The sequence below is a fragment of the Mobula birostris genome, chromosome 7 (assembly GCF_030028105.1).
Source record: "Mobula birostris isolate sMobBir1 chromosome 7, sMobBir1.hap1, whole genome shotgun sequence".
NCBI classification, from domain to species: Eukaryota; Metazoa; Chordata; class Chondrichthyes; order Myliobatiformes; family Myliobatidae; genus Mobula; species Mobula birostris.
The window spans coordinates 30,349,687-30,421,775 of NC_092376.1; positions in this window are offsets into that span (position 1 = coordinate 30,349,687).

Here is a 72,089-nt window from a genome sequence, read left to right on the forward strand (position 1 = left end):
GAATAGGAGGTGTTGACCTTCCAGCCTGAGGGTGAGCTCTGTAGGGGCGGCCATGGACCCACATGTCAGAATGGGAATGGGACTTGGAATTGAAACGGGTGGGCACCGAGACATTCTGCCTTCTGTGCTCAACAAACCTACACCAACTCTCCCCAATGTAGAGAAGGCCACTCCAGAAGCAAAGGATACAGTAGGTGATCTTAACAGGTGAGCAGGTGAAATGTTTATGATGAAGTTACAAAACTACAGGCCATTTGTTAAGCCTACTGTATATTCCACCAATATATTTTATCGAACATTTGTATTGTTATTTCTGCAGACAATTTGCTTTGTATTTTTTTTACATCATGTATTTAAATTGAAACTATTTCTGCAATATATCTATTGTGCTTCAACGCAATTACTTGAGCAGACCTGTTTGAAAGGGACCCTCTCTCTCAGCTACTTCACTACTGTTTTTATTCACTTCCCCTCAGTTTATACCGAATATGACTAAAGTGCCACAGCTCAGCTTGTATTTCATCAGGTATTGGGTCCTAATCCCTTTTCCCTTGACTTGCTGTTGTAGCTTCCCATTTAGCTCTACGTTAGTTCTCCAGTATAACTCTGACAACTTCTCTAACTTTGTAAGACGCTACCTTGCCAGAAATAATGCTACCATACTACCATGCCATCCTGATCCTGATTAGATTGGGCTTTTGAATAGATTTGGGCTTTATTTTTTCTCTCTTTTCAATGAGTTTGCCTGATTTTGATTAGCCCTTTGGATGTGAGTGACTCTGGCGAAGGCCTAGCTGCCTTGATACAAATATCTTATTTAGCCACTTCAGAGAGTGTGGCACTCTCATGCAGTGTGGCATCTGTCACAAACTACAGGCTGTAAAGGGGTGGCAGACCGGTCCCCTGTCCTGAAGGACCTAGTTAGGTGTTTGTAATAATTCAGCAATTCCCTGATCCTTTCTGACTGCAGCACAAGAGTGGTGAAATGAATTGAATTTAATTTCCAAATTGCTATGACGGGATTAGAATTCATACCAGAACCATCCCTCAACCGGACACAGCACAGTGTCACTGTGGTTTTCAGAATGTTATCCAGGTTTGAAAGAAGAGGAAGTAAGTTTTTAGATTGGTAACCATGTTTTTATTGCTGGCTATCCTCTGAGAATTCACTTCAGAGGATCAGACAGTTTTTATGCTTTTGAATTTTGGTGTTTCATAATACTCTAACAGTATTTTCTCACACCCACCTCCAGGCTTGTGTAAGTATCGTAACACATCAGGACAACAAACAGAGCATTGTTTTATTATTGATGACTCAATTACCTCTTCTAAGTTTCCTGATTTAAAAAGAGGTACCACACCCAGAGATGGGTGTTCAACTTCAACTCCTCGTCAAACTCATTGACCAGAACAATCTATTATTAGAAACATAAGCAAGTATAATGAACAAGTATAATGATTTTTGTATTATTTTATTTCATTGGGTTCTCTTTATCTAGTTTTAGGACTTGCATGAAGATCTGATCACATTTTAGATCATATAGAAACATAGAAGAAACATAGAAAACCTACAGCACAATACAGGCCCTTCGGCCCACAAAGTTGTGCCGAACATGTCCCTACCTTAGAAATTACTAGGTTTACCCATACCCCTCTATTTTTCTAAGCTCCATGTACCTACCCAAAAGTTTCTTAAAGGACCCTATCATATCCGCCTCCACCACAGTTACCGGCAGCCCATTCCATGCACTCACCACTCTCTGCGTAAAAAACTTACCCCTGACATCTCCTCAGTACCTACTCCCCAGCACTTTAAACCTGTGTCCTCTTGTGGCAACCATTTCAGCCCTGGGAAAAAGCCTCTGACTATCCACACGATCAATGCCTCTCATCATCTTATACACCTCTATCAGGTCACCTCTCATCCTCCATCGCTCCATGGAGAAAAGGCCGAGTTCACTCAACCTATTCTCATAAGGCATGCTCCCCAATCCAGGCAACATCCTTGTAAATCTCCTCTGCACCTTTTCCATGGTTTCCACATCCTTCCTGTCGTGAGGCGACCAGAACTGAGCACAGCACTCCAAGTGGGGTCTGACCAGGGTCCTATATAGCTGCAACATTACCTCTTGGTTCCTAAATTCAATTCTACGATTGATGAAGGACAATACACTGTATGCCTTCTTAACCACAGTGTCAACCTGTGCAGCTGCTTTGAGCGTCCTATGGACTCGGACCCTAAGATCCCTCTGATCCTCCACATTGCCAAGAGTCTTACCATTAATACTATATTCTGCCATCATATTTGACCTACCAAAATATTTATGCAGAAATAGAGAAAATTCTGCAGGGTTCACAAACTTTCTAGCATCACTGTATGTTAATTCTTCACATTGTGGAAAATAGTAAATATTTACAACTAATTTTAAAATAACATAGCTTAACATCGTTTTCTTTTCTTTTGCACTCAACCCCAGAAGTTGTCTGGCTTATTTTGTTCAGTTTTGAGGCTCCAAACATCACATAATGTTTCAAAAATATCTGTGAATTAAATAATCCTGTTATAATAACCAGAATAAAGCTGAAGTTGAACTCCAAGCAATGGCAACAAAACAAATTCCTTAACAAATTGTACCAAACAAAGTGATGTCATTCATCCTTAAAGCAGCTACCTGTCAACCAACCAAATAATAACATTACACTGAGTTAAGCTATGACTCTTGTTTATTTAATATTTCAGTAATGTTTGAGTAATGTTGTAAATATATTATTTGATTTAGTATTTTTGTGCATATGGGTTATATGCAAAAGTACATGAATGGCATACATCATTATACCACCATGTCATATGCGTGCAGCTTGCAAAAGTAAAAATGAAACTAAGACACATATTTCCCTGCTCCTTGTTTTTTCTATCAATTACTTTTATGTTTTGGAGTTACATATAAAAGGCAGAAAACGGACAAGTTCACAGGGTTCATAAGCAGTGATAATCGTATGACAGTAATCACAAATTTAAAACAAGCTGAAATGGCTGGCTACATCAGAAAGACAGGCACATTCAATTGCACAAAAAACTGGATATTATACACTGAGCGAATTGAGCAATATTTTGAAGCAAATGCAATAGCCAATGAAAGGCAAGTGCCAGTTTTGCTGAGTGCATTGGGTGGAAGAGCACACAGTTTATTTAGAAGTTCGACTGCCCCAACCAAACCACCCGAAATGAGCTTTGCTAACATTGTGAAAATAATGCAGAAACACTTAGAACTGAAACTACTGTTGATTGTAGAATACTTTAAGTTTCATAAGCGGAATCAAAATGAAGGGGAGTTCATTTCAACGTATGTAGCTGAATTGAAGAAATTGAGTGTTGTAATTTCAGTAATAGACTTAATGATGCACTGAGAGATGGCTTTGTTTGTGGAATCTTACAATAAAACATTCAAAAACTGCCTCTAATTGAAGCACAACTCACATTTAAAAGAGCAGTTGAAATTGCTGTATCAATGGAAACAGCGGCCAGAGACGCAATTGAATTGTAGTCAGTAATGAAACAAAATTGCTACATCTAAACAGAAGCCAGCCATCTGAATAAATTATGTTACAGTTATGGAAGGGGCCAGATCAATGTTAGCTTAAACGCAAAACTTGCAGAAAATGCAACCAAGTAAGGCACATACAAAGGGAAGAGAAAAAGATAAAATTCAAATGGATGGTTCAAAAACAGCACTAATCTACAGGTTGTTGATGAAAATTCTGATAATGAGAAACTGTGAAATCGGAGACAGACACAGGTCAGGGTAGCCTTTAGATTTAAAATGTGAAAACTAACAATAGACAAGCAATATGACTTACACCAGAAGTGAATGGCAAATTAATTAAAATGGAATTGGACATTGGCTCAGCTATTTCAGTCAATCCACAAAATGAGTTTAAACAGCAGTTAAGTGATACTGAACTGGAGCCTACATATATCCGACTAAGAACTTATACTGAAGAAAAGATAATTCTAATGGAAACTAAATTAGTTAAAGTGAAATACAACAACCAACAAGCCACGTTGTGCTTGTATGTGGTAGAAACAGGAGGGCCAGCTTTGTGGGGCCATGATTAGCTGAGACAACCACAACTTATTTGGAAATCCTTCCACAATTTGTATGCCACATCACCAGCAACATAATCAATTGAAAGCGAATTACAAAAGGTACTGGCTGATGCCATGGCAATGTTCAAGGATGGCACTGGAATGCTTAAACACATCAAGGGTAAAATAATGTTAAATAAAAATGCCACACCCAAGTTTTACAAAGCCCATCCAGTTCCCTATACCATCTGTGATAAAGTAGTCGGTGAGCTAGATCGCATGGAGACTGAAGGAATTCTTTCCAAGGTTGTGTGGATCCCATGGACAATGCTGGTGGTCCTATAGCCAAGAAGAATAGGTCTGTCAGGATCTGTGCTGATTTTAAGGTCCCCGTCAACCCAGAACTGAAAGTAGATCAATACACTCTGCCCAGGATAGATGACATCTTTGCAATGCTTTCCAGAGGAAAACACTTCAGCAAAACAGACTTAGCTGTGGTCTACCTACAGATGGAGATGGAAGAAGAATCCAAAGTATTCCTCACCATAAACACTCACAAAGGGCTTTATTGCTATTGTAAGGGGTTTCTTCTTTTATATTAACTGCGTAGGCTAATTAAAATGGCTTCTTTGTTATGTTATAATTAAACTGGCTTCTTTGTTATGTTAAATGCTGAGAAAGTCCTCCCGTTAGCAATTTGTTTTGGATTATCTATTGATAAGAGGACGAATGAACCAACTGGGATAGTTGTTATGCTTTCTGTGTGTCTGTAAGATATTGTGATGCATGGGTTTTTGGGCAGAAGGTAGGAGAGAGAGACAGAGGATGGACCAGGTGCTGTGAGTCCACTAACGGGGTCGGACCCCAAGCAGGGGTCCGCAGTCCAGGGTGTTAGGCAAAGAGGAGACGGAGACGGACTCGTGTGGAGCGTCTGGTCAACCACTGTTGTTGGTCCCAGGCGGCAGGTCGAGGTGGTCTGAGGAGTCGCAGGGTGAAGAAGGAGGGTCCTGAGCTCCAACTGTTCGTGCACGAAGAGATGAACTTTGATAAGTGTGGTGCCTTTTATTTTCCTTGTATATTTTATTCTCTATTAATTATATAGTTCCAGTAATATCTATAAACTGTAAATCATTTAATCGTCTCTGGTGTATTGTTTGTTATTTGGGTGGGGTGGGGTACATCACACAGCATCCACACAAACTATTACCCAGTTTGGCGGGGCTGAGGGCTGTTTCCCTAGACGACAGCGAGCTGAGAGACCCTGAGGCTGGCCAGGGGGCTACACTATAACAGGCTTATCTTTGTAGAAGCATCTGCACTTGCAGTCTGGCAGCAAGCTATGGACTAGGTGCTGCAAAGCTGTCCAGCCACTCAGTGTTCCTGGATCATATGATGTTAACAGTAAGGATGACAAGAAACATCTCCAAAATCTCAAGCAATGTTAAAAAGATTAGAAGATTATGGGCTCAGACACAATGCCACAAGTGTGAATTCTTTAAACCAAGCATCGCCAACAGTGGTCACACTGTTGACGCATAAAAATTACACAAGTGTGCTGAGAAAATTCAAGCAGTGGTGGATGCCCCAAGGCCAAAGAGTGTGTCACAGTTATAGGACGTTAGGATTTGTCAGTTACTATAACAGGTTCCTGCCAAACCTGGCTACTGTGGTCCACCCTGTGAACTCATTACTACAAATGGGAAGAAATGGAAATGAACAATGCAATGTGAGGTGGCTTTCAAAAAGATAAAGGAAATGGTGATGTCAGACACTGCATTCACACATTATGATCCACATCATGCAGTGAAGCTTGCCTGTATCTCCTCGTCTTGTGGGATAGGTGCACTCATATCACACATTATGTCAGAAGTGAACATCCCATATCCCCTTTGAAATTCAGATTGGTACATGGATGGGAAGGGTATGGAGGGCTATGGTCCATGTGCAGGTTGATGGAATTAGGCAGATTAATAGTTCGGCATGGACTAAATGGACCAAAGGGTCTGTTTCTATGCTGTAGTGTTCTATGGCTTCCATTCAAACATCAGGCTACTGACCCAGCATGGATAACTTCACTCACCAAAACACTGAAATGATCACTGAACACAACCTATGGATTCACATTCAAGGACTCTGTCTATATCTATCTATCTATCTAGATATCTATCTAGCTTGCTGCTTCCTACCAGGCAGGGTGGGCGGGCATCAGTTGTCCTCATCCATCTCCTAAATCTCTCACGTGTTGGCTCTAAGCGCCATACCCCGGAAAACCGCTTCAGCTGGCGGGCTAAACCACGTGAGGGGGTGGTGTTAACACAGCACCACTGGGCAAATGACTTCCGTGATGAAGTCACCGGCCAGGGCGGAAAGGTTCTCAGATGAACTATAACGGCCGTGTGTTCACGACCAAGGCGAGCCACTGAGTTGGAAGGAATTGGCTGTGGTCAAACCTGGAGAGGGATGGGCTCCGCCAGGTTTCAGGTGCCCAAGACACGCCGTATGATGAGCACACCAGACTGGTGCAAAGCTTGTCATGATGGCACCCCGACAACTCCACCAGGAGTTAAGGGCGCAAGAAGAAGAAGAAGATATATATAGTTATGTGTCTCCTCTCACTGTTAAAGGGGACACCTCTTTTTCCCTTTATTAGGGAGAGAGGGAGAGTCTGTGCATTTTGAATTGTTGAGTGAACGATTAGTTTTTGTTGTACTGCAGATTGTGGTCTTTATTGGGGGCCTTGTCATGGCATGCTTGGTGGGTGGAGGGTGTTAATGTTTCTTTGCAGAAATGGGTGGGAGTGGGGTAGGTTTGTTGCTTTGCTGCTGCTTGTGTGCGGAGAGGGGAGAAGGGAGTAGGGGGGCTCTGGGGTTCTAATGTTTTAACTGTCGCTCATTCTTTAGGCCACTCTTCTGTTTTCATGGATGTCTAGAAAAAAAAGAATTTCAGGATGAACATCTCTCTGATATTAAATGGAGCTATTGAACTATGTGTTTTGTAATTGCATAGTTTGTCTTCTTTTGCATAGTGATTGTTTGTCAGTCTTGTCTGTGGCTTTTTAGTGGTTCTGTTGTATTTCTTTGTTCTATTGTGAATGCCTGCAGGAAAATGAATCTCGGTGTAGTATAAGCTGATGTATATGTATCAGTGGACTAGGCAGAAAATGGTTCGGCACAGCCAAGAAGGGCCAAAAGGCTTGTTTCTGTGCTGTAGTTTTTCTATGGTTTCTATATATACACTTTGATAATAAACTTACTTTCAACTTTGAACATCAAACTTCAAAAGCTATCGTTTTGCATCCTCGCTGCCTGACACCCTCTGTCACTTCTCGAGGCATCCACACAGAGTGCTGCACCCAGCAAGAGCACCATCAGCAAACTTATGTACAGAACTTTCAGTTTCTTTATGAGTCGTTGCTTTATGTGGTATATACTACGTGCATGCCATCAGGATCATGAATTTTAATTCTGGTAATTTTGTCTTACCCAGAACTTTGTTGAGTTATCATTTACAGGAATCAGAATTAGAATCAGGTTTATTATCACTGACATAGAAAATGTAGAAGCTGGAACAGTACAGAACCATGGTAGTAGTACAATCACTTGAACTGAGTATGCTGTAGTCCCAAGGAGTTATTCCTTAATGGACAATGGCTGTGCATAATTTTTTTTTAACATGAGGAGGCTGATGCATGGGCAGCCTTATGGTCCTTGACAGACCAAGGTTAGGATTCAGTAGCTTGGCCTCCAAGACGACTGGTGACCCATCACTGCTGCAGCCTTCCTCCGCCTTTGCGGCCATTGTGATGTGCCATCATCTTCCACCAGCTCCATCGAGAGTTGGGCCTCTCTTTGTCTGGATCTTCCCCCTTGCCCTTACCACCACAGGAGACCCTATCAGCAGCTAAGCCCCAAACAGTATCCCTCTTGGGATCTCATGAACCCACAAGCCTCTCCACCATGACAAGTGACAATCCTTGGAAAAAGACCAACTCGGTATAGGTCCTTCAGCCTACGATCTTCTGCCAACCCACTAATTTTCTCCAAGATCATTCTAACCCGTTCCTCCCAGATAGTCCTCCATTTTTATCATCCATGTGCCTATCTAAGAGTCTCTTAAATGCCCATAATGTATCTGCCCCTACTAACACCCCTAACAGCACATTTCACACTCCAACCACTCTTTGTGTAAAAGACCTACAGGTGACACACTATTCCCAACTACACTTTTCTCCCAACACTTTGAAGTTATCCCCCTAATATTAGCTATTTCCACTTTGGGAAAAATTATCTGGCTATCCACTCTACCAATGCCTCTACACCTCTATCAAAGCACCTCTCATCCTCCTACTTTCCTAAGAGAAAAGCCCTAGCTCACTCAGCCTATCTTTATAAGACATGTTACTAATGCACGTCATGACATTTATTAGTTTGTGGCGGCCGTGTGGTGCAAGGCATAAAATATTACTATAAGTCACAATAAAAAATATAAAATCAACAGTGCAAAAGAGGAATGGCAAGGTCTTTATTGCTCATCCTTAAATGGCATTGACTGAGTAACATACGTGGCCATTTCTGCCGTCTGGGGTCCCACGTAGGCCAGACCAGTAAGAGCAATTCATAAACGCGAGGAAGTCTGTAGATACTGGAAAGCAATAGCTTTCCTTCCCTGAAGGCATCAATGAGCCATAAGGGTTTTCACCACCAAATGATTGTAGCCCTATTATAGATATTAGATTGATATTTCCAGGTTATTTAATCTAAATTCCCCCTGTTGTGCTGGGACTCGAACTCCTGTTTCCAGATCATTACTTCAGGGCTCTTTAGTATTAGCTCAGTAACGTAACCACCAAGTGTCTGTTTCCATTCCAGCTTCATCATTGATCATCCCTGCTGATTCATAGGATATATCAAGAGGTTTATGTGATGTCTATATCCATCTGTGGGTGGCGGGGTGCAGATACGTCTCTGCCAAAGGTGGTGTAAGGTGTTCCTTCTCTCTGCTAGCCTGCAGGTCACCCTTGGCCAGGTGTAGCACCTGCTTAGCCCCCCGATCAGGGTCACATGAAGCCATGGGAGCAGGTACTGGAGATTGTATGAGCAGCTGGCGTCTATCACAAGTGACCACTGATGCCAGGCCGACAATCTCCGAAGAGTATTGATAATGGCTGGGGTCACCCACCTAATAAAGACACTGCCCAGAAGAAGGCAATGGCAAACCATTTCTGTTGAAAAATTTGCCAAAAACAATCATGTTACTTGATCACAGCACATAATGAGGATGACATCTATCTGAAATTGAAGTAATCACAAAAGTAGGTGAATTGCAGTTCTTTGTCACAGAGAGAAACATACATAGAACATAGAAATCTACAGCACATTACAGGCCCTTCAGCCCATAATGTTATACCAACTGTGTAACCTACTCTAAAAACTGCCTAGAATTTCCCTACTGCATTGCCCTCTATTTTTCTAAGCTCCATGTATCATGTTATGCTTTTCTTCAGTTCACTAAATGCAACTGAAGTGTTAGCTCTTGGTTAGTTTCTGACTCCTGAAATAGTGCACAGTGTCATCTCCACACCTCAGCCATCACATCTTAACACCGTTACGGTCAGTTAATATAAAATCCCAGGCTAATTCATTTTACAAAGTTAACAAAAGGCAGCTTGAAGATCTTGTCCTGGTGAATCAGAATTCTACAATTAACAACTATAATTGCCGCTTTAGCCCTCACAATAATGTGCATTATATAGTCTCTCAAAGATTGTACAATGATGTGTTATAGGGTATGCCCAGAAAAGGTTGACACCAAGGTAAAAGAAGGCAGCAGTAGGGCAAGAGGGCAATAGTTCAATTAAAGAGATAGCCCTTATTGAATGAAGAGACAGAGAGGTTTGGGAAGGGAATTCCAGAGCTAGGGACCAAAAAGTCATCATTAGTGAGGTTGAGGTCAGAGTTGAGGGAGGGTTATTAGCCTGGAGGACATTACACAGACAAGAGAAAATAGGACAATGTAGAGATCTGCTCGTGAATCCGAGCCATAGAGAGACCATGAGTTAATGTAGGTCAGTGAGCAAAAGGATGATGGATTTTAAGGGCTAGGTAGGCCTTGCCTTTCATTCCAGATCACTTGACGTTAAACAGCCTGTCATCTGTTCTAACAAGAACACAGACTTTTATGTCTGATTGAACAGTTATTATCTTAAGAATGGCTTGAAGGAATGTCTAAACAAGTTTAGTGCTTCACTTGTGATCAAGAACAGGTCAGTAACATTGCCATTGGCAAGTACTTTGCCCAGAAATTGAAAGAGGCCACTTACCTAATAGCGCTCTCATAAAATCATGTGAGGCTTGAACTTATTGTCTTTGCTATGACAACAGTTCTAATTTAAGAAAGTCTACCATTCTGATTTGGAACTGAGCAGGATTTTCAATTCTTCAGGATTTAAGGATGAGAAGGAGAACATTTCTAGCCCGCGACTGGCTGCTCAGTAAAGCTTTCCAATAAGGTCACATTTCCCTATAATTATATTTATTTCAGCTTTTCCACCAGTTTTTCAATGTTATATTTTAATTTTCTTTTATAAGTGATAAATCTCCCATTTTATTTCCAATTGTTTCATGTTTTAGAATTCTTTTTTGACACCGAAGATTTGGAAAAATTTTCTGTTTAAACATTAAATTTGCAAGCAAAGTACTTTGAGACAGCATTGAGGTGAAAGGTGATAAATACAAACAAGCTTTGGTTTCCCTGAAGGCTGAAGACAATAAACAATTCATTAGTTGCCTTAGCGACTGATTAACACATCACACCCACTCCTTTGGGAAATCCTTAGACCCAAGTGTTTGGCAAGGTTATGAAAACAAGAAGATAAAAATAGCAGAAATACAAATTTAGAAACATCCATATGGCATTGTTGTAATGTTTTATAATTCAGCCATTTTTGTAATCTGAAACAATATAACTCAGGTCCAATAGAAAGTTTACACTGATTCATCTTTACCACTTTGCATTTGTATTTCTTGTATTTTACATGCTTTTGTACTTTACATACCATTGAACAAGAAGTGGACCCACGAGTGCCATCTCTAACCAAAGACAGATATTAATGAAGAAATTCAGCCTTCAGCTGACTGAAGTAAGACTACTTGAAGAGCTCAAACCTAGCACAAAATGCAGTCTACCAAGCTACAGTGATCCCTAATCTCAAGTGTCTCTGAGACATGGATTGCAACAGGAACCTCAAGGTCCTTGAAAGATACCACGAATACTTTCTCTACAAATTGCTCTAAGATATGCCAGAGCCCTCTCCCAGGCCAACATTTGGCTCAAATGACATCAGTTTGTCTCAGTGAGCCAGGCATATTGAACACCTGTCTGACACCAGAATCCAGTAAGAAATATTATTATCTGAGGTCCATCGCGGGTAGGTTTCTAGGCAAACTGAAGGAAAGTGTCCTTGAAAACTGCGATAATGTTCCAGGGACTTTTGGTGCATTACCACTCAACCTTTGAGAACTTCCAGTCTGTGTTTCAGTAGATCACAGAAACCTATATTAACGGCAGATACAGCACACCAGCTCACAAACAGTCTCCTGTCCATCACTTCAGGTATCTCTATCCCATCTTTGTTAAAGTGTGGAGTTCCCGGTTGGTCTCACTAGTTACCAGTTACCAGAGAATGGAAAGCTGGAAAGGAAATGAGTCATTCTCAGTCCTGAGGAGCTACCTAAAAAAGGAGAAAAGTTCCTTTATAAGATTTAAATTCCAGTTTATCTGTATTAATTTATTTTGCTAAAACCTGCATTTAAACTTTTTGGATGACTGGTAAAGCTTTTCAACCTCCTTTCAATTTTGAACACCACATATTCATGCATATTGTTGGCAACCTCTCCCCCAAACCCCACCAATCACCCTATATTTACTGCCAAGTTCTTATCCAACCATCTTCCCTAGTTTATCACCTACTACTGCCCTTGTAAACCTTCTTCTTTTGTTACATCTATTTGGAGATCTATTCTTCAACATTCTTTCCCTCCTCTCCACTCTATACTGGCTGAAACCAGAAACACATTACACTATCTCCAGCTCCAACTCGCTTATATGAATATCCTGGCTTTCCTCAGTCTTCTCTTCCAAAATTTCCAAATTTGTGATATTGCTCCAGCGTTCCTCCATCAGATTTGTCATCCATCCAACCATTTTTAATATTGTTTCTTTCCATGGATTTCACAGAACATTACAGCATTGTACAGGCCCTTTGGTCCACAATGTTGTACCCATCTTTGAAACTACTCTAAGAAAATCTAACTCTTCCCTCCTACATAGCCCCCCGTTTTGCTATCATCCTTGTGCCTATCTAAAACTTTCTTAAATGCCTCTAATGTATCCACCTCTACTACCATCCCTGGCAGGGTGTGCCACACGCCCACCACTCTCTAAGTAATGAATTTACCTCAGACAGTCGTCTATACTTTCCTCCAATCATCTTAAAATGATGCCCCCTTGTATGAGTCATTTCTGCTCTGGGAAAAAGTCTCTGACTATCTGCTCTATCTATGCCTCTTAACATCTTATACACGTATATCAAGTCACTTCTCATCCTATTCTCATAAGATGTAAGATATGCTCTCTAATCCAGGCATCATCCTGGTAAGTCTACTCTGCACCCACTCTAAAACTTCAGCATCCCTCCTATAATGAGGTGAACGGAACACAATATTCCAAGTATGATTTTACCGGGGTTTTATAGGGCTGCAACGTTACCTCTCAGCTCTTGAACTCAGTCTCCCAAGTACTGAAGGCCAACACACCAGACGCATTCTTGACAACCCTATTATCTTGCACATCATAGGAGTGCAAAGGAAATCTCTGGCTGGCAGGCAAACCAACCATGTTTGAATTGACAATTTCCAGGACATCCAAGAAAGATTCTGTTTAATGGTAAGGAGTTCAGCAATCATGGGATAGCTTTCTGCAGGGAAGAATTAAAGTTCAATCTCCTTTTACGCCTTTGCTCAGTGAGCAGTGAAGAACCACATCTAACTCCTGGTAAACATTATTTAAGGGAATTACAAAGTTGCTAGGTTCTCTTTGATGACTTTCCAAGTTGGGAGTGAGCAAGAAAGTGTCTTCAGATCATTGAATGGACTATATAATTTTATTCTGTTTGACAAAACATCTGGCTCCTGTGAGATAGAAGAATTTGTGTGTGGTGGGTCTCAAGCATTAGAAGCCAAATTAGCTTGCTCTGATCTTTTCAGTAGCATGCCTGTCAGAAGTGTCTGGACATGCTTATCGTTTGTTTCCAAAAGCAGCGGATACTGAGTAAAAGGAACAAGTCCTGCGAAAAAAAATTCTTTCTGCTTAATTGAAAGGTTAAGCAATTTGATTGCCTTCAAAGTGACATTAGCACTCACAGCGGTTTCAATGTGACCTACTGCTTTAGCTGTAGCAAAATATTACCTTAATATGAAGTCATAATTCCTTTGGTGCTTTTCAACGTTGGCTCAGATTTCATGTTGCTAGGCATGCAAACCTATCTGTAATAGCTCGTGCAAAAGAGTTGGGACCGCATTACATGGGTGGAATAAGCCAAAGGGTATAATATTAAAAAGAAATGTTAGGTGAAAAGTGATAAATTATTAACAACATATTGTACATGCACATCAGATTCTGAAATGTTTCAGAACATAAATGGCCCTGTTTTCTTCATGGGAAAGCTGCTTATATTGCACGTAGCATGAAAGAATTTGGGCCTGAGAAGTTGGACAAAATTGGGCAAATTTGTCTCTTTTATGTGACTAACTTTCTTTCTTTTCTCCTCTGTTCAGACCACATGCTGGGATATAGCTTTTCAGCTACCAGCAGCCTTCCAGCTTTGCCTTCAAGCAAGCAGTTCATATCACAACTGAGACCGGGAATTTTCCCATTCAAACGAAGAAACTGAATCTCATGCAGGTTTCTTTTCATGTCAGATGCCAATCCAAACCTGTGGGCGGCACGGTAGCATAACGTCCAGCATAATGAATCACAGCACCAGCAATTAGGTTCAATTCCTGCCACTATCTGTAAGGAATTTGTATGTTTTCCACATGACCACATGGATTCCCTCCCACATTCCAAAGACGTGCGGATTAGTTATGCATATTCTGTGTTGGCATGGGAAGCTTGGTGGTACTTGTGGGGTGCCTCCAGCACATACCTGGACTATGTTGTTCATTGATACAAAAGCGATACCTTTCACCATGTGCTTCAATGTTTCGATGTGCCTGCGATAAATAAAGCTAGTTTTACTTTAAAATTGATTTTACCCCAAGTTCATTTCATTACGATTCATTTCGCCCATCTCGCTCTACCATATGTTCACACAACACTCCCTCCTATCCTTCTCCACCCCAATACTAATGTTGACTTTCACGGTCACTCAACGTCCTTCATTTCCTCCACGTTAAGTAAGGACTATAAGACATAGGAGTATAATCAGGCCATTTGGCCCATCAAGCCTGTTTCACCATTCCATCATGGCTGATTTATTATCACTCTCAATCCCATTCTCCTGCCTTCTCCCCTTAACGTTAGATGCCCCAACTAATCATGAACTTGATTTTACATAAACTCAATGACTTTGTCTCCATGGCAGTCCATGACAATGAGTTCCACAGTTTCATCGACCTCTGGCTAAAGGAATTCCTTCTCATCTCCATTCTAGATAGACATCGCTCTATTCTGAGGCTGTGCCCTCTGATCCTAGACTTGCATGAGATAGGAAACATTCTCTCCACATCCACTCTATCTAGGCCTTTCAATATGTAATATGTTTCAATGAGATACCCCCTTATTCTTCTAAATTTCAGTGAATACAGGCCCAGAGTCACCAAATGGTCCTCATACATTAACCCTTTCATTCCCAGAATCATTCTTGTGAATGTCCTCTGGATCCCCTCCCATGCCAGGACATCTTTTCTTAGATAACGGGCCCAAGTTGCTCACAATACCCCGAGTGCAGTCTGACCAATGCCTTATAAAACCTTAGCATTACATCCTTGCTCTTGTATTCTAGTCATCTCAAAATGAATGCTAACTTTGAACTTTCTCCACATTTAGAAAATAGTCTAGTCCTGTATTCCTTCTACCAAAGTGCATGGCCATACATTTCCCAACACTGTATTCCATCTGCCGCCTCTTTACCCATTCTCCCAATCTGTCCAAGTCCTTCTGCAAACTCTTTGCTTCCACAACACTAGCTGTCCCTCCACCTATCTTCGTATCTTCCACAAACTTGGCCACAAAGTCATCAATTCCGTCATCCAAACCGTTGACATATAATGTGAAAAGAAGTGGTCCCAACACTGACCCCTGCGGAACACCATTTGTCACCTGCACCAAATAGAAAAGGCTCCCTTTATTCCCACTCTTTGCCTCCTGCCAGTCAGCCAATCTTCTATCCATGCTAGTATCTTTCCTGTAATACCCCAGGCTCTTATCTTGTTTAGGCAGCCTCATGTGCTGCACCTTGTCCAAGGCCTTCAGAAAATCCAGGTTAATAACATCCACTATCTCTCCTGTTATTTCCTCAAATAATTATAACAGATTTGTCAGGCAAGATTTCCCCTTAAAACATACTGACTTTGGCCTACTTTATCAGGCACCTCCAAGTACCCTGAAACCTTATCTTTAATAATGGACTCTTACGTCTTCCCAACCATTGAAGTCCATCTTCCTCCTCAAAAAGGGAAAGGAGTCAAACTGGCACAAACCTCTTTTTTTAGCAGGCTATGAGCAAAGCCTCCTGTTTCCCTCTCTGGAACACCACAAAACAAAGCAAGAGAGACTCAGGGTTCGTAATATTGCTACCTACTCAACAATCAAGTGATTCTTCTCCTTGCTTCATTATTCTGTCTGTATCTTGTTTTACGGCGGTTGGCATCCAGCTTTATGGTGCATTACCGCCACCCTCTGCTCCAGAATGTGCACTAGACATACATTCTAAATCCCTTCACCCAATCGCACACACACACACACACACACACATATATACAAACCTACACTTCACCCTCCCATCTTTGACCATCCTAGTATCCTATTCCTGTTTATTCGTCATATTCTATAAAAAACCCCTGTACCCCTTAAAAACGCTAAAAATACCCAGACTTGTGCTCTCTCACCCATTGCTTCATTATTACTGGGTAAGCAGCAATAAATGGATCAGGGATTTATGCAATGATATACTGATCTCCTGTGGAATGATTCTATCCTGGTCATGAGTTGCCCTAATTTTAATAATTGTTGCTTGGTTACATGTGATTAATACTCAAATACCAGGCATCATCTACTGCACATGTGCAGAGAGAGAGAAAGAGAGAGACTCTGTGTGTGTAATAGTACTTTGCTGTGGTTTTCTTTTACCTTTACCTATGATTTTTCAATATTTCTGCGCTTTCTCAAGGAAAAAAAGTACTGAACTATAAAGTACAATAGAACATTTTGATTCAAAATGATTGTCTATCTATTTCTAAATCTGTAGCAGTACAGTGAGAGAAGCTGTTTTGAGACTGACTAGCCTCTGTTTGTGACCTGGATTCAGTGTCATTTGACTAAATAGATTCAATTTCCTTTGTGTGGACATTTTGTATGCTCTCCCTTGACAACACGTCTCTGCTTGATTACATGTGACCAGCCTGACACATGCCTGGCAGCCAGTCTACAGAAGCAGAATAAAATTGCTGGCGGATTGTTCAATTCCTCTATCTTTGAAGGATCAAAGCATTAAAATTGCTTCTCTCCAAAGGGAGGCACATAGAAGCAACAAACAGGTGTTCGGAGGCAAATGATGAATTAAATTCAGATTATATGGTAGTCTATGAATAAAAATTTTAAAAGTGCCTCTGAACTGCAATGTTACAACACCTTCTTGGCTACTTAATGTTGGGAAAAATCTACACATAATATGCTTTTTCAACATTATTATTTTACAACTCCAGTGAAAATAACCGATGTTATGGTGCTCAGTAGTATTCCAGTATTTCCTGTTAAAACATCCAAAATGAGGGAGCCTAGGGAATTTCCGCAAATAGCCCCATTTGCAATGCCCCTACGGTGGAAGGTTGTTCAATACTTTGTTACATGGCTAGTGCAGTGCCGAGTATCCCGAATGGTTGCATTACGGCCTAGTATGGAAATACCAATGCCCAAGAGCAGAAAAGCCTCCTAGAAGTGGTGGATACTCCCCAATCCATCACAGGAAAAACCTTCCTCAAATTTGAGCACACCTACAAGGAGCACTGCCACATGAAAGCAGCATCCATCATCAAGGACCCCCACCATCCTGCCCTTGTTCTCTTCTTACTGCTGCCATTGGGAAGGAGGAACAGGAGCTATCCCTCAGCCATTCTGCTCCTGAACTGGGTGGATAATTTCACTGACCACAACTCTGACATGATTCCACAACCTATGGACTCACTTTCAAAGACTCTGCAGCTCATGTTCTCAATATTATTCAGATACTACTTATTTAATATTATTATTATTTGATTTTTTTTTCCCTATTTGCACAGTTTGTTTTCTTTTGAACATTGGTCATTTGTTAGTCTTGGGGTGCAGTTTTCATTGACTGGATTGTGTTTCTTCGTTCTACTGTGAATGCTCGCAAGAAAATGAATTTCAAGGTCGTACATGGTGACATATATGTACTTTGATAATAAATTTGCTTTGAACATTGGTGCAGTACCATAATCTTCTGCCTCTGTTGCCACAGAGAAGTCTGGATAGCAATGGAGACCATATGAAATTAAGACAAAACCCAATCAGCCATGAAGACCTAAATATAAACACCTAGATCCTCCCCCTTGACCTTACCATTATGGGTGACCCTACCAGGAGCTAAACGCCACACGGCATTGCTCTTGGCATCTCAGGAACTCAAAGCTTCTCCACCATGACCAGTTAACAATCGTCGGAGACAGATCAGCAGATTACAAGGTTTGAATCAATTTTGTCTAAGGCAAAGAGAAACTTTTTAAAATAGTGGTGTGTAAATTTTGCCTATTTGGAATATCTGACGTTTCATTGAAGCAAGCTGTGGCTCAACTTGTTGAAATATTGCCGCAGAGCACCAGAGAACTGTGTTCTTTCCTAACCTCTCATGCTGACTGTGAGGAGTCTGTAAGTTCCCTCTGTGACTTGCATGGGTCTCCAGGTGCTCCAGGTTCCTCCCATCTCACAAGGATGTGTGGGTTACTAGGTTACTTAGTAAGTCGCCCCTGGGGTTCAGGTGAATGATAGAATCTGGGAGTGGGGGGAGATGCTGATGAGACTGGGAGGAATAAAAAATGAGATTAATTACAGATTAGTGCAAATGGATGGTTGTTGAAGAGTCTGTGAGTTTAAGAGCCTGTTTCTACTTAATGACTCTGATGGCATGAGACAGTGCAGCACCCCTCAGCACTGCACTGTATAGATTATATAGTAATTAACCGCAACCAGAAATAATTCCCCAATGGACTAAATACCAGTTGGAGGTGTCAAGGGTGAACTTTTTATTCAGAGAGTGGTGAATGCATGAAATGGGCTGCCGGTGACTGTGGTGGAGGCAGATACGACAGGGTATTTTAAGAGGCTCCTGGATAGGTACATGGAGCTTAGAAAAATCAAGGGCTATGGGTAACCCTAGGTAATTTCTAAGGTAAGGACATATTCGGTACAGTTTTGTGGACCAAAGGGCCTGTATTGTGCTGTAGGTTTTCTATGTTTCTATGTTTCATCCAATTTTTATTTTTGTGGCAGTAATTTTATGGCAAGGTGATATCACAGTCAGGTCTGAATCTTCATTTATAACATTTCAATCAAGCTGCTATGGGCCTGGTGTTTATTTCACTGTTGTTGTGTGGGTTTCTCTGCTGGGGCAAACCAGACAGGGAAGTAAAACAGGGAACTGTCGTGGCTTTTAATGGATTCCTTGTCAGCCAAATAACAGGAGGTTGAATATCCAACCCCTTAAGGGAGGTTTTAGCTTCAAAACAACAGATTGTGACTTTTCCTCACTGCTCCCAAAGCTTGAACACCCTCCCAACCCCAATCTCCAGTCTGCATTGTGATTGGACGCCTTCACGTTCCAAAGTGATACCTCCACTCTGCGCTCTGATTAGATGCAACAAGACAAATTAACTCCTCTCAGACGGCTGAGAATGAAGTTAAAATGTAACCCAGTTAACCACAATAAAACAATCTACAGAAACACCTTACATTTCCAAAGCATCTGTTATTGCATGTGATATCCCAGCTCACTGCAAAGACTATGAAGCAACTAAGATCTGCTGGAGGAACACAGTAGGTCAAGCAGCACCTGTGGGAGGACAGAAAGTGTCACTGATTCGGATTGGAACCCTGTAGTCCCAGCTGTAAACCTTGCATCAGCACATCTCCTTCATCCCACAGATGCTACTTGATCCCCAGAGCCCCTTCAGATTCCAACATCCGCACTCTCTTGTGCAACACACAAAGTACTGGAGGAGCTCGGCAAATCAGGCAGCCTCTATGGAGAGGAATAAACAGCTGGTATTTCCTACCAGGACCCTTCATCAGAGTTGGAAAGGGAGGGGCAAGGAACCAGAATAAGAACGTTGCAGGGAGTGGAAGGAGTAAACTGGCAGGTGATAGGTGGCACCAGGTAGAGACAAGGTAAGCGGGTGGGCGTTGGGGAGGGGGGCGAAGCGAGAAGATGGGAGGTGCTAGGTGGGAAAAGTAAAGGGCCGAAGGAGAAGTAATCTGTTAGGAGAGGAGAGTGGCTGCTTACAGACCATGAAATCCTTTTGATCATTCTCAGCAATACGAGAAAAACAGACAACTTGGACACCGCTCGAGGAAAGGGTCTTGCATTGAAATGCTAAACAGGTACTTGGGTTTAACTGAGGGACAAACATAGGTCACAAAGCAGGGAAAACATCCTCGTCCCATTGTAAAATAATAACCTGGGAACATTATGTCTGCCTTCTTCCCTTCAATACATAACGTGCTGGCTGCATCTGATTTTCTGATTTTCAAGCTAGTGTATATTCAAGACATTGCTGTGCCCTTTGCAAGTATTGTTTTATGATAAACTGACTCATTCCAGATTCCCTACAAATCCCCAGACAGAAGTGGTTTTAAGTGCTTCTGTTTGCTATTTTTAGCCTACCCTTCAATGTACTGTATTTGCAAAATTCCTGACTAGATTATTTAAACAGACATTCTGCAATAACAGAGAGAGAACTCAATCCAAAAGTAATGGTAACAGAGACAAAAAAATTGTTTTTTTAACAAGTCTGCTGATTAAAAATAATTGGGATAATAATGGAGATGAGGCTGTGTCACTGGTCTTGTGCTGGGAGGAAAGGCGAAGGGAAGGGTGTAGGTAGGACGTGCTTCTCACAATAAACTTGCTGGTTTGGTGCCCAACTTCACTTATCTAAACATGCCAGAGGAATCAGGCTGCTGAACCATTGCAATCACATGCAGTGGCCATTTTAGGAGACAACGAGGAATGGAGATAGAATATACTGTTGAAATAATTAAATAGCTACAAACGTTTTGTGAAAAAAAAGATTCAAGTGAAACATACTCTGTGCTCACTTTGTTAGCTACATCTGTACACTTGCTCGTTAATGCAAATATCTATTCAGTCAATCATGTGGCAGCAACTCAATGCATAAAAGCATGCAGACATGGTCAAGAGACCCGGCTGTTGTTCAGACAAGTTCAAGTTCTAATTTATTGTCATTCAACTGTACATACGCGTATATACAATTAAACAAAACATCGTTCCTTCGAACTATGGTTCATCCACAAAATATACATCACACACAGCACATAAACCAAAATAGTACCATAAATAAGTTAATAAAACATAATTTAAAATGCATGTAGTAAACAGTAAACAGTTCACTCTCCTTGTGACAAGACCTTGATGGTGGAATGGTATTCATTTGTCTCACAGCCTGGGGGAAAGAAGCTGTTACCCCGTCTGGCAGTCCTAGTCCTGATGCTTCTGTACCTTCTTCTTGACAGTAGTGGGTCAAAGAGATTGTGGGTGGGATGGGTGGTTACCGTATGAGGGATGTCTGGCAGCTCTTGGGCTGTATTCCCTGGAGTTCAGGAGAATGGTGGGGGGGATCTCATAGGAACATTCTGAATGTTAAAAGGTCTGAGCAGATTAGATATGGCAAAGTTGTTTCCCATGGTAGGGGAGTCTAGGACCAGAGGGCATGACTTCAGGATTGAAGGATGTCCATTTAGAACAGAGATGTGGAGAAATTACTTTAGTCAGAGGGTGGTAAATCTGTGGAATTTGTTGCCACGAGTGGCTGTGGAGGCCAAGTCACTGGTGTATTTAAGGCAGAAATAGATAGGTTCTTGATTAGCCAGGGCATCAAAGGGTATAGGAAGAATGCAGAGGAGTGGGGATGACTGGAAGAATTGGACCAGCCCATGGTTGAAAGGCGGAGCAGACTCAATGGGTAAAATGGCCTACTTCTGCTCTGATATCTTATGGATCCCTAACAATGCTTTGAACCTTTTGCCTACAACGCTGGCAATAAATGTCAAAGATGGGGCGGGGGGAGGGTGGTGTGGAAGGGGACCCAGTGATCTTCCCGGTGGTTTTTACTATTCTCTGTAGGGTCTTACGGTCTGACTGCTTTGCAGCTTCCATACCACACACTGATGCAGCCAGATAAAACACTCTTGATTGTGTTCTGTAGAAAGTTGTTTGAATAGTTTGGGAAACCACAAACACAAGAAAATTTGCAGATGGTGGCAATCCAAGGAACGCACACTAAACACTAGAGGAACCCAGCAGGCCAGGCAGCATCTATGGAAAAGAGTAAACAGTCGACGTTTCAGGCTGAGACCCTTTATCAGCTCTGGTGAATAGGCTGGGGGCCCCTGCACTCTTCAATCTCCTCAGGAAGTATAGATGCTGCTGTGCTTTTCTTGAATGAAGAGGTGTTTTGAATCCGGGTAAGATCACTGGTATGTGCACGTCAAGGAACTTTGTGCTCTTCACTCTCTCCACAATAGAGTCATTGATGTGCAATGGAGAGTGGCCGACTTTCACCTTCCTGAAATCCACTTCTTTTGTCTTGTCCACATTGAGACTCAGGCTGTTGTTCTTGCACGATTTGACAAGCCTCTCTACCTCCTCTCTGTTTGTTGACTCATTGCTTCTGATGGGGACAAGCACTGTTGTACCATCAGCGTTTCTTGTTGATGCTGTTTGAGGTGGATCTGGCAATGCAGTCGTGAGTCAGCATCATGAGCAGCATTGGGCTGAGCACACAGCCCTCGTAGGCCCCAGTGCTCAGCATGGTGGAGCTTGAGATGCTGCTGCTATGTCAGGAAACGTAGAGGAGGCTTGATCCAAGCACAGAGCAGCGAAGACGATTTAGCAGTAAACAATATTTTACTCTTAAATTGCAAAATAACAGGGCACGATGGGCCACAAAACAAGTGAGAACAGATACTTGACAGGACAAGGCGACAAGGTAACTGAAGGTTAGGAGCAACTGGTTGAGGCTGGCTGGTTCGAATGAGTGAATAAGGATTGAGGGTGAGAGCTGGGTTTAAGTGGCAAGCTGAAGTCAATTAACAATATCCTGGCATATGAGGCATCATTTTCCAGGTGGGACAGGACGGAGTGGAGGGCCAAGGCTATGGCATCATCAGTGGACTGGCTTAAGTGATAGGTGAACTTGATAAGGGTGCATTGTAGCTGAAAGGTGGGATTTTATACGATCCATCACTGACCACTCAGAGCACTTGATGATTGTTGAAGTCAGAGCCACTGGGCAGTAATCATATAGGCCTCACACGAGGAAATATGCAGATGCTGGAATTTCAAGCAACACACATAAAAGTTGCTGGTGAACGCAGCAGGCCAGGCAGCATCTCTAGGAAGAGGTACAGTTGACGTTTCTGGCCAAGACCATTCGTCAGAACTAGTCAGGATCATTTAGGCCTGTTACTGTTTCTCTCTTGGGTACCAGAATGATGGTGATTGCCTTGAAGCCTGCAAGAGTAGTGGACTGTTTCAAAGAGATAGTAAAGAAGTCCATTAGGATCTCAGTTAGCTGGGCCATACAGTCCCTCAGTACTTGACCAGGTATGTTATCTGGACCCGCAGTTCTGCAGACCTAACACCAGAATGGGGAAGAAAGGTGAACTAAGTGATGGTGACTGTGCAGAGAGTGTTGGTGCCAGATGCCTGGTTTGACTACTTCAGAAACTGCTGATCTCCCGGGACTTTCACACACAACAATCTAGAGGGATCTAGGAATAATGGTGCATAGTTCCCTGAAGGTGGAATCTCATGTGGATAGGGTGGTGAAGAAAGATCAAGGCCAAATTTGGAGTATTGTGTACAGATCTGTTCACCGGATTATAGGAAAGATGTCAACAAAATAGAGAGAGTACAGAGAAGATTTACTAGAATGTTACCCGGGTTTCCTAAGTTACAGAGAAAGGTTGAACAAATTGGGTCTTTATTCTTTGGAGCATAGAAGGTTGAGGGGGGACTTGATAGAGGTGTTTAAAATTATGAGGGGGATAGATAGAGTTGACGTGGATAGGCTTTTTCCATTGAGAGTGGGGGAGATTCAAACGAGAGGACAAGAGTTGAGAGTTAGGGGGCAAAAGTTTAGGGGTATCACAAGGGGGAGCTCCTTTACTCAGAGAGTGGTAGCTGTGTGGAATGAGCTTCCAGTAGAAGTGGTAGAGGCAGGTTCGATTTTGTCATCTAAAGTAAAATTGGAAAGCTATATGGACAGGAAAGGAATGGAGGGTTATGGGCCGAGTGCAGGTCAGTGGGACTAGATGAGAGTAAGCACTCAGCACGGACTAGAAGGGCCGAGATGGCCTGTTTCCGTGCTGTTGTTGTTATATGGTTATATGGTTATACAGCTTACAATGAATGGTGTGATTAACAAAAAATATCCACTGAGTGGCAGTTCTGTGGGTGGGATCACCTTGTTAATGAGAGAGGTCAGAGGAGAATGGCCAGACTGGTTCAAGCTGACAGAAATGCAACACTAACTCTAATAACCTCGCGTTACGACAGTGGTGTGCAGAAGAGTATCTCTGAACGCACAACGCGTTAAACCTTGAAGTGAAGGTGTGACAGCAGCAGAAGACACAAACATTCACTAGTGGCCACGTTATTAAGTACAGGAGTTATCATGCATTAATCTGGCATTACACAGAGGAATAGTCTCTGATTTTCATTTAAGTGAAACCTTCATGTTTGGCAATGAACACAAAATAGGGAAGTGACGTGAGAAGATGGTAACAGAGGACCCAGTGGAAGTCCGCCTAGATACGCCCTAAACCACCCCCAATCCCGACCCAACGCAGACTGGGAGACCGCTTTGCTGAACACCTACGCTCTGTCCGCCAGAGAAAGCAGGACCTCCCAGTGGCCACACATTTTAATTCCACGTCCCATTCCCATTCTGACATGTCTATCCACAGCCTCCTCTACTGTAAAGATGAAGTCACACTCAGGTTGGAGGAACAACACCTTATATTCCGTCTGGGTAGCCTCCAACCTGATGGCATGAACACTGACTTCTCTAACTTCCACTAATGCTCCACCTCCCCTTCGTACCCCATCTGTTATTTATTTACTTATATACACACTTTCTTTTTCTCTCTCTCCTTTTTCTCCCTCTGTCCCTCTCACTATACCCCTTGCCCATCCTCTGGGTTCCCCCCTCCCCCTTTTCTTTCTCCTAGGCCTGCTGTCCCATGATCCTCTCATATCCCTTTTGCCAATCCACTGTCCAGCTCTTGGCTCCATCCCTCCCCCTCCTGTCTTCTCCTATCATTTCTGATCTCCCCCTCCCCCTCCCACTTTCAAATCTCTTACTAGCTTTTCTTTTAGTTAGTCCTGACGAAGGATCTTGGCCCGAAACGTCGACTGTACCTTTTCCTAGAGATGCTGCCTGGCCTGCTGCGTTCACCAGCAACTTTTATGTGTGTTGCTCCCAATCCCTTATCACCCAGTTTCTTTCCCTTTTTCATTGAACCCATTTGCTCATCATCCACACAATCATCCCACTGGGCCCCCTCCTTCCTGCTCACTGTTCCCACCTACCACTCCACCCTTCACCTCCCGTATTTGGTTCTACGCTCCACTTCCATCATCTACAGCACTTTGTTGCATCTACCTATCACCTCCCGGCCTCTGTCACTATTTCCACTGTTCCATCTGCCAGTCACTGCCTCCACCTATCGCTTGCCAGTTCTTAGTCCCATCCTTCCTCTTCACCTCTTTACACTGCCTACATCCCCTCTATTCCTTCAGTCCAGATGAAGGAATTCAACCCAAAATGTCAGCAGTCCATTTGCTTCTACAGAGGCTGCCTGACCTGCCAAGTTCCTCCGGCAAGTTCCTCCAAGAGCCAACAGCCAAGGCTAATACTGAGCAACAGGAAAACATCCAGCTCACACTGGTAAAGGAATTCTACGGCAGATCACCAGAAGTTCAATAATTCACCTCAAATTTTAAGAATCTTATTATTTTATTCAGGATTCAAGTATCACCAGTTAAGGTGCAGAGGTGCAGGAGGATAGACAAAATAAAAACTATTGGAAACTTTCAATGATGTGTATTTCCCAAACTACTTTTATTGATTTGGTCCACAGGAAATATGAAACAATTTTGTTCCAGTTGGCAAAGTACTCTGCTTTTATTGTCTGAAAACTCTGGTTCACAGCTCAGCAGACTGGTATTTCTCATTCTTGTCTGCATGCCAATAGCCTTTGGCCAGATTGGCCGACAATAATATTTTGGCTTAGTCTCTGTTCTTTTCACTTCCAATGCAAGACTGGCGCCACATAGTGAAAGATTATTTTATTTTGCACCTTCATAAATTCAGCTTTAATCATGTATTCTGCTTAATCTTTGTCACATCCGAGTATAGCCTGTTTCTGACCAAAGTGCATCAACTTCCTGAGGGTGACAATATTTGAGGGAGGAATTCTATGTGTTCAAACAAGTGATTCCTAACCTCAACTAAGTTAGTAGTGAAAGAACATTCATAGAATGATAGAGGGGAAGAAGGGAGTTGGACAAAATAAATCCCTGACACTTCAGTGAAATATTGCTGGAAGTTGAGGGTTTGTGGTTTTTCAGATTTAGATGTTAATGACTGGACTACACCTCCTAAAGCACAAACACAAGGAAATCTGCAGATGCTGGAATTTCAAGCAACACACATAAAAGTTCCTGGTGAACGCAGCAGGCCAGGCAGCACCTATAGGAAGAGGTACAGTCGACATTTCGGGCTGAGACCCTTAATCAGGACTAATTGAAAGATGAGCTAGTAAGAGATATATATATATATATATATATTCTTTTTCTCTCTCTCCTTTTTCTCTGTCCCTCTCACTATACTCCTTGCCCATCCTCTGGGTTCCCCCCTCCCCCTTTTCTTTCTCCTAGGCCTCCCGTCCCATGATCCTCTCATATCCCTTTTGCCAATCAACTGTCCAACTCTTGGCTCCATCCCTCCCCCTCCTGTCTTCTCCTATCATTTTGGATCTCCCCCTCCCCCTCCCACTTTCAAATCTCTTACTCACTCTTCCTTCAGTTAGTCCTGACGAAGGGTCTCGGCCCGAAACGTCGACTGCACCTCTTCCTACAGATGCTGCCTGGCCTGCTGCGTTCACCAGCAACTTTGATGTGTGTTCATAGTCATAGTCATACTTTATTGATCCCAGGGGGAAATTGTTACCTCTTAAAGCAACTGGGTTTATTTTACTAACAGTATTCTATCTTGGCAATTTTTATTGCAATGTTAACCATGTACTTTCCTTTTAGAATTCAGCTTTTAAAATGCTGTATTTTGTGAAAACTATTGAACAATCGGTTTGGAGACATAATGGGCTCTACTCAGTGGTGACATGGCTGGGGAATTCATATGAAGAGAAAAAAACAAAGGAAATATGGGTGGCAATGGATAACTTTGAACCTGCAGGTGCTTTCTCTGTCTTTGCCAACTCAGTTGTAATTTGCTGTAGAAACTGAAAGTTCATGCATTTTGTTGTGAAGCTTTTGTTAAGAGCTAAAAATAAATTATTTTACCCAACAGCCATAACTGAATAAGTGTGCTGACTTGAAGCCCTACAGGTACAGGTGGCTGGCACAGTGGAGAGGCACAGTTTTTTAGAGGTAAAAATGAAAATTTTAACTGTGCTAGAGTTCATGGACCAATGGTAGCTGTTAAGTACTGGGAGCAAGGAGTGAAGGGGTAGGGTGGGAGTTATGAACAATTGGCACTTACTGTAGATCTAATATTCCAGCTAACAAAAGCAAACCAGTCCAGGATGCCAAACATACTACAGAGTAACATTAACCCAAGGTACTCTGTCTCCAAAATTCAATCTGATTGTGGCGTGAATTACGGAGACAGAGTTAAATACGGTGCCACTACTACATCTTACATTCAATACTTTGGGCCAAGAATGAATCTTTAGGCAAATGGGCCTTAAATTTAATAGTGTCCCAATAATGGGCATGTAATGACCAGCATATTGAACGGACATGTCAGAATTGACAGACCCGAGTTCCATTCTAAGTTCATTCTGGGTACATTTAGAGTAAATTTATTGATTGTTCCATCCCTTTCAGCTCAGCCCAGCCCCCAGTTCACTTGACATTGATGGGGAATTTGATAAGAGTGTTACTATAGCCTCTTTGGCAAAGAGATACCAAGTTTCTATATCAAACCATCATTTTTAACACAAAGGTGAAAATCAAAGGAACTGCACATGTTGGTAAACTATAATAAATACAGGAAATTCTGTAAATATTCGGCAGGAGAGGCTGCAGTGGAGGGAGGAAAAACAGAGTCAATGCTACAGGTTGAATATATACTCAAACTACCCATAATGCAAAGAGAGGACAAACCTCAGTTATAGCAACTAGACCTCAGCAAATTCAGCCTTTTCATTGGGAGCTACGTAAGCCTCATCAAAAAAGTTTACCAATCTATTGGACTGAGACTGGCCAACGCTTCAGAAGTTCAGCAGACAGCAAGTCACAAAGCAGAGGATGTCCTCACCTTTACCTTCTGAATGGACCGATAGCCTCTGCACCCAGTCAACTCTCAGGTTTTTTTCCTTCCACCCCATCGCCAAGCATATTTTACGGACTGGTGATGTGGGCCTGGTATGGAAACGCCAATGTACAGGAGAGCAACATGCTGTAGAGAGTGGTGAATTTGGCCAGTTCCTTCACAGGTAGCTTCCCCCACTATAGAGGAAAGCTATAACAGGCAATGTTTCAGCAAAGCAGCACTCATCGTCAGGGACCTCGCAATCCAGGCCACGCCCTCTTCTCGATGATGTCATTGAGAGAGGAGATACAGGAGCCTGAAGAAATGCACCTCAAGCTTCTTTCCTACTGCCATCAGGTTCTTAAGCCAAGACACATGAGACTGCAGATGTTGGAATCTGAAGAAACTCAGCAGGTCAAGCAGCAGCAATACAGGGAAATGCACAGTCAATGTTTTGGGTTGAGACCCTTCATCTGGACCAGGAGACAGTTAAACTGACATGAAAAACCTTAACACTACTTTGAACTATACTTTCTTTCTCTCTTGACCTTGCACTAGTCACTTTATGGTTATTTTATTGTTTATTTTGCACAGGCGTAAAATAAACTCAGTTAAGTTTTTTGATGGGGTGATAAGGGCGATTGATGAAGTTAGAGCTGTGGATGTTGTATACAGAACATGGTTTTTAGTAAAGTGTTTGACAAGGTCTTTCATGGGAGGCTCATCCAGAAGATTAAGATGCTTGGGATCCATGGTGAATTGGCCATTTGGTTTGCCCATAGAAGACTGAGGGGAGTGATCGAAGAGACTTATTCTAGTTAGAGGTCTGTCATTAGTGGTTGGAGTGCTGCAGGGACCTGTACTGCGATCTCTACTGTTCGTGATGTATATAAATGACCTGGATGAAAATGTAAATGAGTGGGTTAGTAAGCTTTCAAGTGATATGAAGATTGGTGGTGTTGTGGATAGTGTAAAAAACTAGCCAAAGAATACAGTGTGATATAGATCAGTTGCAGGATATGGGCAGAGAAATGGCAGATGGAGTTTAACCCAGACATATGTGATAATAAATGTACTTTAAATGTTGAACGTTGGTAGGTCAAATATAAAAAGGCAGTACACTGTAAAGAGCAAGACCTTCAACAGTGTTGATGAGCAGAGCGATGTTGAGATCCAAGTTCATAGCTCCCTGAAAGTGGCTGCACAGGTTGATAGGGTGGTTAAGAAGATATATGGTATGCTTGCCTTTATTATTCAAGGCATTGGGTTCAAAGGTCAGGAAGTTATGTTGCAGTCTTATAAAACTCTAGTTAGGCTGCATGTGGAGTATTACATACAGTCCTGGTCGCCTCATTATAGGAAGGATGTTGAGACTCTGGAGAGGGTGCAGAAGAAGTCTACGAGGATGTTAACTGTATCAGAAGCCATGTGCCATAATGAGAGGTTGGACAAACCTGGGTTGTTTTCTATGTTACAGCTAAGAGGAGATCCGATAGAGGCTTATAAGGTTATGAGAGGTATAGACTAAACAGACAGTATCTTTTTCCCAGGGTTGAAATGTCCAATATGAGAGAGCAATCGTTTAAGATGAGAGGGGTAATTTCAAAGGAGGTGTGGGGGCAAGTTTCTTTCCTGCAGAGGGAGTGGTGGGTGCCTGGAAAGCACTGCCTGTAGTAACGGCAGATACATTAGAGACTTTCAAGAGATGTTTAGGTAGGCACGTGAACGTGAGAAAAATGACACTGTGCAGGGAGAGGACATTAGTTGGCTTGCCCATTTGATTACTAATTTAATTGGATCAGCAGAACATTGTAGCTGAAGGGCTTGTTCCTGTATTGTATTGTTCTAAGTTCCATGTGTAAATTAAATATAAATTATGAATAATTTAAGTTTAGGTTAAGTTATGTTTGTCCTCGTCTTGTACTGTGCAGCTACTAGAAGCTAATAGTCATGGCTTTTATACCTTATGTATGCATACTTATGACAACAATAATCTTGAACTTGAACTGGGATAAGACTGACTCTGTCTCTCTCCTTTTAACTATTGATCCCGATTTTTATTCCTGATGCCTATTCTTATGACATCGAAAGAGACCACTGAGTGACTTTGCTTAGAGATTTATCCCTGGTCAAAACATACGATGCAAGTGTCCATGCAGGGAGGCATTCAGATTCCACACAGACTTCGTTAGAGTTCAGGATGGAACCCGTGCTGTAGGATATGTGAGGCTACAGCTCTTCGTGATGTGCTATGATGCTGGACAACTCCTAGCCCAACGAGTGTAGAAAATGGATCATGTCCAAATCAGGGGGCACCGCTAAAGAAGCACAAATGGCAAAGTTGTAAGGATTGGTCAGCATGACTCACTTCCCAACAGACAGCAAGCAGCAGAGCTCACAAAGACCCCATCCAAGGGGTCATAGAAACATAGAAACATAGAAAATAGGTGCAGGAGTAGGCCATTCGGCCCTTCGAGCCTGCACCGCCATTTATTATGATCATGGCTGATCATCCAACTCAGAACACCGCCCCAGCCTTCCCTCCATACCCCCTGAGCCCCATAGCCACAAGGGCCATATCTAACTCCCTCTTAAATATAGCCAATGAACTGGCCTCAACTGTTTCCTGTGGCAGAGAATTCCACAGATTCACCACCCTCTGCGTGAAGAAGTTTTTCCTAATCTCGGTCCTAAAAGGCTTCCACTCTATGCTCAAACTGTGACCCCTTGTTCTGGACTTCCCCAACATCGGGAACAATCTTCCTGCATATAGCCTGTCCAATCCCTTTAGGATCTTATACGTTTCAATCAGATCCCCCCTCAATCTTCTAAATTCCAACGAGTACAAGCCCAGTTCATCCAGTCTTTCTTCATATGAAAGTCCTGCCATCCCAGGAATCAATCTGGTGAACCTTCTTTGTACTCCCTCTATGGCAAGGATGTCTTTCCTCAGATTAGGGGACCAAAACTGCACACAATACTCCAGGTGTGGTCTCACCAAGGCCTTGTACAACTGCAGTAGTACCTCCCTGCTCCTGTACTCAAATCCCCTCGCTATAAATGCCAGCATACCATTCGCCTTTTTCACCGCCTGCTGTACCTGCATGCCCACTTTCAATGACTGGTGTATAATGACACCCAGGTCTCGTTGCACCTCCCCTTTTCCTAATCGGTCACCATTCAGATAATAATCTGTTTTCCTATTTTTGCCACCAAAGTGGATAACTTCACATTTATCCACATTAAATTGCATCTGCCATGAATTTGCCCACTCACCCAACCTATCCAAGTCACCCTGCATCCTCTTAGCATCCTCCTCACAGCTAACACTGCCACCCAGCTTCGTGTCATCCGCAAACTTGGAGATGCTGCATTTAATTCCCTCATCCAAGTCATTAATATATATTGTAAACAACTGGGGTCCCAGCACTGAGCCTTGCGGTACCCCACTAGTCACCGCCTGCCATTCTGAAAAGGTCCCGTTTATTCCCACTCTTTGCTTCCTGTCTGCTAACCAACTCTCCACCCACACCAATACCTTACCCCCAATACCGTGTGCTTTAAGTTTGCACACTAATCTCCTGTGTGGGACCTTGTCAAAAGCCTTCTGAAAATCCAAATATACCACATCCACTGGTTCTCCCCTATCCACTCTACTAGTTACATCCTCAAAAAATTCTATGAGATTCGTCAGACATGATTTTCCTTTCACAAATCCATGCTGACTTTGTCCGATCATTTCACCGCTTTCCAAATGTGCTGTTATCACATCCTTGATAACTGACTCCAGCAGTTTCCCCACCACCGACGTTAGGCTAACCGGTCTATAATTCCCCCGGTTTCTCTCTCCCTCCTTTTTTAAAAAGTGGAGTTACATTAGCCACCCTCCAATCCTCAGGAACTAGTCCAGAATCTAACGAGTTTTGAAAAATTATCACTAATGCATCCACTATTTCTTGGGCTACTTCCTTAAGCACCCTGGGATGCAGACCATCTGGCCCTGGGGATTTATCTGCCTTCAATCCCTTCAATTTACCTAACACCACTTCCCTACTAACATGTATTTCGCTCAGTTCCTCCATCTCACTGGACCCTCTGTCCCCTACTATTTCTCGAAGATTATTTATGTCCTCCTTAGTAAAGACAGAACCAAAGTAATTATTCAATTGGTCTGCCATGTCCTTGCTCCCCATAATCCATGTCAGTGTGGACATGGTGGAGGATTACAAATACCTGGGGATACGAATTGACAATAAGCTGGACTGGTCTAAGAACACTGAGGCTGTCTACAAGAAGGGTCAGAGCCGTCTCTATTTCCTGAGGAGACTGAGGTCCTTTAACATCTGCCAGACGATGCTGAGGATGTTCTACGAGTCTGTGGTGGCCAGTGCTATCATGTTTGCTGTTGTGGGCTGGGGCAGCAGGCTGAGGGTAGCAGACACCAACAGAATCAACAAACTCATTCATAAGGCCAGTGATGTTGTGGGGATGGAACTGGACTCTCTCACGGTGGTGTCTGAAAAGAGGATGCTGTCCAAGTTGCATGCCATCTTGGTCAATGTCTCCCATCCACTACATAATGTACTGGGTGGGCACAGGAGTACATTCAGCCAGAGTCTCATTCCTCCGAGATGCAGCACAGAGCGTCATAGGAAGTCATTCCTGCCTGTGGCCATCGAACTTTACAACTCCTCCCTTGGAGGGTCAGACACCCTGAGCCGATAGGCTGGTCCTGGATTTATTTCATAATTTACTGGCATAATTTACATATTACTATTTAACTATTTATGGTTCTATTACTATTTATTATTTATGGTGCAACTGTAACGAAAACCAATTTCCCCCGGGATCAATAAAGTATGACTATGACTATGACTATGAAATGAGAGCTCTCCTTATTCTGCTTTCTCCCCCACCCACTTCCTTTCCAGTCCTGTTGAAAGGTCCCACCCCGAAACGTCAACTATTCATTCCTCTCCATGAATGCTGCCTAACTTGCTGGGTTCCTCCAACATTTTGTGTGTGTTGCAATTGGCAGTTTATCTTTGTTGGAGAAGGAGGCGAGGGGCAACGGAGGACCAGGGTAGGTGGTGTTAGATGGCCAGATGACAGAGTAACCACAGATAGTTCCTTTGCATCCAAAAGCAGCTTATGGAGTTGTTCTTAGGTAGAAATGGTTCTACAAGAAAGCAGCACCGCGGGTCTAATATATTAAATTTAATGGTGACGTCCAAAGGCTGCTTTCAATTCTAAGTGCCCCCAGGCAGCTGATTTGCTTCTCACAGTTTACTGACATTGACCTGCTCAAACCCATTCATTCTTTTGTCTAAAAAGTGATTGTTCAGACCGCTTTTGTCTGGAACTGTTTCTGATTAATTGTCATTTCATGACAAATCAGTGAGATACCTGAACTGCTGCTGTCTGAACTTTCAGAACACATGAAGTCCTCTGAAACCAACATGAGATCACGTTATTTATTTTAAAACAATGATACTGTAGCTGGGTCTTTCTAGTGCACACATTGTTTGGATGCAGCACCTCAAATGGACTCAAGAACAACCACTGTCAAACTCACTTTGACCCTAATCATTTACTTGTTTAGTGCTTTAACTAAGCAGGTCCATGCAGCTTAATCTTACTCCCTAATAATTCATATGTCCCAATCAGTAATATACAGTACAGTATTTGTTTTGGCATCCCAATTTATTTAGCTGCACAGGTTGCTCTCCAAGTCACAAGCCAACCTAATTTGGAAAAGTATTTCATCTTCCCTGTGTCTAAATCATGGAACAACAGAACCGAACACCCAGATGGGAATAACTGCATCAGAAGACCACAGAGTTTTGAGAAGGCAGCTCACTGTCTCCTTCCCAAGTAAATTAGGGATGGACAATAAATTCTGGCCTTGGCAGTAATGCATGAATGTCAAAGTCTGAATAAATGAAGAGAATTGCATTTTTATAGTATTTCACACATGCCAAAATGTCTTACTGCCAATTATTAATTAAACACTATTACTTCTTAATATTGGAAGCACCGCAACCAAATTTCACTCAGCAGGTTTCCAAGGATGGTAATGAAGAGAATGACCAGATTAATTTTATTAAACATGAAGGATTAACTTTACTTGTCACATGTACATCGAAACATACAGAGAAATGCATCATTTGCATCGACGATCATGTGCGGGGGCAGCTGGCGAAATGCTGCCACACTTCTGGAACCAACGTAGCATGTCAACAACATACTAGCCCTTTCTAAACCACATGTCTTTTGGAATCTGGGAGGAAAGCAGGGCAACTGGAGGAAACCCACATTGTCACAATCACATAAACATACAAGCTCCTTACAGACAGAGGTGGGAATTGAACCCCACCCGCTGATGCTGTAAAATGTTGCTGTAGCCCCTACGCTACTGTGCTGCCTTTATCTATCTGACTCCTGTACGCCTCCTCATCACCATCCGAAATTCTACCGATAACTCTTAGAGCAAAGGGAAGGAGGAGAAGATGGCAGCGCAACGCAGCGCACGCGGCCGTTCCGAATGATATCGTATCTGTGAAGTAGGATGCCGTGCACAATCCTGATTTGATAGAGACAGACGTGAAGAAGCACGGAGGAACATCTGGAGAAACTTCTGAAATGCCTGCTTTGCTGCCACTGCTACTGTGCGATCGAGAATCTCCGGAGGGAAGGCCCCAAATCCTCGGCTTTGCTTATTGCCTGTTGCCGGGCTCGAAGCGCTCGGTGCATCGGTGTCGGAGAGCTGATTGGAGGATCGAAGTTTTCAGACGGACTCGAAGTCAGACTGTGGTCGGATGCTTCCGGGATGCTGCATCAGCAAGTTTGCAGTGCTGGAGGTTTACCATCTGCGTGAGATGATGGGACTTTCAAGAGACTTTGAGACTTTACCGTGCCATGGTCTCTTCTTTATCAAATTACGGTATTGCTTTGCACTGTTGTAACTATATGTTATAATTATGTGGTTTTTGTCAGTTTTTCAGTCTTGGTTTGTCATGTGTTTCTGTGATAACATTCTGGAAAAACATTGTATAATTTCTTAATGCATGCATTACTAAATGACTATAAAAGAGGACTGCGTGTCCTCATAATCTAATCTAATCTAATCTAATAGTTGTGTCACCAGCAAATTCATAGGCGGCGTTTGAGCTGCACGTAACCACACAGTCATGGGTGTAGCGAGAGTAGTGAGCTAATCACGCATCCTTGAGGTGTGCCAATGTTGAATGTCGGTGTTGATTATTTCTGATCCGCGCAGACTGTGTCTCTTGGTGAGGAAGTCGAGGATCCAGTTGCAGAAGGAGGTACCGAGGCCCGGGTTTTGGAACTTGTTGATTAGATCTGAGAGTATGATGGTGTTGAATGCTGAGCTGTAGCTGAGCGTCTGTTCTGGGGGTTACAAACAAACTGCTGGGAGGAAATCAGCAGGTCAAGCAGCATCTGTGGATGGAAAGGAGTTGCTGACATTTCAGATCAGAAATCTGCATCAGGACTGTCAATAGAGAAGGAACATAGCCAGTACCAAAAGAAGAAATAGTATGGTGAGACAAAGGCCAGTGGGTGACTGATAAAGGGTGAAGGATAATGGGTGATCAAGTCAGGTAGGGGAGAGAGCATCTGAAGTCTCTTGAGTTTCTAGAGTTGAGAGATAAATGTTGGCCATGATACCATGACAACTTTTTCACTTTTCTGCAAAAATTGTGAGCTTTGCTACATTCAATAGAGGATGCATCATTAAGGACTTTCACCATCTGAGGTACAGAAGCCCGAAGACACACATTCAACATTTTAGAAACAGTATCTTCCCCGCTACTATTCGATTTCTGAACGGTTCGTGAAGCCATGTCTTCTCACTCTTCCTTTTCTGTATTATTTACTTAATTTATTGTAACTTATAGTAATTTATTATGCATGCACTGTACTGTGCCACAAAACAAAAAAATTGCAACCAATATCAGTGGCAATAATTCTGATTTTAATTCTGATCCTGAAAGCAAATCAATGGTGTTTAATGCCTTATCCAATAGTTTGCAAATTCAAGTCCAACATTTCCCAGATCAAAACACCAGTGTGGCTGTGAAAATAAAAGAAACTGCAAATGCTGGAAATCTGAAATAAAAACTGCTGATAAAACCCATGCTCAAATTCTGAAGTGAAGTAATTCTGTTTCCAGTGCTGCCTGATCAACTGAATGCTTTAGCTTTTTCTGTTTTGTGCTGAAATTAATTGCTGAGATTCTCCTTGTACATCATTTTAATGCGTGTTGTGATGTACTGAAAGGTCAGTAACTGTAAATTCCTTGGTGTTAATCATTTTGGAGGAGCCATTACAATGGAGGCACGGCTGCACCTCTACTTGCTTAGAAGTTTGCCAGCTTCAGCATGCCATCTAAGATGCTGGCAAACGTCTATAGATGTGTGGTGGAGAGCACCCTGACCGATTGTACACAGACTGGTATGGAAACGCCAATGCCCAAGAATGGAAAATCCTACAAAGATTGGTGAATACAGCCCAGTCCATCACGGGAAAAGCCCTCCCTACCATTGAGCACATCTACAAGGAGAGTTGTTACAAGAAAGCACATCCATCATCAAGGACCCCCATCATCCAGGTCAAGCTCTCATCTAACCACTGCCATTGGGAAGAAGGTACAGGAGCCTTAGGTCCCACACCAGCAGGCTCAGAAAGAGTTATTACCCTTCAACCATCAGGCTCCTGAACCAGCGTGAACAACCTCACTCACCTGAACACGGGAATGATTCCACAACCTATGCAAACTCGGCAGCTCATGTCCTCAGTATTAGTTAGTTAGTTAGTTTGGGGTTTTTTTGCATTTGCATTGTTTGTCTTCTTTAGCACATTGGTTGTTTGTCAGTCTTTGTGTGTAGTTTTTCATTATTCTATTGTAATTCTTCGTTCTGCTGTGAAATCCTGTAAGACAATGAATCTCCAAGTAATACATAGTGACACATAGTGTACATATTTTGTTAATAAATTTACTTTGAGCTTTGAATTTTGAAAATACATCCATTTGTTTCCTGCACAGTGCTGAAGCTTCAACAGAATTTTTAAACATTTGAATACTCACAGTTATATAATACATACGATGTTAATCTATATTATTTTTGAAAGGTAAATTGCTCTGTTTATTTTTATATCCATTTTGCATTCAGGAAGGGTGAAGTATACCTCCATTCTATATATTTGCCTTAGATGCTTGAGGGGGAGGGCAAACGTGTCATGCTAAAAATAGTCACAGTAATCTGAATCCATTGGTTAGAACGCAGACAGCATACTAATGTAACTCACACAAAATGCTGGAGGAGCTCAGCAGGTCGGGCAGCATCTGTGAAAATGAATAAACCGTCGACATTTCAGATCAAGAGCCTTCATCAGGATTGGAAAAGAAGGGGGCAGACGCCAGAATAGAAAGATGGAGGGGGTGGGGGGAGAGAAAGGAGGACAAGCTGGAAGGTGATAGTGAAGCCAGGTGGGTGGGAAAGGTGAAGGGCTGGAGAAGGAATCTGATCAGCGAGGAGAGTGGACCATGAGAGAAAGAAGGAGGAGCACCAGAGGGAGGTGATAGACAGCTAAAGAAAAGAGGTGAGAGTAGGGAATAGAAGAAGAGGGAAAGGGGAGGGGAAAATAAAATAAGAGAAAAAAATACCAGAAGGAGAGATCAATTTTCATGCCATCAGTTTGGAGGCTACTTTGATGGAATATGAGGAGAATACTAATGGCACCCCAAGGACAATCTTCTAAGGACTAGAATTAGGAGCTGCAGGAAGTTCAATGTTAACACAAGAGTGATCTAAGTCCAGTGATGCATAGCCAAATGCCCGATCGACTGATCAGTATCCGCAGTGGTGCTCAATTGTCTATGGTCCTACCACCTACCTGTAATGGACACGGTCCGTCAGCTTGTCTGTAACCCACTGCATCCCCTGTTAATAAGTTCCTTTTGTTTATGATGTGGCATGCAATCATTTTAGAAAATTAGCTTGGAATGTTTATTCTGCAGCATATGTTTTTGCGTTGCGTCCAGCGGATGTTAGGTTAATCAGCAATGGCCTGGAAAGAAGAAGGCTCTAAACTTTCTTTGCCACTTATGTTGACAGCATCACGGAATGCATTTAGTATTGCTTGAGGTATATCTGCAGGAGGAGGCAGATTTTAGTGAGCGTGAACTGAGTAAGCCATTGATCTCTTGTGCCTTGTTCCTTACCAAGTTTCAAATAAGAAAACTGTTGCCCAGTTCCCTTTGGGTGGATTACATCTTCCTGCTAAGACCCTTGCTCCCTTCCCTGCTCCATTGCCCTAAAACTTGTCCTGCTTTGTCTGCACTCATTCCCCAGTCACTCTGTATGCCAAGGAGGAGATGGTTTGTGCAGGCAGCTGGAAGTCTGCAACCAGCTGCCACACTGCTCTCTGGAGACTTTTACAACTTGGAACACTTGTAGAATCAAAACAACAATCATCTGTGGTTGCTTATTCTTTTAAATACAACTGTAGTAGGTTCCTTTTTGCAGTTAAATGTTAGCAAGCAATGAAAGTCTAACAGAAGGCAATTATGAAGAGTTATGCTCTTCTAAGTGCCAGGGCTGGGGACAAATCACTATTGTGCCTTGATTGACTTTATAATCTGTCTGCTCTGCACACTGCCAGCTGATGTTCACTGTACCCTCATCAACGCAGCATCCTGTGTGATTCTCCCACAAAAGTACCACATTTATCATTTTGAAGTTCAAAGACCATCTGGTGGTGGCATCCGTTAGTCTCGCGAGACCATGGACCTGCGCCTGGAAAGTCTGTGTCCTCTCCGGGGCGCAGGCCTGGGCAAGGTCATATGGAAGACCAGCAGTTGCCCATGCAGCAAGTCTCCCCTCTCCACGCCACCGATGTTGTCCAAGGGAAGGGCAAGGGTTGATACAGCTTAGCACCAGTGTCGTCGCAGGAGTTGCCAGAACGAGGTTGAAGGCAACGTCAGACTGCCTTAGGGATTCCAGCTCCGGATTTGTCCTCAGGGTTTACTCCCGAAGCCTTTCCCATGAGTGGGTATGGCCGCAAGGCAGCGAAGGTTTGAAATCAGAGTTTTCCCTAAGTTGGGTCTTTATTCTTTGGAGCGTAGAAGGTTGAGGGGGGACTTGATAGAGGTATTTAAAATTATGAGGGGATAGATAGAGTTGACGTGGATAGGCTTTTTCCATTGAGAGTAGGGGAGATTCAAACAAGAGGACATGAGTTGAGAGTTAAAGGGCAAAAGTTTAGGGCTAACATGAGGGGGAACTTCTTTACTCAGAGAGTGGTAGCTGTGTGGAACGAGCTTCCAGCAGAAGTGGTTGAGGCAGGTTCGATGTTGTCATTTAAAGTTAAATTGGATAGCTATATAGACAGGAAAGGAATGAAGGGTTATGGGCTGAGTGCAGGTTGGTGGGACTAGGTGAGAGTAAGCGTTCAGCACGGACCAGAAGGGCCGAGATGGCCTGTTACTGTGCTGTAATTGTTATACGATTATATGGTTATAGATGGACTGCCTTCCCAGGCTGACGAGCTCCATCTACCTGAAAGACTACCTGCAGACCCCAATAAATGAATGCCAGCAACCTCAATTTCCTAGATACATTAGGGGCATTTAAAAGACTCTTAGATATGCATCTAGATTGATCTTAGAACAGGGTAAAAATTCAAAACAACATTGTGGCCCAAAGGGCCTTACTGTGCCGAGATGCTCTACGTTTTATGTTCTCAATGCATTGGTCCAGGAAACACACCCAAATTAGAATCTAATCCTCGTGCTCACACCAAAGGAGGCAAGTGGCAGGAGAGTTAGTTATGGGTTAGTGGGATTAGAGGTGGGGTGAGGCTGGGATGGAATGTGGAGGCCAATCAAAGACCAGCGATGGCCCTGAAGACCAGAAGAACATTCCTACTCTGCCACTCCACAATGATGTGGTGTCAAATAATTACTTCTCAATAGCAATCTAATGTTGCAGAAATGCTGAACAAATTGATGCTTCCTGGGTCAGTGTGACAGACCATTAGAGAAACAATTTTAAGTCGAGATGCTAATACAGATTCTACAGAATACTTTGCCGCCAATATGTGAGCTGTTGAATCATTACTTACACTCAGAGTGATAGCAGTGATGAACAATTAATGTTCAATTAAACAGCACTAATCCAAGAAACTGTGTGGTTGATGGATTGTCTGCCATTGGGAAATGGATTAGATTTAAGGACTTTGACTTCCAGGAAACAAATATTAACAACTTTTAAAAGTCTGTATAGGTTTGATTTTTCAACTGCACAAGGAGGGACCTTTGGCCAAAATGCTAAGTTTGTCTTGATTTAGACCACCCAAACTTTCCTATACATTATTCTGAATGTTTAAAACAGTGCATTATTGTGCTGGAATGTGACCGCTTGTCCTTGGTAATATAAAGTGACTGTAGTTTAACATATGCTAGTCATTCCTGTTTAATGTTATACTAAACCATCAGACTATAGCTTGTGCAATGTCCAAAACAGCCTCTAAAATCTGATTAATATTTAACAGCAGAGTTGCATCACTCTTGACCCTATGTACACCAGGATTTTGTTTATTTGGATAACTTCAGGCCAGAGCACTGTTCAGGTCTATATCTGTTTGTGACCTGATTATCTGGTAGCTATTGACTGATATGCTGCTCATGTCTTCTGCAGACTAAACTGTAATAAGAACAGAGAGGATCTGAACAGATGTGACATGTGGCACTGAAAGAGAGAGTCTCACCAGGAATGCATTGGAAGAGTCAAGACTAAAAGTTTCAAAACCATGGATGAGTGTTTCTGCAGCAATGAGCAGCATTAAATGTGTTGGCAGACATTTGTAGCCAGAAGATCAGGCACACTTACAAGGGTACAAGCAGTCTAGTGCAGTCTCTTACGGCTAAAATGGGGAGATAAAGCTAATAAACATAGTTGATGGAGTTTGGTGGGTTTGGAGATACTGTAACAGCATTCCTCTTTAGAGCAGAAATCTTCTCCAGCATCAAGTGTTACACATGCAATCACAAGGAAATCTGCAGATGCTAGAAGTTCAAGCAACACACACAAAATGCTGGTGGAACGCAGCAAGCCAGGCAGCATCTATAGGAAGAAGTACAGTCAACTTTTCAGGCCGAGATCCTTCGTCAGGACTTCTTCTTCCTCTATCCTTTCTGAGATACGGGCCCAAAACTGTTGACAATACTCCGTGCAGCCTGACTAGTGTCTTATAAAGGCTCAGCATTATCTTCTTGCTTTTATATTCGATTTCCCTTGAAATAAATGCCAACATTGAATTTGCCTTCTTTACCATAGACTCAACCTGTAAATTAATGTTCTGGAGGTCTGGCGTGAGGACTCCTATGTCTCTCTGCAACTCTGATGTTTGAACCTTCTCCCCATTTAGATAATAGCCAGTACTATTGTTCCTTTTACCAAAATGTATTATCATACATTTCCCAACACTGTATTCCATCTGCCACTTTTTTGCCCATTCTTCCAATTTGTTTAAGTCCTGCTACAATCATATTGCTTTGTCTGCACTACCTACCCCTCCACCTATCTTCGTATCATCCGCAAACTTTGCCACAAAGTCATCAATTCCGTTATCTAAATCATTGCCAAACAATGTAAAAAGCTGCGGTCCCAATACTGACCCCTGAGAAATAGCACTAGTCACCGGCGGCCAACCGGAAAAGGTCCTCTTTATTCCCATTCGCTGCCTCCTGCCTGTCAGCCATTCCGCTATCCATGCCAGTGACTCTCCTGTAATGCCACAGCACTTTATCTTGGTAAGCTGCCTTATGAGTGACTTCTTATCAAATGCCTTCTGAAAATCCAAGTAAATGACGTCCACTGCCTCTCCCTTGTCCACCCTGCTTGTTACTTTCTCAAAGAACTCTAACAGATTTGTCAGGCAAGACTGGCTTTTACAGAAACCATGCTGACTTTGACTTATTTTATCACTTATCTCCAAAGTACCTCGAAACCTCATCCTTAATAATAAACTCCAACACTTTTCCAACTACTGAGGTAAGACTAACTGGCCTATAATTTCCTCCTTTTTTTGCCTTTCTCCCTTCTTAAACAGTGGAGTGACATTTGCAAGCTCCCAGTCATCCGGGACCATGCCAGAATCAAGTGACTCTTGAAAGATCATGACCAATGGATCCATTATCTCTTCAGCAACCTCTCTCAGGACTCTGGGATGTAGTCCATCTGGTCCAGGTGACTTATCCACCTTTAGACCTTTGAGTTTGCCTAGCACCTTTTCATTTGTAATAGCAATGGCACTCACTCCTGCTCCCCAACACTCATTGGATGTTTTTTTTTGTTCTTCGCACCATGTCTGTAAACTCGGGAGACTGTTGTGCATGAAAGTCCCAGGAGATCAGCAGTTCCTGATCTCATCTGGCACCAACAATTATTCCACAGTCAAAGTCACTCAGATCACATTTCTTCCCCATTCTGATGTTTGGTCTGAACAACAACTGAACCTTTTGACCTTCTTAAAGAGTGGAGTTCTTAAATACGGTCAAGAGGTTTAGTTGTTGTACAGACCAAACATCAGAATGGGGAAGAAACGTGACCTAAGTGACTTTGACCGTGGAATGATTGTTGGTGCTGGACAGGATGGTTTGACTATCTCAGAAACTGCTGATCTCCTGGGATTTCCATACACAACAATCTCCAGAGTTTACAGACAACAGTGTGAAAAACAAAAAAAAAGTATCCAGTGAATGCCATTTCTGTGAGCAAAAACCACTCCGTTAATGAGAGAAGTCAGATTGGTTCAATCTGACAGGAAGGCGACAGTAACTCAAATAACCACACTTTACAATAGTGGTGCACAGAAGAGCATCTTTGAGTGCACAACACAATGAACCTTGAAGTGGATGGCTACAGCCGCAGAAGATCATAATCGTACACTCATTGTCCACCTTGTTAGGTACAGGAGATATGAGTGTATGCTGCACAAGCAAAACAACAATCTAGGGGGTGAAGGAGTGAAAACCAACATATTTTGGAAAATAAGAGTGTGTCTAGCAGATGCACAAAGGGCACTGCAGATAACAGTGAGATAACCTTCCCAGATTGATCTCCGAGGAAATTACAGTGTCATAGAACCATTACAAGTGCACAGGTATACAAATATTAAAAGAGAAGTAGAAAATGCTTTTAAAAGTTCCCTTAAAAACAAAATGTACAAGATTTACAAGTCAAAGATTACAATATTTACAAGATTGCCATGTTCACGGTATAAGAATGTAGTGCAACAATTACTGTAATATTATACATTAACGGGTGCACTTTCACACCCTCCACTTAAGAAGTGACGTTAGTAATGCACAGAATTGCACAGTGTATCTGCGAAGGCAGGGCGTGGTAAAGAGAGCTCTGGTAAACAGAGGTTAATAATAGTCTGACTGGAAGGGGTTATCAGTTCCCTGGTTGACTCATTATAGAGCCGAATGGCTGAGGGTAAGTGTTGTGTCTGTGCACAACTACATATTGATTAAGTAAAAGCAAGGACGCTGGAGATGGCTTTAACTAGTGTATTCACATTGCAACAAGAGCGAGAAGGAGAACAGTGCACATGTGTAGACAACAGATCATAAAAAATCTGGAGGGGAGGTTATTGCTCCAAAATAAATAGATCCATATGTTACGCTTCCTCCCCCTTTAGATTAATACAACATAAAACTGTATATGTACAAAACATTCAGTTTTCCTTTCAAAAACACATATCCCAAATAAACATGCTTTCACAATAACAGTCCATGACTAACTTCACAGTTCTAAAGGTTCAGTCTTTTGGGTGGCGCTCTGTTTCTTTCAGGATAGAGCCTCTGGCCTTTTGGGGTGGTGTCAGGTTTGGCAGGTGTTTTGCCAATGATAACGTATTTGTTGAGCCTCTGGGCCCGCTGAGTGTCATCAGGTTTGGTAGGTATCTCATCTAAGACAACGTTCTCAGTTTCCGGTGTCACGTTGGCATCAGTGACGTGATCATCACTGAGAAGTAAGTTCAGAGACTATAACGTGTCTGTCTTGTTGGATGCAATCGACCAAGTTATGTTCTGTGATTGAGCATCCAGTATCTGGTCCACGTGATGTCTTCATGTCTGATCGCCAGCATACACTGTGTACATCAGTAGTCCAGTTCTTGTAGCTATCCTCCTGGGTGTCCACCTGTCTTGACGATAATCATGCACTAGGACTTCCTGTCCAATCCTGAAGCTCCTTGCTGCTTCACTTGGCAACTGGCTGAACTGTTTATTCTGCACTTCCCTCCATAGATCTGGTTTCAGGAGGTGTGTGCGAGATCTCAGATTCCTGCTCATGAACAACATTGCAGGTGTTTGATTTGTTGTCGCGTGAACAGGGTTCTGATACACAGGAAGGAAGTTCTCCACCTTGTGCTGTAGAGAAATGTCCACCTTGTTCATAGCTTTAATGGACTTCTTGACAGTTTGGATAAACCTTTCAGCTAACCCATTCATTGCTGGGCGGTGAGGAGCTGACTTGAAATGTCTGATGCCATTTTTCTTCATGAACAGGTGGAATTCTTCTGACGTGTATTGTGCTCCATTGTCACTCACAATTTGTTCTGGTAAGCCGTTTCTGGCAAAGATAGTCTTCTGACGGAGACAGTCTTTGCTGTGGTGGTTGACTTCACTGGTATAACCTCCGGCCACTTTGAATGAGCATCCACAGCAAACGGAAACATGGAGTTCATGAATCATGCGGCAAAGTCAATATGTACTCTTTGCCATGATGACGACGGCCATTCCCATGGGTGTAACTGTGCCTGTGGGGGTGAATTTTGAAATTTTTGGCATCCCAAACAGCTTTTGGGCACATTTTCAATCTATTTATCTATTTCCTTCTCATACACCTTCTCATTAGCATTAAGCAGCTGTGCCAGTCTCTGGTTAGTGCTACCATTTGGGCTGCCATTGCCTGTTGATGCCTCACTGAGAGCTTTGATTGAGTGCCAGTACAGTTGGATTTTTCTCAACCACTCATGTCCAAAAAGTGCTGGCCCTCCACTTTTCAATACATAAAGATCTACCTGTTGTGTTTGGCCTCTATATGTCACATCTACATTCAGTTTGCCTTTGGGAGACACATTTTCAGCTGCTGAGGTCTTCTCTAATGGTATCTTGGAAAACAGTCTGTTGTAGTCAACCTCTGGAATTATGGACAAAGTTGACCCTGTATCCAACTCCATTTTCAGTTTTACACCAGACGTATAGAAACATAGAAAATAGGTGCAGGAGTAGGCCATTTGGCCCTTCGAGCCTACACCGCCATTCAGTATGATAATGGCTGATCATTCAACTCAGAACCCTGTACCTGCCTTCCCCCCCATACCCCCTGATCCCTTTAGCCACAAGGGCCATATCTAACTCCCTCTTAAATATAGCCAATGAACTGGCCTCAACTGTTTCCTGTGGCAGAGAATTCCACAGATTCACCACTCTGAGTGTGAAGAAGTTTTTCCTCATCTCAGTTCTAAAAGGCTTCCCCTTTATCCTTAAACTGTGACCCCTCATTCTGGACTTCCCCAACATCGGGAACAATCTTCCTACATCTAGCCTGTCCAATCCCTTTAGAATTTTATACATTTCAATAAGATCCCCCCTCAATCTTCTAAATTCCAGAGAGTATAAGCCTAGTTGATGCAGTCTTTCATCATATGAAAGTCCTGCCATCCCAGGAATCAATCTGGTGAACCTTCTTTGTACTCCCTCTATGGCAAGAATGTCTTTCCTCAGATTAGGGGACCAAAACTGCACGCATATCTATTGTGATCCAAAGGATTTTGTGATCTGTTTCAGTTATACTATGCAGTTCTAGGTATGACAATTCACCTTTGTCAGACTCTATGTTGTCTGATTCTGTTTTACATTTGGTAACTTTATGCATTTGTTTAATTTAATGTTTGAGACTTTTCACTCAGTTGTGCTTTTTGTCTGCCTTGCACATTCTCTTTTGACTGTGACACTTCCTGCAGACTTTTTCCTTGAACCAACAGTCATTTGCATCATGGGAGGATCTGCCACATCGATAACATCTTTAGCTTTTTGTACCATTCAGGGACATTTCGTGCATTTCACATCCTAACCTACTCTTCTGTAGTTCTGGTGCATCCTTTGCTGCAGTCTCTAACAATATTGCAATGGTCAATGCCCATTCTAAGGTTAGGTTTCTTTCAGATAATAGCCTCTTTTGAGTGCTTTGACTATGCATGCCACATACAAGCCTGTCTTTTAATGCATCATAAAGCTCATCTCTAAAGTCACAGTATTGGGAAAGTTTGTGCGGTTCTGCACTGTATTCAGAAAGGCTTTTATCTTTTGACTGGTTCCTTTTGTAAAATCTAAATCTCTCAGCTATTACCAGAAGTTTAGGGTTCAAATGATGTGGTAAAATTGTAACAATTTCATTGACGGTCTTGCTTGCTGGCTTTTCAGGGGTTACTAGATTGTGTAAGAGACTGTACGTTCTTGGGCCCATTAAGCTAAGAAGTGTTGGGGCTTTCTTTTGCTCCTCCACGTTGTTCATGTTACAATACAGTTCAACCTTCTCAATATATGACTCCCAGCCTTCGTAAGCACTATCAAATTCATCAACTTTCCCAACTGAAGCCATCGCCACATTATTTTCACTTTAAATTCAGTGTGTCTTTCACTGTTCCTATGCATTGTACTCATGTGTTTGTTAGCACCTGTGGCAGCCTTCTCATGCCATTTAACTCTCGCTGTTTGTCCCATAACTGTCGGTGCAGTTGGTAATATTTGCTGACATTCAGGTTCATGCTCATCGCCAATTTGTTGTGTCTGTGCACCACTGCATATCGATTAAATAAAAGCACACACACGGGAGATTGCCTTAACTGGTGTATTGACATTGCTGCGAGAGAGAGAGAGAGAGAGAGAGAGAGAGAGAGAGAGAACAATGCACGGTCGTAGACAACAGTGCATGCACAGACAACAGATCAATACATAGTGTGAAGTGGGGGGAGGTCAACAGGTCAATAGATCCATACATTACAGCATGAATAACCTCATATCGCGCTCTTTGGAGCAGCGCATTTGTCTTAATCTATTACTGAAAGTGCTCCTCTGTTCAGCCAAGGTGGCATGCAGAGGGTGAGAAGCATTATCTAGAATTGCCAGGATTTTCTGGAGAGTCCTTTGTTCTACCACAGCCTCCAGTATGACCAGTTTGACTCCTATAACAGAGCCAACCTTTTTAATCAGTTTATTGAGCCTGTTGGCATCACCTGTGTTGATGCCATTGTCCCAGCACACCACTATATAGAAGATTGTGGTGGCAACATCAGACTGGTAGAACATGTGAAGGAGAGGCCTGCATACTCCAAAGGACCTCAGTCTCCTCAGGAAGTAGAGGCGACTCTAATCCTTCTTGTGCACAGCCTCTGTGTTGGTGCTCCACTCAAGTCTATCATCCAGGTGCACCCTCAGGTACTTGTAGGTCCTCACCACATCCAACAGGGAGCAATGCAAGCCTAGTCTTCCTACAGTCATTCTCCGTCTCCTTCGTCTTACTGATGTTGAGCTGGATGGTAGTCATGTAAGACTTTCGGTCGGCCCTTCTTGGGTACCAGGAGCACACATGATGTTTTCCACACAGTCAGGACCCTTTCCAGGCTGAGACTCAGATTGAAAATGTGCTGGAGAACTCCACACAGCTGCTCAGCACCTTGGGGTTCACACCATCCGGTCCCGATTCTTTGCTCTGTCTGAGTTTCCCCAGAGACCTCCTCAAGGTGATGGAGGAGGATGAAGTATTCAAGTCAAAGATCAGGAAGAATGAAGGCAAATGAATTACTTTGTCAGAATACTAAAGGATATCATAACAGACTTTGTTATCAACTATTAGCACTGTGACTGAAGGGATCCAGGCAAAATCAAAAGCTGTATAGCATGCCTGTTCAGCTCATCATATCTCTGCTGACCAGAGAAAGGTGGGTGTGAATTTGTTTGAGGACTTTAAAGCAGAAACCCAAGATCACCATTTTGTCAAAGATAATACATTATGACGATTCCTCTTTCTGTTCTGCTGGGAACAAAGCTAGCAATACTGCAATTCAGAAGAGAGCAGGGCGTCCCCAGTGTTCTAGCTCAATATATTTCCTTTGATCAGCACCAAAAAGAATGTGTGATTTTTATGTCCAATTTGTGGGATCCTGCTTGTGATGATTGATCACCACATTTGCTTACCTTAAGTGGTCATTAATGGTGAAGCACTTTGTTGCATCCAAAGCACATATAAGTGACATATATGTAAGTAAGTGAATAGCTTTGAAGATCAGTATACCAAATGGTATGACTCGATACATTCCAGCTAAGAATCACTTACTTCAGAAAAGGATATAACGTTGATAATTTGACCTCTATTATTTGCTTATGCAAGCAACAACACAAGAGAGCCTACAGATACTGCAATAAGATATGATATGAATGTGAGCTTTTGCTCTCAATGAGGTATCGATTTTGAAATAGCTGCAGCTGTAAAATACCACTTAAACTACGATATCTGGTACTCTTGGGACTTTGGTGGTGCTAGACTAGCAGTTTTTCCAGACTATTGGATAAGAGATCAAGCATACTATTATCTCACATTTTTTAAAGATGTTGTACTGTAATGTAATTTTTTTATATCAGTAAACCCAGTGAGTTCAGAAGGAACAAGACATGTGCAAGCACTCCCTGGGTCCAGTCACAAGCGTACCAACACACTGATATTAGCATTCAGTATTCCGAACTGCTACATTTTGCAGCTTCAAAACGCTAAACTGATTCAAAGGAAAGCAAGAAGGTCAGGAGATGTGAATCGTAAGTTTGTTCTTTACTTTAAGCAGGGCGTGCACGTATCATGTGGTAGCGTGATGATGTATGCGATTCATGTACGTATGCATTTTGCCCATAACAAATGACTTAAAGTATAATCAACCAATATATAGCTATACAAGATTACTCAAGTATTACCGAAATATTAAATACACAACACGAACAGCACACCTAGCCCACAGTCTGGACAATGGCTGGGTGCGTGGTTTCAGGAACGAAATACAATGCTTTCTTTACATCTGTGGAGTCATCCAGTCTATGCATTCAAATTGTTGTTAAGACTATACCTTTGTAGTGCTGCAAAAATTCTATTTGCAAAGCACCAATACCACTCAACAAACAACCTGCTGGAGGAACTCAGCAACCCAAGCAGCATCAGAGAAGGGAAAGGAACGCTGGCGTTTCAGGTTGAAATTCTGCATCAGGACCCTGAATGGTTTAGGTCCTGGCGGTTGATAATTCTTTTATCCATCCCCCGCCCCCCCCCAACAGATGCTTCTCAGTCTGTTTGGCTGTTGCTCCAGATTCCAGTGGCGGCAGTCCCCTGAGTCACCAATATCAGTCATGTGGCCTTTTAGTCATGTGCTCTTCAAGTACTCTTAGAGCTGTGATACAGGTCGCAAAGCCTCAGTCTCCACTGGCGGCAAGACTTTAGTCTGTAGTCCTTCACCACAAAGCCCTTCTGTTGACTTCCCAAGCTCCAGTGCAGCCTGGAATGTGCCTGGTGCTGGGTTTTATTTTGAGTAATAGGCAGCCATCGATCCCAGGGAATCATGGAAGTGTTGTCTCCAGGCCGCAAGCCTGGGCAGGAAGATTTGAAGAACCGGATGTTGGCCATGCAGCGGGTTCCCCCTCTCCACGTCACTGATGTAGTCCAAGGGAAGGGCAAGCACCGATACCGCTTGGCACCAGTGTCGTCGCAGGGGTTTCCAGAGTGAAGCTGTAAGCAGCATCAAACTGCCTCAGGGACACCGGCTCCAGATTTCTTCCTCGGGGTTTACTCCCGAAACCTCTCCCATGGGTGGGTATGGCTGCAAGGCAACCAAGGTTTAAAATCAGAGTTTTCTTTCTCCTTCTTTTGAGACTATATGTTGTTCAGGCCAAGTGTATGCTTTTTAAAAATTATCTGTGAGTGTTCAGCCTGGAGACCAGGAGTAACATAACAAATGAACTCTCAGCACAATAATGCTAGGTGAGGTAGCAGTGTGATAATAAATCTCCCACAGATTTCTGAATTTCACTGATATTTGTGTTGTCTAAAATAGAGATGAATACATCTGATTTCTGCTGATAGACACTAAGTAATTAGAGCAAAACCGAATGTTTGAAAGAAAGGTGCCATAGCTGAGCGAAGGAAAGTGTTAGAATGTTTTGGAAGATTAATTGACAATGAACCTCACTGCCAAGTGCCAATTTTGCAAACTTGGAAATACAGCCAGATGATTCGCAAAAAAAACCGGCTATTTCCAGAACCATTTGTCATTGCCAATATTCAGCCAAAATGATGCCTACAGGGCAGAGATACCATCCTCTATCATGAAAATTCTCAGCCTATATGTACTTTGCAATATTAGAAGTACCTCAAAACTGAAGGGAAATTTAATTGATATTTGGCAATTACAGTACTGTGCAAAGGTCTTGGGCACATGTAAAAAAAATTTCTGTAAAGTGAAGGTGCTTTCAAAAATAATGAAATGAAAAGTTTGCAAATATTTTTTTAAAATTTAAAGAGCATAAACAGTAAAAAAGCAAAATCAAATCAATATTCGGTATGACTACCCTTTGCCTTTGAAACTGCATCAGTTCTCTTAGGTACACTGTTGTGTAGCTTTGTAAGAAAATCGGCTGGGAGGTTGTTGATCTTGGAGAACTTGCCACAGTTCTTCTGCAGACTTTGGCTGTCTCGCTTGCTTCTTTCTCTCCAGGTAATCCCAGACAGCCTCAAGTTTAGGGCACTGTGGAGGCCATACCATCTGAAACCATATTAAAAACCAAGATGTTTGCACAGTACTGTATATAATCATAGCTGTTTAACTCTTAGCATGTTCATGGAGAACTCATTTGAAGATATATATATATATATATGAATCTTGAAACTAATATGCATGGTTATATATAATGTTGAAAAAGCCAATTAAGATTCTGCTATTTGCTGCCTGCAAAAATTCTTTGAAGTCTGCTCAGTCACCCTTCTGGCATCATAGTCAGCAGACACCAGGATTCCTTTGAACTGCCCCTCGATAGCAACAGGTGCTGGAAAAGCAGAGATCATGAACCCTTTCTGAAGAGATTCTCCAAAGTTAATGATGATCTTATTGCGTATTGCTTGTTTGAAAATTCAAGGCCATTATCTAGCCATCTTTTCTCATAGTAGGAGTTTTCTTTCCTATTTCAATTGCAACCATATCTATTCCATGAAAGAAAGTTGGAGAATGTGTCACTGTTTTTGATTATTTTAATAATTATGCTGTTTCTGAATTTTTAAACAATTCACGTGAATGGATTCAGAGAAGTGTGTATGATGTACATTGGTATAAACAACATTAGCCAATTCATAACTATATCTTTCTTCTTTCTTTCCTTCACTATGCAACTACCGCCAAGGGTCAGCATGGTGGCATGGCTAGTAGAGTTGCTGCCTCATAGTGCCAAAGGCCTGGGTTCAGTCCTGATCCCGGGTGTTGTGCGCAGTTTGCACATTCCCGCTGTGATTACACAGGTTTCTTCTCGGTGTTCCAGTTGCCTTCGACATCCCAAAGTCATGCGGGTTCATAGGTCAATTGGCTACTGTAGATTGCACCTAGATTGTAAATTAGTGATAGTTTCTCAGAGAATGAGAATATGGGGATAAGAAAATAATGTAGGACTAATGTAAGATATATGTAATCCCTTGAACAGAAATATCTACAGAAAGTGGTAGATATGGCCCAGTCGATCACAGGAAAATTCCTCCCCACCATTGAGCACACCTAAGTGCAGCATCCACCATCCGGGCTATGTTCTCTTCTAGCTGTTGCCATCAGATAGCAGATACAGAAGCCTCAGGTCCCACACCACCAGGTTCAGGAACAGTTATTCCCCCTTCAACCATCAGGCCCCTGAACCAGCATGGATAACTTCACTCACCTCAACACTGAACTAATTACTGAATGCAATCTATGTATTCACGCATAAGGACTCTGCAACTCATGTGCTCAATATTATTTATTTACTTACATATTTATTATTACTAATTTTTTGTATTTGCACAGTTTATCTTAATTTGTACATTGTTTGTTTGTCAGTCTTTATGTGTAGCTTTTCATTGATTCTATTGTATTTCTTTGTTCCACTGTGAATGCCTGTAAGAAAATGAATCTCAGGGTCATATATGATGTTGGCGCATGGCCAAGTGGTTAAGGTGTTCGTCTAGTGATCTGAAGGTCACTAGTTCGAGCCTTGGCTGAGGCAGCGTGTGTGTCCTTGAGCAAGGCACTTAATCACACATTGCTCTGCGATGACACTGGTGCCAAGCTGTATGGGTCCTAGTGCCCTTCCCTTGGACAACATTGGTGTCGTGGAGAGGGGAGACCTGCAGCATGGGCAACTGCTGGTCTTCCATACAACCTTGCCCAGGCCTGCGCCCTGGAAACCTTCCAAGGCACAAATCCATGGTCTCATGAGACTAATGGGTGCCTATAAAACAGATACTTTGATATTAAATTTACTTTGAGCTTTGAATTTTGATATGCAAATAAGTGGTTAGTGGTTATCACAAATCTTGTAGTCTGCAAGGCCGATTTGTGCTGAATCACTCTGATCCCCTTTCTCATATATGACCCCATAGATGGTGCTACCAAAGGCACGCAACAGCTTACTGGTAGCTCAAAAGCAAAAGAATTCAATTAAAAACATTATTACCAACACTTTTATTGAAGTAAGTTGGGGTAAACTATCACTACAAACAATGAAGAGGTGAGTGAGGGCAAAACGAAATCAAGAGGTGTGCCCTGCTGGTGTGCTGCAAATTTTGACGCACTTGGAGATGGGGCTGTGGTGGTTGGAGTGAACGATTCAGAGAGAAGACAAGACAGAGGAGTTCTGATGCCTGTCCAACTAACCTGGGTGTGAGGGTGGATCATTCAATGCACCGAGCCGATTTAGAGAGGTTGAGAACAGCTTCTCCAGCAGCAAAATCCAGGTCCGAAGCAAATCGCTGGGCGGCGTGTTCTAGGCCTGGAGTGATTCCCCGCAGCGAGGCCCAGGTCCTAATGCAAAGCACAATACGCTGTTTAGACAATTTAAATGCTGGCCCAAATAGACTGGAAGGCAGGGTGTCAAGGGTTGGGCGAGGTTGGATCACTCTGGGTGCCAAGCGGATTTGGAGAGGTCAAGAATGGCTTCTTTGGCAGAAAAATCTAGACCCAGAATGATTTGTTGTGGTGGGGCCCAGGTCCTAGTGCAAGTTTCAGACAATTTAAACACTGGCCCAGATAGACTGGAGGCTCCTCTCTCCACAATGCTAAGTCTACGAGACTGCCTCTGGCTGCTGTGTTTCATGTCTGCAAACTTTGCATCCATTTGCCCCACAAATATGATAAAGATGAACTGAATACCGAATCTTTGGGCCTACTCCGGACTGCTCCAGATTTGGATCTAAGTGCTCAATTTGGTTTGGAATGCTGTTGTTGTTGTTGCTCGCTTCTATTGTTTGCAGGATTTCTTTTCTTTTCTCTGTGGGCACTGGGGTTTGGTCGTTTTTAAAATTGGTTTCTTTCGGGTTCCTTGCTTTGCGGCTCCCTGTGAGCAGACAAATCTCAAGGTTGTATAATTTATACATTCTTTGATAAAAATACACTTTGAATCTTGTTAATTTAATAGAGTGCCGATGCATTTGCCAGAAGAGAATTAGAAAGAAATGCAGGAGTAGGTCAAATAGTCCTAATGGACTCCCCAACTCTTCAATAAGATTATGGCTGATCTTAACTTGGGCCTCTCCACTTTCCTGCCATTTCCAGTAATTCTGCTCCCTGCTGTGATCCAGAAATCCACCAGGTTGATCACCAAACATCAAAAGGTCACAAACAAAAAAAAAGATTAAGTTTTATTTCTGTTCCTCCCAGATTTCCTGTTGGCCAACATTCTCCTCAGTGTTTTGGAAACAAATCTAACGACACAAAAGCAGGCTTGGTTCAGCAAGTTTTAGTTTTATGTTTCTCTTTTGTCAAAAATGATGTAAACAAAAATAGCAGAAAGAACAAAGGGGAAATAAACATTTTCTGTTTTATAGAACTTAAGTACTGTGGAGCTAGCTACTGGAGGTATTAAAGCCAAGTAGACAGGTGGCACTGAGATTAAATGGATTATTCAATCTGTGATGTTTTCATTCAGTAGAATTTTTAATATACTAATTAACAAGTTGCAGTTACCTCATTTCTTGGAAGATGTAGGCATATCAAAGAAGAGGTCAGTTATTGTTTATTTTGCTTGCTCATTCTTGACCAACCCCTCTTCCCATCAAACATAACTTCTCAGGCAATGTTCAACAATTACTTCAGAGAATATCGTCAGAAAAAGTAACAGTTCCAGTAAAGTGTCCCTGTCACACCCTGAAAGTGGACATGTGGATATAGTCGCAGGGCAGGAAGGTGACTGTTTTCACGCTGGATTTTTGAACACAATGCACAGCTCCCATTGAAGGAATATTCAAGAGGGAGACACGAGAGGCCACAGAGGTTGGAATCTGGAGCAACACCCAAAGCATTGAAAGAGCTCAGTGCGTCAGTCAGCACTTATGGAGCTGCCCCCTTCATCTGGACATCTGGAGAGGAACTGTCAAAGCAACAATTGGTAAGAACTTTCTTCCAACATGTTGCTACAAATAACGAGGATGATGTGTAAAAAAACACACACGTTCTATTTACAACTGCAGCCTGTTTGGCAAAATGGAAAGAGGGGTCTGATCATGACGGCAGTGGGATGCACGCAGGAGCTACGTATTGCGGGATAAGTCCCTCGTACTGATGTGGGTCGAAGAGATAAAAATAGGAGAAGGTGAATCTTAACTGAAATTTCCGGAAGTAAAAAAAATTCCACTATCACTTCATAATCCAGCATCTTTACAGATCCCTACAGCCCTCATATTTTCCTCTCATGACATAATAGTGGGAAGAGACATCATTGTCATTTATTATTCAGCAGTGCTCAGATGAGCAAATGAGAAATTAATTGAAGACAAATCGATGATGGTTGATCATGGAGATGAAGCACAGGGATAGGAAAATGTAGTCACCCCTGTTTCCATAGAGCCATAAGACCACAAGATATAGGAGCAGAATTAGGCGATTTGGCCCATCAAGTCTGCTCCTCCATTTTATCATGCTGTCTAAGGAAATTCCTCCTCTTCTCCATCCTAAAAGACCTGTCCTTCTATTCTGAGGCAGTGTCCTCTGGTCCCTGACTCTCCCATCACAGGAAACATCCTCTCCACATCCACTCTATCAAGGCATTTCGCCATTCAATAAGCTTCAATTAGGTCACCCCTCATTCTTCTGAATTTTAGTGAATATAGGCCCAGAGCCATCAAACACTCTTCATATGACAACTATTCAATCCTGGAATCATTTTTGTGAACCTCTTTGAACCCTCTCCAGTTTCAGCACATCCTTTCGAAGATAAGGGGCCCAAAACTGCTCACGATACTCCAAGTGAGGCCTCACCAGGGCTTTAGACAGTCTCAATATTACATCCTCATTTTTATATTCTAGTCCTCTTGAAATTAATGCTAACATCACATTTGCCTTCCTCACCACAGACTCAACCTGCAAATTAACATTTAGGGAATCCTGCACAAACACTCCCACGTCCCTTTGTGCCTCAGATTTTTGTATTTTCTCTCCATTCAGAAAACAATCAACCCTTTCATTTGTTCTTCCAAAGTGCATGAGCATACACTTCCCACACCGTATTCCATCTGCCACTGCTTTGCCCATTCTCCAAATTCTAAGTCCTTCTGTAGCCTTCTGCTTCTCAAAACTACCTGCCCCTCCATCTATCTTTGTATCATCTGCAAACTTTGCAACAAAGCCAACAATTCCATCATCCAAATCATTGGCATATATATAGCTAGAGTGCCTAAGACTTTTGCGCATTGTATTTGTCAACGTGGAGCAGATAGCAAGTTAGTAAATCTGGCGGGTGCAAAGGATGTTGGGAATGGCGAGGGTGGAGCGCCGCGAAAGGTTGTGAGACAGGTGGCAGAGAAGGAGTGCCAGGGGTGGAGGGTGTCTTGTGTGTAGACACACCTGGCCCTGAGACACCAAGCGAGGTCATTTGATTCCAAAAACTGGTTTATGGTTTATTACAGAATGTCTCTCTGGTGCTTCCTGCTCCCTCACCCTTCCCTTCCCCTTTTCCAACCATGATCCTCTCTCCCTGCCCCCTTCCCTCTGTCAGTCCATAATAGAGACCCATATCAGAATCAGGTTTACAATCACTCACATATGTCATGAAATTAGTTTTTTTGTGGCTGCAATACAGTGCAATATTTAAAATTACTAAAGTCCTAGGCACCCTCGCTATAGTCATAGTCATAGTCATACTTTATTGATCCCGAGGGAAATTGGTTATATATATGCGCCTAAGACTTTTGCACAGTACTGTCTGAGGAAGCCTAATACTCTCTATTCACTGTCAATGACAAAGGGCATGAATGTCTCTGATTTGGTCCAACTAGTCTGGCAAGAAAGTGAACGATAGATTGAAGCAATTCAAAGGAGTTGCAGATACAACAAACATAGATCTAGGAGGTAATTTTCATCCTGGGAATAAAAGGGTTAATTTATGAGGAGTGTTTGCCGGCTCTGGGCCTGTACCTGCTGAAGCTCAAAAGAATGAGGTGAGAGGGGTGGGGTGGGTTCTAATTGAAACCTGTTGAATATTGAAAGGCCTGGATAGAGTGGATGCAGGGAGGATGTTTCCGATAACGACCAGATTCTAGGACCAGAGAGCACAGCCTCGGAATACAAGGACGTCCCTTTAGAATAGAGATGAGGAGGAACCTCTTTAGCCAGAGAATGGTGAGTCCGTGGAATTAATTGCCGCAGATGACTGTGGAGGCCAAACCATTGGGTATATTTAAAATGGAGATCGATAGGTTCTTGATTAGTCAGAGCATCAAAGGTTATGGGGAGAAGGCAGGAGAATGGGGTTAAGAGGGATAGTAAATCAGCCATGCTGGAATGGAAGAGCACATTCAAGGGGCTGAATGGCTTAATTCAGCTCCTGTATCTCATGGTCTTATAGTCTTATGGCGACATTAATGAAGCTTTGAAATGAAAGGGAATTGTGGATGGGATTCTAAATATCCACTATAGCAAAAATGACTGTCTAATCTTTAAAATAAGATTAATGGTGACAAGGTAGGAAACGATCTTTGTTGAGCAACTCATAAGAGGTTAAGCATGGGCTCCAACAAAAAGAAATTGAATTGATAGAGCCTGTAGAGGAATAATATTGGTGATGTAAGATGGTATATGGAAGTAACAACAGTGTAAAACATTTCTTTTTGACATTGGGCAGAGACATGGAGAAGATCCAATACCCTTATTAAAAAGCAATGATCACTGTGCAGCTCTCATGGTGTCGGATGGTGGAGGCCAAGTCACTGTGTATATTTAAAGTGGAGGTTGATTAATTCTAGATTACTGACAGTGTTAAAGATCATGGGGAGAAGGCAGGAGAATGGGGTTGAAAGGGATAATAAATCAGCCGCAATCGAATGGCAAAGCAGACTCAATGAGCTGAATGGCCTTATTCTGTTCCTATGTCTTATGATTTTATTTACGTGCCTAATGTAGATCACAATATTTATGTTAAATATGTGCCTAATTTAGATCACAATAAGATAGTGGACCACGGTACTAAGTGTTTAATTTGCAAATGTAGCCCTCACAAGATATTAAATACCTGGGTACTTTGGAGACTTGGGTCTGACTCACGGTGGATTTCGAAGAGCCTCCTGTTATTCACTTCCACTCTATACTGCTGTTGAACTGTCTTCCTTACTTGCAAGAACATTTTTCCTTGTACCTCAACCAGCTATGTAAATGGTCTCAAAATACAAGTATATTCTGTGTTGAGGAGCTGACATTATCTGAGTAAACTGAGTTCAATAGGAATCTTGGAAGTAAACACTTAGGGTGCTTTGCATTTTTAGCACTGCAGATCTCAGAAGCAGGCCTTATTTGTACAGAATTGCAGCGGTTTATTATTCTGAAAGTAACTGCATCAGCAGGTATTTTCCGGAAATAATATTTGAGCAAACAGCTGTGGCAGTTGTAATGAAAGTGGAAAAGGTAGAAATATAATTTAACTGCCATAATTTACCTGGTGTGCGGAGGTGCAAATATGCCTACGCGTACTAAATGGCAAAAGCATCACCATGGTAACTATAAATCTTTGACATTTAAGCAAGTGCTGGTGATAAGATACATGACAGACTTGTGGCCCATTTTACAGTAGAGTTACATTTTTGATTCCTTTTTTTCCTGACTTGATTGATATTTACATTGGCTTCATTCCACTTTGCAAAGTTTTATTCCAAATCTTTATTTCTATACCAGAGACAGATTTTTATAAAAAAGATATTATTTGCCTTTAGAAAATGCAGTTAATGCTGTTAAATTTAGGTGTAATTAAATAAGGATGAGTACTCCATGGAAGTCTCACTCCACTATGATGTACATGATGCTTTTATATCAGAACTGGGCTTTGACAATTAATTTTATTCAACATATTCCATTCTGTTTCTCCCAAGTTCCATCTGATTAAAAATGCAGAACATCAGATCTAAACTAAAGCTTGTCTGGAAAGAAAAGCAGTGTGAAAATTCAGCCCACTCTCTATATCGTACAATCTTTTCTCAATGAACGAAACCTATATCCGCTAAAGGCTGTTTTCCTTTTTAGGTAAAAGACTTAGCCACACATAAAAGTCAGGTCCATTTTATTAGGTACCTACTGTACCTCCTGTACCTAATAAAATGGCTGCTGAGGGTATGTTTGTGGTCTTCTGCTGCTGTAGGCCATCCACTTCAAGGATCAACATGTTGTATATTCAGAGATGCTCTTCTGCACGTCCTTGTTGTAAAGTGTGGTTACTTGAGTTACTGTTGCCTTCCTGTCAGCTTGAACTAGTCTGGCCATTCTCTTCTGACCTTTTTAATTAACAAGGCATTTTCAGCCACAGAACTGCTGCTCACTAGATTTTTTTTTGTTTTTTTGCCCAGTTCTCTGCAAACACTAGAGATTGCTGTGTGTGAAAATTCCAAAGATCAGCAGTTTCTGAGATACTCAAATCATAGAAACATAGAAAATACGTGCAGGAGTAGGCCATTCAGCCCTTCAAGCCTGCACCGCCATTCAGTATGATCATGGCTGATCATCCAACTCAGAACCCTGTACCAGCCTTCCCCCCCATACCCCCGAACCCTTTAGCCACAAGGGCCATACCTAACTCCCTCTTAAATATAACCAAATCATCTCTTCTGGCAACAGCAATCAGTCCACGGACAAAGTCACTTCGATCATATTTCTTCCCCATTCTGATCTTTGGTCTGAACAACAACTGAACCTTTTGACCATGTCTGTATGCCTTCGTGTATTGAGTTGCATGATGTTTGGTATGGGTCCCCAAATCCTAAGGACTTTCTACAGAGGCACAATTGAGAGCATCCTGACTGGCTGCATCACTGCCTGATATGGGAACTGTACTTCCCTCAGTCGCAGGATTCTGCAGAGAGTGGTGCAGACAGCCCAGTGCATCTGTAGAAGTGAACTTCCCACTATTCAGGACATTTACAGAGACAGGTGTGTAAAAAGGGCTCCAAGGATCACTGGGGATCCAAGTCACCCCAACCACAAACTGCTCCAGCTACTACCATCCGGGAAACGGTACCACAGCATGAAATTCAGAATCAACAGGCTCCTGGATAACTTCTTCCACCAGGCCATCAGACTGATTAATTCACACTGATGCACTTATATTTCTATGCTATATCGACTGTCCTGTCGGACATACTATTTATTACAAAATACTATAAATTGCACATTGCACATTTAGACGGAGAAGTAACATAAAGTTTTTTTACTCCACATGCATATGAAGGATGTAAGAAATAAAGTCAATTCAATTCAATTCAATTGCTGCTGCGTGATTGGCTGATTAGATATTTGTATTTGCAAGCGAGTGTACAGGTGTACCCAATAAAGTGGTTATTGAGTGTATATTGTACAGCCTTTTCTCAATGAATAAAATTTGCATTCCCCACACTGCTTTTCTTTTCTAGGTAAAAAAAACTTAGCCATACATATTTATCAGCAAGAGCTTCTGAAATTCCTTAGGGTTCCACTGGAGCCTGCTTTGAATCAAAGCAGTCCTCTCCCAACAACAGAGACCTAATTACTATGTGTCAGCAGCATTTGCAGTTTCTTTATTATCTTATGAATGGCAGAACTTCCTTTCCTTTCTTCTTACTCTGTGGTTCCAAAGGGCATTAACATCGGTGACGACGGAAAAATAAATAAATGAAAATGCTCCATTTATTTCAAAAATCGTACAGTAAGTACTAGAGAGCATGCACTTAAGACAACAGCAGGTAAGTTCAAAGGAGAAAAGGAGACGTACAGGGCAAGTTTTTTTACACATGGGGTGGTGGGTGCCCGACATACACCGCCAGGGGTAGTAGTGGAGACAAATACAATAGAAACATTTCAGAGGGTCTCAGATAGCACTTGAATGTATAGAGAATGAAGTGATACGAACATTGTGTCGGCAGAAGGGAGTAGTTTAGTTAGGCACTTAACTAAATTATTTTGGCAGAACATTATGAGCCATAGGGCCTGTTCCAATGCAGTACTGTTCTGTGCTCTATAGTAGTTAGAAGTCACTAAAAATCACACAGTCTGCATTTGACTTCACCGATATTGAGGAGAACACATTGCAGCACCAAATGCACAGAACTTGATCAGAAAAAGTGCAAGTGATCTACTGCCTCACCTGGGAAAGTGAAAGAAGAGTTGTTGTAAATCCTGCCTTGCTTGGATGAGTGCAAAGAAATGGTTGGTAGGTAGTATATGATGAAAATAAAATTAATATGATAAAATAGGCCAAAGTCAGCATAGCTTCCTTAATGGGAAATCTTGCCTGCCAAAACTGTTGGAATTCTTTGAGGAAATAACAGGCAGGATAGACAAAGGAGAGTCAGTGGATTTTATTTACTTGGAATTTCAGAAAACCTTTGAAAAGGTGCAATACATTAGGCTGCTTAAAAAGATAGTGCCCATGGTATTACAGGAAAGATACTTGCATGGATAGAAGATTGGCTGACTGGCAGGATGCAGAGTGGGAATAAGGGGGGCTTTTCAGATTGGCTGCCAGTGATTAGTGCTCAGGGTTAGGACCACTTCTTTTTATGTTGTATGTCAATGATTTGGATGATGAAATTAATGGCTTTGTGGACGAGTTTGCAAATGATACGAAGATAGGTGGAGGGCAGGTAGAGTTGAGGAAGCAGGGAGGCTGCAGATGGTATTGGACCAATTGGGAGAAAGGGCGAAGCAGTGGCGGATGGGATACAGTGTCGGGAAGTGTATGGCCATGCATTTTGGTAGAAGGAATACAGGCCTAGTCTATTTTCCAAACAGGGAGAAAATCAAAAATCCAAGATGCAAAGGGACTTGGGAGCCATCTAAAAGTTAATTTGCAGGTTAAATTGCTGGTGAGGAAGACAAATGCAATGTTAGCATTCATTTTTCTTCCCAATTGGCAGGCTTCAGGATGTCTTGACTTGAGTCCTCAGCATTCTTAAGTGGAAGGGTGAACAGCCAGAGACTGTGCTCCATGTAGGTACCAATGACATAAGTAGGAAGAGTGACGGATTTCTGCAAATTGAGTTCAGGGAGTTGGGTGCGAATCCATGCAGGACCTCCAGGCTTGCAATCTCAGGATTGCTACCCATGCCACATGCTAACGAGGCCAAAAATAGAAAGATTATACAGTTTAATACATGGCTAAGGAGTTGGTATAGGAGGGAGGGCATAAGATTTTTGAATCATTGGGCTCTCTTCCAAGGACAATGGGACCTATACAGAAGAAATGGTTTGCACCTGAACTGGAGGGGGACTAATATCCTAGCAAGAAGGTTTGCTACTGCTGCATGGAGAGTGGGGGGGCGATTTAACCTGGATTTGCAGTGGGAAGGGAACCAGAGTGCAAGAAGAGATAGTGAAGAGGTTGTGGAGACAGATGTTGTTTAGACCTCAGCCAATGTCGGGAATCAAAAGGTTGAGGATGGTACAACTAATGTCCTGATCTGCATATATCTCAATGCAAGAAGTATCGTAGGAAAGGCAGATGAGCTCAGGACGTGGATCAGCACATGGGATTATGATATTGTAGCCATTAGTGAGACTTGGTTGCAGGAGGGACAGGACTGGCAGCTCAATGTTTCAGGGTTCTGTTGTTTTAGACACAACAGAGCAGGAGAGATTAAAGGAGGAGGGTTAGCGTTACTAGTCAGAGAAAGTATCACAGCAGTGCTCACTGAGGACAGACCAGAAACTCATCTAGTGAGGCATCATGGGTGGAACTGAGAAAGAGAAAGGTATGACCATGTTAATGGGGCTATATTACAAACCACCCAACAGTCTGAAGAATATAGAGGAACACAGTTGTAGAGAGATTGCAGACTGTTGCAAGAAACATAAGGCTGTTATAGTAGGTGATTTTAACTTTCCACACATTGACTGGGACTCCCAAACTGTAAAAGGATCAGATGGGACAGTTTGTCAGATATGTTCAGGGAAGTTTTCTTAATCAGAACGTAGAAGTTCCAACGAGAGTGTGTGCAATACTTGATCTCCTATTAGGGAATGAGACAGGGTAGGTGACAGAAGCTTCTAAAGGGGAACACTTCGCATCTAGAGATCATAATGCCATTAGTTTCAAGGCAAGTATAGTTGATAGGTCTGGTCCACTGTTTCAGTTTCTAAACAGGCCAATTTTAATGATATCATAAAGGATCTAGAAAGTGTGGATTGGGACAGGCTGTTTTCTGGCAAATGCCCACTTGTTAAATAGGAGGTCTTGAGAAACAAAATTTTGAGAGTACAAAGCTTGTCTGAGCCAGTCAGAATAAAAGGAAAAGATAACAAGTGTAGGGAACCTTGGTTTTCAAGAGATACTGAAGCTCTGGTCAAAAAAAAAAAGAGGTATATAGCAGATGTAGGAAAGTAGGAGCAAATGAGGTGCTTATGGAGTATAAGAAATGCAAGAGAACACTTAAGAAAGAAATCCTGAGGGCTAAAAGAAGAAAGAGGTTGCCCTAGCAGACAAGGAGAAGAATCCCAAGGGATTCTACAGATATGTTAAGAGCAAACGGATTGCAAAGGGCAAAATTGCAAGGGACAAAGCAGAAGATCAGGCTGGGAATCCATGCGTGGAGCCAAAAGAGATAAAGGAGATCTTGAATGAATTTTTTGCATCTATATTTGCTCAGGAGATGGGCACAGAGTCTATAGAAGTGAGGCAAAGCAGCATCAACTTCATGATCCTACACTGATTACAGATGAGGAGATGTTTTTCGTCTTGAAGCAAATTAGGGTGGATAATCACCGGGGCCTGATCAGATGTTCCATGGGAGGCAAGTGCAGAAATTGCAGGGGCCCTAGTAGTGATATTTAAATCGTTCTTAGCGACAGGTGAGATACTGGAGGACTGGCAGGTAGTTAAATTTGTTTCGCTGTTTAAGAAAGGCGCTGAAAGTAAACCATGAACTTATAGGCCGATGAGCCTGACATCAGTGGAGAGTTATTGGATGGTATTGTAAGGGACCAGATATATGAATATTTGGATAGATATGGTCTGATTAGGGTTAGTCAGCATAGCTTTGTGGTAGGTCATGTCAAACCAATTTCATAGAGTTTTTCAAGGAAGTTATCGGAAAATCGATCAAATCAAGGCAGTGGATGCTGTCTACATGGACTTTAGTAAAGCATTTGACAAGATCCCAACTGGGAGATCGGTCAAGAAAGTTCAATCACTCAGCATTTAGGATGAGGTAGTAAATTGGATGAGACATTGGCTTTGTGGGAGAAGCCAAAGAGTAGTAGTAGACTCCACTCTCTGAATGGAGTCCCGTGACTAGTGGAGCCCGCAAGGGATCAGTGCTGAGTTGAGTTGTTTGTCATCTATATCAATAATCTGGATGATAATGTGGTTAACTGTATCAGCAAATTTGCAGATAACACCAAGATTGGGGTGTAATGGACAACAGGAAAGACTATCAGAGCTTGCAGCCGGATCTGGACCAGCTGGAAAAATGGGTTGAAAAATGGCAGATGGAACTTAATGCAGACAAGTGCGAGATGATGCACTTTGATAGGACTAACCAGAGCAGGTCTTACACTGTGAAGAGTGCAGTAGAACAAAGAGATCTGGAAATACAGGTCCATAATTCATTGGAAGTGGTGTTACAGGTAGATAGAGTCATAAAGAATGCTGTTGGCACATTGGCCTTCATAAATCAATGTGTTGAGTACAGGGAACACACATAAAAGTTGCTGGTGAACGCAGCAGGCCAGGCAGCATCTCTAGGAAGAGGTGCAGTCGACGTTTCAGGCCGAGACCCTTCGTCAGGACTGTGTTCACCAGCAACTTTTATGTGTGTTGCTTGAATTTCCAGCATCTGCAGAATTCCTGTTGTTTGTTGAGTACAGGGGATGTTATGTTGAAGTTGTACAAGACATGGGTGAGGCCTAATTTGGAGTATTGTGTGCAGCTTTGGTCACCAACCTACAGTAAAGATGTAAATAAGGTTGAAAGAGTGCAGAGAAAATTTACAAGGATTTTGCTGGGGACTGGAGGATCTGAGTTACAAGGAAAGATTGAATAGGATAAGACTTTATTCCTTGCCAAGAGGGGAGATTTGATATACAAAATTATGAGGGTATAGATAGGATAAATGCAAGCAGGCTTTTTCCACTGAGCAGGATTACAACTGGAGGTCATGGGTTAAGGGAACAGTAAAAGGTTTAAGAGGAACATGAGGGAAACTTCTTCAATCAGAGGATCGTGAGAGTGTGGAATGAGCTGCCAGTGCAAGTGGTGCATGCAAGCTCGATTTCAATGTTTAAGTGAAGTCTAAGTAGGTACGTGGATAGTAGGGGAATGGAGGGCTATGGTCCCAGTGCAGGTCGATGGGAATAGGCAGTTTAAATGGTTCAACATGTGCTGTAGTTTTCTATGACTCTATGACTTTATATCATGGGGACTGGAGTATAAAGGCAAGGATCTAATGCTGAGGCTGTATAAGGCACTAGCGAGGCCTCACTTGGAGCATAGTGAGCAGTTTTGAGCCCCTTATTTAAGAAAAGATGTGCTGACATTGGACAGGGTTCGGAGGAGGTTCACAAGAATGATTCCAGGAGTGAAAGGGTTATCATGTGAGCCGCGATTGAAGGTTCTGGCTCTGTAATCACTGGAATTTAGAATAGAGGGAAGGGATAACACTGAAACTTATCGAATATTGAAAAGCCTAAACTGAGTGGACGTTTACTATACTGGGTGAGTCTAGAACCAGCGGGCACAGATTCAGAATAGAGGAATGTCCATTTAGAACGGAGATGAGAAGCAATATCCTTAGTCAGAGGGCAGTGAATCTGTGGAATTCATTGACACGGATGGCCATGGAGCCCAAGTCATCGAGTATATTGGGTCTGTTGGGGATTATATACTGTGTTCGGTGCTCCTGGTGTGGCCTCCTGTATATCAGTGAGACCCGACGTAGATTGGGAGACCGCTTCGCCGAGCAGCTACACTCTGTCCACCAGAACAAGCGGGATCTCCCAGTGGCCACCCATTTTCATTCCACTTCCCATTCCCATTCTGATATGTCCATGCATGACCTCCTCCACTGCTGGGATAAGGCCACACTTAGGTCAGAGGAACACCTTATACTCCATTTGGGTAGCCTCCAACCTGATGGCATGAACATCGATTAATCAAGCTTCCAGATCTGCCGCCAGCCGTCCACACCCCCCCTCACCATTTCCCATCTCGACCCTCTCTCATGCTATCTCCTTACCTGCCCATTGCCTCCCTCTGGTGCTCCTCCACCCCCCACTTTCTTCTTTCTTCCATGGCCTTCTGTCTCTTTCACCAATCAACTTCATCCCTTCCCCTCCAAGTTTCACCTATCACCTGGCAGTTCTCTCTCCCCTCCCCCCACCTTCCTAATCTACTCCTCAGCTTTTTTCTCCAGTCACGCCAAAGAGTTTCAGCCCGAAACGTCGACTGTATGTTTTTCCATAGATGCTGCCTGGCCTGCTGAGTTCCTCCAGCACCTTGAGTGTGTTGCTCGGATTTCCAGCATCTGCAGACTTTCTCTTGTTTATGGAATGGTGGAGCAGACTTGGAGTGGCCCAATTCTGCTCCTATGTCTTATGGTCTTACTGCTACCATTTTGGGCAAGACTACAAGGTTCTAATGCCCTGCAGAACATGAGGTATGTTGTGACCAGTAGGCCTCAAGTACGAAAAGGCGATCAATAACCTTTCCTTATAACTAGAGGGTGCATGTGCCAATAAGTGTTATTCTGATTCTGTGCTCACACCTTAATTTCATTCCATCTGATTGCATGTCGAAGGATAGAAGCTGTCACAGAGAAATTCATCCCCTGTTGATAGTGATTAACTTACTATGTTGTCACACTTGTGTGGTGTACCGAGCCCCTGAAACTCTCATTAAAATCAACAGAATCAGTTCCTGACCCAGAGGGGAAGATATTAATACCACTTACCTGTGTGCATATTCCTAAGCATATTTATCCCATCTTAACATTCACAGGCCGGTTGTGATTTGTACCAGGCCATCATCTGAATCTGCTCTCTTCCTACTGGCATCTCTGCCCCTTGTGGTATTTCATCTCACGCCTATTCGATACCAATTGTCTGTTTGCTTTCACTTTTCATATTGTCGAAGCAGCAAGTACATGAGAAAACACCCGTAGAAGTTGCACATTGTCCCTTATCATCACACGGAGGAGACTATGGAACTCTCCGCCAGTATCAAACTGGGAATGTCTTCACAAGGGGACTGCTGTAATTCACAAAGGCAATGCATCACCACCATCTCGAGAGTGTTTGGGAATGGCAAAGGAAGCTGGCCTTGAAAATAACACCAGTATCCAGTTTAAGCTTCTGTGTTTTTTTCTGTTGTAGAATCTGTAACTGTATTTAACACATTGACGTTATGGTAGGGTGATTAATTCTTAAATGGTCACCCATGATTCTCCAACCATGAACTGAGACTGGAAATCCAAGTAACACACACAAAATGCTGGAGGAACTCAGCTGGCCGGGTGGCATCTATAGAAAAGAGTAAACAGTCAACGTTTTAGGCCGAGACCCTTCATCAAGACTGGAGAAAAAAGATGAGAAGTCAGAAAAAGAAGGTGGTGGGGGGGAGGAAGAAATACAAGGTGATGGGTGAAACCGGGGGAGGGGGCGGGGTGACGTAAAGAGCTGGAAAGTTGATAGGTGAAAGAGGGATAGGGCTGGAGAAGGGGGGATCTGACAGGAGAGGACAGAAGGCCATGGAAGAAAGGGAAGGGGGAGGAGCACCAGAGGGATGTGATGGGCAGATAAGGAGATAGGGTGAGAGAGGGAAATGGGAATGGAGAATAGTGAAGGGAGGCACCATTACCGGAAGTTCGAGAAATCTATGTTCATGCCTTTAGGTTGGAGGTTACCCAGAGGGAATATAAGGTGTTGCTCCTCCAACCTGAGTGTGTCCTCATCGCGGCAGTAGAGGAGGCCATGGATAGACATGTCGGAATAGGAATGGGAAGTAGAATTAAAATGGGTGACCACTGGGAGATCCCATTTTTTCTGGCAGAAGGACTGTGGGTGCTTGGCGAAGCGGAAGGGAAGTAGATAAACTTTCAAAAGACTACATATAATTTCTGATTTCATACAGTATATTGGCAAAACAGTTCATAAAGATTACTATTCCTATAGCTCTAGCTCCTGGTAATGTCTATGTTAAAAACTGGTAAGGATAATTTGGTCTGATGAGACATGGTGAGAGAGATTAATGTGATGATGAATTATTTTATTTTTATTTACTTAGAGATATGGCATGGTAATAGGCCCTTCCCTTCTGTTTTCAACTTGTTTCCTCCCGACCATCCATCAGGGACATTTATTAGGAGCACTGCATAAGCAGGGCCCTTAGTATTGTTAGGGATCCCACCCATCCATCCAGCATCCTCTTTGACTTTCTACCATCAGGCAGGAGACTCTGATACATAAAAACAAGAGTGGTCAGGATAAGAAACAACTTCTTTCCCCAGGCCATTAGGCTTCTAAACTGCTGGCGGCATCGTTTTCGAAGTATCACTGGTTAATCTGTTCCGTGCCTTACAATATTTACTAATAACGCATTTTAGTTGTTACTTATGTGTGATTCATCTGTAGATTTTATCCTTACCTTCCTAAGTTACTGTGTGTTATGTGGTTCGAAGAAACGTTGTCTCGTTTCCACACGCATTATATACATGTATGCAGTTAAGTGACAATTAACTTTGCTTGACTTGACTTCTGGTCCAAGGAGCCCACTCTGCCCAATTACACCTAAGTGACCAATTACCTACTAACCCGTACATCTTTGAAAAAGTGGGAGGAAACCAGAGCACCCAGATGACACCCGCACAGTCACAGGGAGAAAGTACAAACTCCTTACAGATGGCAGCAGGTCACTGGCACTTAGTAATAGCATTACATTGGTTACCATGCCACTCCTGAATTAGTTGAATCAGTATATGATTATATTAATGAAAAGAGACACAATCTGTTATCCAAATCTAAATGAGTTACCAAAGTTCAAACTACTTTTATTATCAAAGTATGAATACATTATGCAACCTTCAGTTCATCTCCCTACTAGCAACCACAAAACAAAGAAATCCAAAAGAACCCATACAAAAAGAGACCATCAAACACACAATGTGCAGAGAGAGAGGGAAAAGTTATTGTGCAAACAATAAAAGTTAGCAAGTAACATTTAGATGAAAAGCGAGCCCTCAGATACAAAGCCCAGAGCAGACTGCAGCCTCAGCTGTGTAGAGTACCAGCGCAGAGTGAAGAAAACAGAATTCACTGGAAACACAGACAGCATCGGTGGAAATTGAAGAACGGAATTAGCAAATCAGGCCTGAAGAAATGTCATTGCCCTGATACTCTCACCACCTATCCTGCTGAGTATCGTCAACATTTTGCTTTTTCACCTTTTCAACTTCTTTGCTTTCATGTTGCTACCTGATATTCCCATTTACAATGGGTGGTGATATCTTTACTTACTTATTTTTGTATTTTAGAATTGATCCCAAATTATCAATTGCCACAAAACGGTCCGCCTGTCCCTTTCTGGGATTGAGGCCGCGGTGATGGGAGATGAAATTACCTATATTTAAATTTTCAAAAAGGCCACCAAAACCAGAAAAGTAAGAAGCAAGCTTGAATTAAAAACTGAGAAGCATTTTCCAACTGAAAACAGGGTAATGGGGGTGGGGAAAATTGAAAAAAAACAAGACATGAAATTCATTTCTGAAAATAATTGATACAGTGATACAGTTTCAGTTTACAAACAAGTAGAATGGATTTTCTGAATTTTTTGCAGCAATTTTTGATTGCAGTGCTGATAGGATTTCAGGAGGTCAATCTCACGCCCTTTAATTCTCTCCCTCTCCATGGTTACAAAGCTCCTGTCCACCAGAGGCCTCCCAACCACCTCGAACACACATTAGCAATCAGCCTGTGCTCCACTTCTCACAGAATATGCATGTGCTGAGGTTTTAATATTTATCAGAGCTGGCCAAGCCTCAGCAGAAAGGGAGTTGTCCAGAAACCTAATCCATAAAATATAGTAAAGATCCAATTAAGATGCTGAATTACTTTGGCAAAATTTAATAAAATTCAATAAATGAACAAACTCCTACTTCACATTTGGAATAAGCCATACGACTTCAGCTCATAGGGTTGTGTTTGTTATCTTTTCCTACCAGTTACTTCCATAAATAAATTCCATGTTTGTTATTCAGGTCTCCTGAACATAAATTGGTTTTCCTGAGCCAAAATGGGTGGGCAGTCAACCTATTCTAGTGCTACAGCTTGGCTTAATCAGATGCACAATGAATAAGCTGATTTATGTTCAAGTCAAGGACGTAAATACAGACCCTTTATGATCTAAGGAAATCCCACAGGACTTTGTAGCCAATAAATTATTTTCCAAGCATAATCTCAATTGCAAGGAAAAAATCAGAGCCAATTTGTTCATAGTGAATTCTCACAAACAGCAATGAAATGTCAGCAAGACCAAGGAATTATGCTTCAATCATCAGGACCTTCAACTAGAATGAACTACCTTTAATCACCCAGCATGGAACTGATTCCACAACCAATGGACTCACTATCAAGGACATGTTATCAATATTTGTTATTTATTTACTTATTTATCAGTATTATTTTTGGGTTCTTTTCTTTTTTTGTATTTGCATAATTTATTGTCCTTTGCACGTTAGTTGTTTGTCCATCTTTGTATTTTTACATACCTCAAGGAGATCGTGTGACTTTCTTGTGAGAATGATGTAATGGTCTTCTGGAGGTCACCTGATGCAATTTTCCCACCGATGTGAAGTCATGTGATGACATGTTCACCACGGGTATAAGAGGGAAGACCCCTGGTGACGCAGTTAGTTTTCCAATTAGCACGTCAATGAGATACTCTGCTCTGCTGCTTATTTGCATTATGATGCAGTTTTGATTTTAAACGAAGTCTTATGTTCTAATGTAAGGTACAGAAATCTGAGCCAGCAGCTTGACCAATCGCTGCCAGGTTTGTTAATGTATCTTTTCAGTGATATTGGAGAGTGAAGACGGGACCCTGAAGGAGACGTTCGAAGGGTTTGGAAAAGATCAACTATTATTGAATTTGTTCAAGAAAGTGATCTGCATGAGATAGCCTTTGCTAAAAGGAAGCAGAAAAGGCTGTGCAGGATCTATTCTACGGAGGAAGGCCTTTAAAACCATTTTATTTCCGTCGTCGTGAATCCTGTGGACAAGGCAGGATCCGACTGGGAGTGGCAGTGACGCCGTGTCTTCGAGGAATTCGTTACTTCATGAAAGTCTCTCCTAATTGACTATATAAATCTCTTGGACTTTAAAATTTACCATTGGAGGAACTGTGTTTGAATTTATCGCTTTAAGAACTGGTTTTGCATTTATTGCTTTAAGAACTAGTACTGTGTAGCGGTTTACTGAATGGCCGCATAGCCATTTACTTCCGGTTAGGGTTTTCGTTTTTTTTTCATTGTTTATCAGGGTTTAAAAAATGTTTGTTTGTTTATAAATCCTGACTCGATATACTCATTGTTGCCGATCACGTGACAGTGTGCAGATTTTCATCGATTCTTTTGTGTTTACTGTGAATACTCGCAAGAAAATGAATCTCAGGTTGATATATGGTGACATATATGTACTTAGATAATAAATTTACTTCGAACTTTTGATTGTGGACATCAGGAAGGGGAAGTTGTGAGAACACACACCTGTCCTCAGTGAGGAAAGGCTGAGCAGTTTCCTCTGCTGGAGGAGGGTGGAAAGACTGAGCACTTTCAAGATCCTGGCATCAACATCTCAGAAGATTTATCCTGGGCCTAACAAATTGATGCAATCACAATGAAGGTAATTGGAGGATGCACAGGAGTCTGAAGATCCACACTCTGTGATTCAGAAACAGCTTCTACCATTCCTTCTTCAGATTTCTGAGCAGATTATGAACACTACCTCATTATTCCTTCTTTTTGCACTACTTAAATAATTTTGTAATTTATAGTAATTTTATGTCTTTGCACTGTGCTGTTGCCATAAAACATAAAAATACTTTGGATCAT